Source organism: Myotis myotis, unplaced genomic scaffold (genome assembly GCF_014108235.1).
Source record: "Myotis myotis isolate mMyoMyo1 unplaced genomic scaffold, mMyoMyo1.p scaffold_m19_p_68, whole genome shotgun sequence".
NCBI lineage: Eukaryota > Metazoa > Chordata > Mammalia > Chiroptera > Vespertilionidae > Myotis > Myotis myotis.
Genome location: NW_023416377.1, coordinates 19,038 through 85,056, shown reverse-complemented (window position 1 = coordinate 85,056; position 66,019 = coordinate 19,038). Strand labels below are relative to the sequence as shown.

General features: G+C 41.8%; 1 pseudogene; it reads right to left on the bottom strand.

Moving 5' to 3' along the window:
* Window positions 1-25,890: 25,890 nt before the first annotated feature.
* On the bottom strand, window positions 25,891-50,370 carry LOC118659682 (annotated as a pseudogene).
* Between the last annotated feature and the right edge of the window lie 15,649 nt (window positions 50,371-66,019).

Here is a 66,019-nt window from a genome sequence, read left to right as displayed (position 1 = left end):
AACTTGGCTGGAGATCCTGGCTGGAGATCCTGGCTAGGCTGCTGATCAACTGAACGCTGTCTCCATGTCATTCCTTCTTCGCTGACTCCGTCTACACCTTTGGGGAACCCCTGGACCCGCTGGGACTGGACCCCAGCATATAGTAAAAGGGTAATATGCTTCCCAGCACCGGGATCAGCGTGACAGGGGGCTGCGCCCAAACCCCCTGATCAGCCCTGCTCTGTGCCTGATAGGAGGGAGCTCCCCAACCCCCTGATCACCCTGCGGCTCTGTGTGTGACAGGGTGCGGCGCCCCACCCCCCCCCACCCCCCACGGGCCCTGCTCTGTGTGTGACGGGGTAGAGCCATAACCTCCCCATCGGCCCTGCCCCAAGTGTGAGAGTGGCGGTGCACCAACCACCTGATCGGCCCTGCTCTGTGGGTGACAGAGGGTGGCACCCCACCCCCCTGATCCGCCCTGCCCTGAGTGTGACAGGGGGCGGTGCGCCAACTTCCCTATCAGCCCTACTCTGTGAGTGACAGGGGGGAGCTCCTCAACCCCCTGATCAGCCCTGCTCTGTGCATGACAGGGGGGAGCTCCCCAATCCCCTGATTAACCCTGCTCTGTGCGTGACAGGGTACAGAGCCCCAACCCCCCTGATGGGCCCTGCTCTGTGCGTGACAGGGGGCAGCGCCCCAACCCCATGATTGCCCCTGCTCTGTGCATGACAGGGGGTGGCGCCGCAACCTCCCCATCGACCCTACCTTGAGTGTGACAGGGGGCAGTGCCCCAACCCCCCAATCGGCCCTACCCTGAGCATGACTGAGGGTGGCATCGCAACCTCCCAATCTGCCCTGCTCTGTGCATAACAGGGGGTGGCGCCCCAACTCCCCAATCGGCCCTGCTCTGAGCCCGACCAGGGGCTGCACCTAGGGATTGGGCCTGCCCTCTGCCACCCGGGAGCAGGCCTAAGCCTGCAGGTCGTTATCTCCCGAGGGGTCCCAGACTGCGAGAGGGCACAGGCCGGGCTGAGGAACGTCCCCTCCCCCCTGAGTGCACCAATTTTTGTGCACCGGGCCTCTAGTATTATATAAACAACCTAGATAAATAACCATACTTCTGATGCACAACATGGTAATGTTCCTTCACATATTCTCTCTGCAACATGAATTTAATAATATCTGTCATGGATCCCTCAATATCAGCAGGAAGATTCTAGAAAAGAAAAGAAAATACAGGCATACTCCCACAACCACATCAAAATTACAACTAAACCACAGAACAACTGTCATTCAGAACATTTGAAATCTGGCTGAATGGAAGCCCTACACCTAGAGAGTTAAAGAAGAAGCTACATTGAGGCTGGTAGTAGGGGCTGAGGTGCGGAATGGACTGGTCCATGTGGCATCTTTTTAATCAGGAGGGTTATCTTGGCCATAGAGGTTCCCCCCATGAGGAGCAAGGGGTCCCAACCCCACACTAGACCCTTCAGACCAGGGTTCCAGTGCTGGGAAGAGAAGTTCCCTAACTTTGGGCTGTGAAAACCAGCAGGGATTGTGGCTAAGTGACAAGGAGGGTTGATGGAGTCCCAGGCAGTTATTCTTAAAGAGCTGATGCATGGACTTACTTGGACTCAATCCCTCAGAGCTTGACTAATGGGGCAGTAGCTTGAAAGGATCCAGGAACATACAAAGAGGAACTAAATTGTCTGGCATCCAGTCAAGAACTCAGGGGAAGTTTTATCCTAGAAAAAAGTGCTGGCAGAGGTCATTGTGTCTTTGCTGAGACCTGCCTGCCACAGTACCAACAAGCAGTCTCCATCAACCTGGCTCACACTGTTTGCCTGGCCCTGGTGACTCTCTGAGACCCCAGCTTCACTCAAGCTGTTTGCAGTGGCTTTTCCATATGAATGGCCTGTGCTGGCTCAGGCTTCAGACTTTCCTAAAATCTCTTTAATGAGCAACAGCTGGCCTCAGTGTGACCTAGCAGCAGCCTGCCTTGGTTCACAGCTTGGCCTCTCCTGGGCACCTCCAAGCCCAACACAAGTAGCAGTCATCTGCAGATCACTCTGTAGCTTGTGCTGGGTGGCCCATGGTAGGGCACAGGCAATAGCTGACTTTGCACTTCCCAGAAAGCTGTAGAGCCAGTGCACCTGATGGTCAGCTTCAGACCATGCCAGATTACAACCCTATCACATCCATAAATAACACACTCAAGGGGTAGACTCAGTGAGCACCAAAGCCCCATTGAAGCAAGTCCTGCTCCATAACATTGGTTCCTGCACAGCTACTCCTCTGTTGTAGTCACAGCTGATTCACACAGGCAATTGGCCTGGGAGTCAATCCCTCCCAATGAGGCCAACAGCAATCAAAGCTCAACTACAACAGGACAGAGCACACAGCCCACACAGGGACATACCTAAAGCACCCATCTCAGCTGACTGGGGAGGCTGAGCCACTGGGTTCTACAGGACACCTACTACATAAGGCCACTCTACTAATTCCAGGAGGCATAGCATTTCTACCTAATATATAGAATCAAGCACAGCAAACCAGTTAAAATGCAGAGGCAAAGAAACATGTCACAAATGAAAGAACAGAAGAAATATCCAGAAAAAGAGCTAAATAAAATGGAAGCAAACAAACTACCAGATACAGATTTCAAAACAATAGTTATAAGGATGCTCAAGGATCTTAATGAGAACTTCAAGGAACTTAGTGAGAATATCAATGACATAAAAAAGGACCAGTTAGAAATGAAGGATACACTAACTAAAATGAAGATTAACTTACAGAGAATCAACAGTAGAGTAGAGGATGCTGAGAATCAAATCAGCGATTTGGAATATGATGATTCAAAAAATCCAATCAGAACAGCAAAAAGAAAAAAGAATACAAAAATATGAAGATAGTGTAAAGAGCCTCTGAAAAATTTCAAGCATACCAATATTCAAATTATGGTGTGCCAGAAGAAGAAGAGAGGTAGCAAGAAATTGAAAACTTATTTCAAAAAATAATAGCAGAAAACTTCGCTTACCTGGTGAAAGAAATAGACATACAAGTCCAGGAAGCACAGAGAGTCCAAAACAAGATGAACCCAAAGAGGCCCACACCAAGACACATCATAATTAAAATGCCAAAGGTTAAAAACACAGAGAGAATCTCAAAAGCAGCAAGAGAAAAGTAGTTAGTTACCTACAAGGGAGCACTGATGACTGTGGGCTGATTTCTCACCAGAAACTTCACAGGCCAGAAGGGAGTGGCAAGAAATATTTAAAGTGATGAAAAGCAAGGACCTACAATCAAAATTACTCTACCCAGAAAAGCTATCACTTAGAATTGAAGGTAAGATAGAGAGCTTCACATACAAAAATAAAAAGCAAAAGGAGTTCATCACCACCAAACCAGTATTACATTAAATGTTGAAGGTTCTTGAAAAATAAGAAGGAGAAGGAGGAGAAGAAAAGATCAAAATAAATACATATCTATTTTCCTAGCCAGTTTGGCTCAGTGGATAGAATATGGGTCTGTGGACTGAAGGGTCTCAGGTTCGATTCTAGTCAATGGCATGTACCTCAGTTTCAGGCTCAATCTCAGGCCCTGGTCAGGGCACATGCAGGAGGCAACCAATGGATGTATCTCTCTCACACTGATGTTTCTCTCTCTCTCTCTCTCTCTCTCTCTCTCTCTCTCTCTCTCTCTCCCTTCTACTCTGTCTAAAAAACAAATAAATGGAAAAAAATATTCTTGGGTAAGGATTAACAATCAATCAATCAATCAATCAACCAATAAATATTAACACTTGAATCTAAAAATTAAATAAACGAAGAAAGAATCTAATGAACAAAATAAACTGATGAATGAAATGTAACTAGAGGCATGGAAACATGAAACAGACTGATGAATCTTAGAGGGAAGGGGGGGAGGAAGGAGAGGAAGAGATTAACCAAAGAATTTTGCACATATATGTATTAGACATGGACATAGAGAATAAATAGGGTGGAGACGGTCTGGGGTAGAGCGAGATCCAGGTGGAGAGAGCAAAGTGGAGGACAAAGTGGGCACATCTTTAATACTCTCAACAACAAAGAGTAAAAAATAAAAAGAAAAATGCATAACTAATTTTGGAAGCTACTGTGTAGTTACAGACTGCATTTATTCTAATTTTATATATTCTATTTTTTAAAATATATTTTTTATTGATTATAGAAAGGAAAGGAGAGAGATAGAAACATCATTGATGAGAGAGAATTATTGATCAGCTGTCTCCTGCACACCTCTCACTGGTCATCGAGCAACATGGGAATCTAACTGTGATCTGGTTCTTAGGTCAACGCTCAACCACTGAGCTAAGCCGACTTTGCTATATATTCTATTTTTTAAAATGAGTTAATAAAAGCATTTTTTTAAAATCTCACCTTTTTCCATAGTTTTCTGTAAAGGGATCTGAGATAGTTCTCAGACTGTTTCTGAGTAGCACTGTTCAGTTTACCCTGTACAGGGCACTTCACATAGTCTTTGGCATTCAATTCTTTAGCCCAAATACCAGGAAGGAAATGTTGAAAGAATTGGTAAAATTAGACTACAGTGCCACCCAGTGGTTAAACAAGTTTAAAGTTCCCTAACACAAAAACCAGTATACTATCATCCTTAGAGTAATTTCGCAACTGATTACAATATCATCCACTAATACTTAATGAATGAACTATACCTACTTATTCTGTCATATGTTTTGAAGTAGCACATTTGGAAATTCACAAACTTTCCTATTCTATACATATTCCTAGCTCAAAGATAATCCATTTTCCCCTTAAAAGAATTACCAAATTACATGAATAACTATTTGATAGAAATAAATTTTTATTTTTATTTCTATTACATAAAATTCACACCGCCTAGATCAGGGGTGGGAAACCCCTGGCACATGTGCCAAACATGGCATTCCAGCAACTTTAGCAGTTCTCAAGATTTGCAAAATTCAGAGAACTGGAAGAGACAGCAAAATTCATGAGGTTTCCAGACAGCATGAAACTGGAGGAACTAAACTTACAAATGTTTTCATGGATAGACATGGCTGACTTTGAAATGTAGTTGATTGAATTTCAGAGTAGCTCAATTTGGAAGCAGATATTTATTGATCTTAGAGTTGACTTGCAAAACATTGAAAAAAAGTGATTAGAGACAGGATGATTGTGATTATGTGGCATTTTTCTTTCATTGACTGGCTTATTTCACTTAGCATAATGCTCTCCAATTCCACCCATGCTGTTGCGAATGGTAAGAATTCCTTCTTTTTTACAGCAGCATAGTATTCCATTGTGTAGATGTACCACAGTTTTCTAATCCATTAATCTACTGATGGGCACTTAGGCTGTTTTCAAATCTTAGCTTTGGTAACTTGTGCTGCTATGAACATAAGGGTGCATATATCCTTTCTGATTGGTGTTTCTAGTTTCTTGGTATATAGTCCTAGAAGTAGGATTACTGGGTCAAATGGGAGTTCCATTTTTAAATTTTTGAGGAAACTCCATACTGTCTTCCACAGTGACTGCACCAGTCTGCATTCCCACCATCAGTGCACGAGGGTTCCTTTTTCTCCACATCCTCTCCAGCACTTGTCCTTTCTTGATTTGTTGGTGATAGCCATTCTGACAGGTGTGAGATGGTAATTCATTGTTGTTTTGATTTGCATCTCTCAGATGATTAGTGAATTTAAGCACATTTTCATATGTCTCTTGGCTTTCTGAATGTCCTCTTTTGAAAAGTATCTATGTAGTTCATTTGCCCATTTTTTTATTGGATTGTTTATCTTCCTTTTGTTAAGTTGTATGAGTTCCCTGTAGATGTTGGAGATTAAACCCTTATCAGAGATAACATTGGCAAATATGTTCTCCAATGCACTGGGCTTTCTTGTTGTTTTGTTGATGGTTTCTTTTGCTGTGCAGAAACTTTTTATTTTGATGTAGTCCCATTTGTTTATTTTCTCTTTAGTTTCCATTGTCCTAGGAGCTGTATCGGTAAAGATATTGCTATGACAAATGTCTGCTATTTTGCTGCTTATGGCTTCTTCTAAGATTTTTATGGTTTCCCATCTTACATTTAAGTCCTTTATCCATTTTGAGTTGTTTTTGTGTATGGTGTAAATTGTTGGTCTAGCTTCATGTTTTTGCAAGTATCTTTCCAGTTTTTCCAACACCATTTATTGAAGAGACTGTCTTGTCTCCATTGTATGCTCTTGCCTCCCTTGTCAAATATAAATTGAGCATACTGGGTTGTGTCGTTTTCTGGGTTCTCTCTTCTGTTCCTTGGTCTATATGTCTGTTCTGGTACCAGTACCAGGCAGTTTTAAGAACAGTGGTTTTGTAGTATTTCTTGATATTTGGTATTGTGACCCTCCTACATTGTTCTTCTTTCTCAAGATTGCTGCAGCTATTCAGGGTCTTTTTTTATTCCAGATGAATTTTTGGAGAGTTTATTCTAGGTCTTTGAAGTATGCCATTGGTATTTTAATGGGGATTGTGTTGAATGTATAAATTGCTTTGGGTAGTATGGACATTTTAATTATGTTGATTCTACCAATCCATAAACATTTGTTCATGTTTTCCTCTATCTCTTTTTTAAATGTCCTGTAGTTTTTGAGTACAGGTCTTTTACATCCTTAGTAAAGTTTATTCTTAGGTATCTTAATTTTTTTTGGTGCATTGGTAAATGGGATTGTTTTTTTCGCTTCTCTTTGTGTAAGTTTATTATTAGTGTATTAAAGACCATAGATTTCTGGGTGTTAATTTTGTATCCTGCTACTTTGCCAAATTCACTTATTAGGTCCAGTAGATTTTTGATGGGGTTTTCTATGTATAGTATCATGTCATCTGTGAATAAGGACAGTTTTACTTCTTCTTTTCCAATTTGGATGCCTTTTATTTCGTCTTCTTATCTGAATGTTATGGCTACCACTTCCAGTACTATATCAAACAGGAGTGGAGAAAGTGGGCATCCCTGTCTTGTTCCCGTTTTTAGGGGAAATGTGTTGTTTTTACCCATTGAGTATGATGTTGGCTGTAGGTTTGTTGTATAAGGCTTTTATTATGTTGAGGTATGGTCCCTCTATTCCCACTTTGCTGAGCGTTCTTATCAAGAAAGGGTGTTGGATTTTGTCAAATACTTTTTCTGCATCAATTGATATGATTATGTGATTTTTGTCTCTCAGTTTGTTTATGTGATGTATCACATTTATTGATTTGCGGGTATTGTACCATCCTTGCATCCCCAGAATAAATCCCACTTGGACATGGTGTATGATCTTTCTGATGTAATGCTGAATTTGATTTACTAGAATTTTGTTGAGGATTTTAGCATCTATGTTCATCAAGGATATTGGCCTGTAGTTCTCTTTTTTTGTGGTGTCTTTATCTGATTTTGGAATTAGGATAATGCTGGCTTCATAGAAAGAGCTTGGAAGTGTGCCTTCTTTTGGAATTTTTTGAAATTGTCTGTGGAGGATAGGTTTTAGTTATTCTTTGAATGCTTGGTAGAACTCCCCTGTAAAGCTGTCTGGACCAGGGCTTTTGTTTGCTGGAAGATTTTTGGTCACTGCTTCAATTTCTTCGGTAGTTATCAGCCTATTCAGGTTGTTTTTTTGTTTGTTTTTTTTTTGTTTTTTTTTTTTGTGTGTGTGTGTGTGTGTGTGTGTGTGTGTGTGTTTTAAAAATTCTTCTTGATTGAGTTTTGGGAGCTTTTATTTTTTCTAAGAATATGCCAATTTCATCTAGGTTGTATATTTTGTTGAAATAGAGTTGTTCATAGTATTTTTTCATAATCATTTGTATTTCTGTGGGATTGGTTGTTACTTCACCTCTTTCATTTCTGATTTTGTTTATTTGAGTCCTCTCTCTTTGCTTCTTGGTGAGCCTGGCTAGAGGTTCATCAATCTCATTTATTCTTTCAAAGTACCAGCTCTTGGTTTTGTTGATCTTTTGTGGGGGTTTTTTGTTGTTGTTGTTTTGTTTTGGGGGGGTGTCTCTATTTCAATTATCTCTTTTCTAATTTTTACTATTTCCTTCCTTTTGTTTACTCTGGGCTATTCTTATTGCTCTCTTCCTAACTCTTTGAGTTGTAAGGTGAGATAATTTATTACCATCTTTTTTGTTTTTTGAGATAGGCCTGCAGAGCTATGAACTTCCCTCTCAAGACTGCTTTCGCTGTGTCCCATACATTTTGGACTGTTGTGTTTTCATTTTCACTTGTTGCCATGATGCTTTTTATTTCTTCTTTGATCTCTTTGGTAACCCAATCATATTTATAAGCATGTTATTTAGCCTCCAAGTGTTTGATTTTTTTAATTGTTTTTATGTAGTTGGTTTCTAGTTTTATGCCATTGTGATCCGAGAAGATGCTTGATATGATTTCTATCTTCTATCTTTGACCCAATATGTGGTCTATCTTTGAAAATGACCTATGTGCACTTGAGAAGAATGTATATTATGTGGCTTGGAGGTGGAATGTTCTGAAGATGTCAATTAATTCCATCTGATCTAGTGAGTCATTTAGTATTGCTATTTCTTTGCTGATTTTTTGCTTAGAGGATTTGTCCAGTGGTGTTAGTGGGGTATTAAAGTTCCTTACTCTGACTGTATTGCTGTCAATCTCTCCCTTCATGTCCTCCAGAAGTTTTTTATGTATTTGGGTGCTCCTATATTGGGTGCATATATGTTTACCAGAGTTATAGCTTCTTGTTGAATTGCTCCCTTTAGTATTATGAAGTGGCCTTCCTTATCATTTATTATGGCCTTCACTTTGAGGTCTAATTTGTCAGATGTAAGTATTGCTACCCCAGCTTCTTTTTATGTCCATTCGCCTGAAAAACCTTTTTTCCATCCCTTCACCATCAGTCCGTGTGAGTCCTTTGTTCTAAGGTGGGTTTCTTATAGACAGCAGATATATGGGTCATGTTTTCTTATCCACTCAGCTAGCTACCCTATGTCTTTTGATTGGGGCATTTAATCCATTTACATTTAAAGTTATTATTGAGCCCCAACTGGTTTGGCTCAGTGGATAGAGCATCAGCCTGCAGACTGAAGGGTCCCAGGTATGATTCTGGTCAATGGCATGTACCTTGGTTGTGGGCACATCCCCAGTAGCGGGTGTGCTGGAGGCAGCTGATCAATGTTTCTCTCTCATCAATGTTTCCAACTCTCTATCCCTCTCCTTTCCTCTCTGTAAAAAATCAATAAAATATATTAAAAAAATAAATTTATTATTGATAGGTACTTGTTTGTTGCCATTTTTATTCTTTATGCCTATGTTCCTTCTTCCCTTCCTATTTGTTCTTTTTATAGCACACCCTTTAGCACTTCTTGCATTGCTGGTTTGGTGGTAATAAACTCCCTTAGGTCTTTTTTTGTCTGTGAAGCTCCTGATTTCACCCTCCATTTTTATTGATAGCCTTGCTGGGTACAGTATTCTTGGATTCAGATCCTTGCTTTGCATGACTTTGTATATTTCATTCCATTCCCTTCTGGCCTGATGTGTTTCTATTGAGAAATCAGTTGACAGCCTGATGGGAGATCCTTTGTAGGTAACTTTCTGTCTCTCTCTGTCAGCCTTGAAGATTCTTACTTTGTTGTTGGTGTTTGCCAATTTAATTATAATGTGTCTCGATGTCAATCTTTTTAGGGTTCATCTCGTTTGGTACTCTGTGAGCTTCTTGGACTTGTGTGAGTTTTTTCTTCCCAATATCAGGGAAACTTTCTGACATTATTTCTTCAAACAGGTTTTCTATTCCTTGCTCAGTTTCCTCTCCTTCTGGCACCCCTATTATGCAGATGTCGTTTCATTTCATGTTGTCCCAAAGTTCCCTTAGGGCCCAGTGGTTCTCAGCCTTCCCAATGCCGAGACCCTTTAATACAGTTTCTCATGTTGTGGTGACCCCCAACCATAAAATTATTTTTGTTGCTATTTCATAACTGTAATTTTGCTACTGTTATGAATCGTAATGTAAATATCTGATATGCAGGATGTATTTTCAGGGGTCGCAACCCACAGGTTGAGAGAGGCTCTCCTCCTGTTTTTTAAGTTTTTTTTCTGGATGCTGCTCTACTTGGGTATTTTTCCTCCCTTGTCTTCTAGCTCACTGATGGGGTCCTCCACTTCTAGTCTACTGTTAATGCTTTCTATTGAGTTCTTTATTGTGGCATATGATCTTTCATAATATTCTAGCATGATCTTTTGTATATCTGTGGTGTCTGTGGTGACTTCTCTGTCATTTCTGATTTTGTTTATATAGGTCTTTTCCCTTTTTTTCCTTAGTGACTCTAACCAGGGGCATGTCAATTTTACTAATCTTTTCATAGAACCAGCTCTTTGTTTTATTAATTTTTTGTATAGTCTTTTTGTTCTCTATTTCATTTAATTTTTCTCTAATTTTTATTAGTTCCTTTCTTCTGCTGCCTTTGGGTTGCTTTTGTCCTTCTTTTTCTAGTACTTTAAGATGTGATGTTAGGTTCTTTACTTAGAATTGCTCTTATTTCTTGAGATAGGCCTGTAATGATATAAAATTCTCTCTTATTATGCTTTCACTGCGTCCCAGAGGTTTTAATATGTTGTATTGTCATTTCATTGGTCTCTATATATCTTTTGATCTCATCTTTTATTTTTTCTTTGACCCAGTCATTTTTAGTAGTATGTTGTTTAATCTCTACATACTTGTGGGTTTCTTTACTTCCTTTTGGCCGTTGATTTCTAATTTCAAGGCATCATGGTCAGAGAATATGCTTCGTATAATTTCAATCTTTTTAAATTAGTTGATGCTAGTTTTGTGGCCCAACATATGGTCTGTCCTTGAGAATCTTCTGCGCATGGGCCACAAAGTTTCAATCGCACTGTACGTGCATGCCCACATGTGGTATTTTGTGGAAGAGCCACACTCAAGGGGCCAAAGAGCCGCATGTGGCTCGTGAGCCACAGTTTGATGACCAGGGACCTAGGGTAATTATTGAAGTCTGAGGATTTCCTAGAGCCATTCTATCTTTTATTTTCTGGTAGCTCTATGCCTCCATTGGTTCTTTTCCTTTATGTTTCCATCTTTAGTTTTTGTTTGGTGGTATTCCATACATCTCTCCTCTGTTTCCTCTTTTTTTTTTTTTTTCCTTTCAGCTATATATCCTGATTTGGGAATTTTTGTGTGTAGTTACCATTAGGTTTATGAAAAATGAAGGTGCATATATACCATAGTTTTTTCCCTTTTGTGTGCATCTGATCTTTATCTTCCTTTACCAGTTCAGACATTTTCTCCTTCCCCTTACATATTTTTGTTGTCACAAGTTATCCCTATATATGCTGTAAGTTTTTTTTTTGTTGATCTTACTGATAGTGTTATGACCTTATGTTCTTTGTTTCATATAGAATAACTCCCTTGAGTATTTCCTGCAATTGAGGTTTCCTGGTTATAAAATACCCCAGCTTCTGTATGTCTAGGAATGTCTTTACTTCTCCATCATATTTAAAGGATAATTTTGCTGCAAATATTATTCGTGGCTGGTAATGCCCTCTTTTCAGACATTTGAGTATTTTGTTCCACTCTCTTCAGCTTGTAGAGTTTCTGCTGAGAAGTCAAATGAAATTCTGATGAGTTTTCCTTTTAGGTCACTTCCTTCTTTTCCTTGGCGGCTTTGGGAATTTTTTTTTTTTTTTTTTTTTTTTTGGTCATTAATTTTTGGCAGCTTCAATACCACCTGCCTTGGAGAGGGCCTCTTTGGATAAGAAATTAGGTGTTCTATTTGTTTTATTGATGGATTTGAGGATCTAGTCCTTTCCATAGCTTTGGGAAGTTCTCATCCACTATTTATGTTTAATAGATTCTCCATTCCATGATCCCTCTCTTCCTCCTTCTCAATGCCTATAATTCTAATATTGCTTTTTCTAATGGAGTCAGAGAGGTCTCATAGAACTCTTCCTTTTTTTTTTTTTTTTTAATTCTCAGGTCTCTCTCTTCCCTCTGCATCATTTCTTGATTCCTATCTTTAATATCATTAGTTTTTTTCCTCTAACTGGTTGGTTCTGTTTTCTATGCTCAGTAGCTTACTCTTAATCTCCTTAATTACATGCTTCATTTCCAGGATTTCTGATTGGTTCTTCTTTAAAATTCTAATTTCCTTGGTAAAATACTCATTTTTTGTTCATTGATTTGTTTTCTGAGTGTACTGAATTGCCTGTCAGTATTCTCTCACATCTAGTTGAGTATTTTCAGAAGTGCAATCTTGAAATCTCTGTCATTTACATCACTTTTCCATGAGTTTGCACCTGCTTTCTGGGGATTTTTCATTCTTTCCGGTCATCCTTGTTACTGTGGTTCCTCCTGGTATTTGCTGTCCTTTGTTTTTACATTTATCTCTGAAGAGCTCTTTCTACTATATTCCAGTAGATGGGGCTGAATCACAAGGCTTTTTTGAGCCTCCCAGTTGCCTATGACAATACAGCCGCCCTGCTTGAGGGTGGGATTTATTTTGCCTTCATCATAATGGCAACCCCTGACCTCACAGGGTCCCGCCCCAAGCACCCCTCCTGGGAATCAGTCACAGAGGGAGATAGTGATTCTATTGCAACACCTCTTGGTTTATGGGCGATATGCTCCTGGACCTGACTCCAAAAGCAATAGGAGGTGAGTCTTGGGAGTTCAAGCCATGGCAAGGCTCTTGACACTCAGTTTCTGTCTGAAAAAAACCACCACCCAGCCAACAGTGGGGAGCCGCATAGCAGAACCCTGTGCTTTGTCAGGTGCCTGACAACTCAAACACTGTGCCCTCTCTCACACACTCTTAACTCTCCCTGCTGGACTGCTTCACCTGCCCCCCCTTCCCCCCTACCCCCCACCCCCACCCCGACCTCCCACAGTTCTTTGTTCCTCTGGCCCAGAGGAAAATGCCTGTTACCTCCACCTTTCTCCCTTCTCCTAGCCAGCTGAGCCACGAGCTCAGGAGCTCCCTACAGGGCTGTGTCTGCAGGCCTTCTGCACTTTCCTCCCTGCTGGTTTTCTCGTTTCTTCCAGATGCCCACCTTTATGTGTTTCAGTGTGCAGGTCTCTCAGGCATGCATCTATGTTAAGCAGGGATTTCTATGTTGAATTATAGATGGTTAACTTGTTGAAATATCTGGGGCAGAGGAAAAGTTGCTCCCTTACACCACCATTCCTCTGATATCACTTCATTCTTTGTTTACCATGCGGCTATGCATAAGGAAGAAATTTAAGTATAAATTGTGTGATACCAATTTATCTTTTTCCCCCCCATTGCCCCAACATGATCAGCTGTCATCATCCAATATCTTGCTATTAAACCATGGTGGTGGCAAATGTAGCTCCAAATAAAGAACTTCCCAGTTTTTCATGTTCTTTTATATATTTTATCCCTGAGTAAATACTTCAGTGGCTGGTCCCCAACTATAAGAAAATGTTCTCCCAAAATTCAATTGCCCTTGTATTTGGATTCTCTCTCCTGTGTTTTTGTCCTGTGTGTTTATAAAACTATGTGGTGGGTGGTAGAAAGTGGTTCTTTCTCACAAACAGGCCTTTTCATCTCTAATCAAGTTAGTCAATGAAGTTTCCCAGGATTACTTTAAGGAGTATTATGATGCTATTTTAGAAATTGGAATTTCTAGTTGGCCATGATTTAATTAATTGCTTGTATTCATTTTGTTAGGTCGGAGAGAGCCCAGGATCGGATACATGCAGACGTGTGACGAGATAATGGACTCCCCCTGGCATTTCTAACAGATCAGCGTGCCAGACACAGATACTGGCTTCTCCACGACCCCCACACAGATACCGACTCCTTCCCGAATACCTGGCTGACCCTCTGCAGCTGAAACTTCCTCAGCTGAATATCTCAGCTCATGTCCCCGCCCCTCACCAACCGCAGTATAAAAAAAAAGCACCCCCCTCCATGTTGGCGTGAATCCACGTGCCCTGTCCTTGGGGGTACCTGGGTCTCCCGGGGACAAAGAATAAACTTTCCTTCCTTCCTTTTCTGATCAACTCTCTGTATTTCCTTCGCTGCCTCCTGAGCCACCTAACCTAACATATTTCTGGTTTCCTTAGGAGATTATCACCATTGTTTAGTTTCAGCATATATTTAGGTTTCTGTAAGTCAAATATTTTGTCTATTTTGTCTATTATGTCAAGTGTCAGCAGGTAAGAGAAGAGGGAAGGGTGTTGGCACTTGGTCTCATGCTTCCATTTCTCTAGGTTTGGGGTATTCTCTTTTGTTGATGAAATTATTCAGAAAAACTTTCAACTCTTCCTTAACACCCTTTCTTAGTATTTAATATTTATCTTTATAAAAAGTTTTTGTAAATATTCTTTGTAAAATAATCAACTTTCACCTGTATTTTTTACACATATATATTTTTCTACATATTCCACTATTGTTTTTCTAGTCCCAGTCATAATGAAATAATATCATTTATTTGAATCATTTTTTTGTTTGATAAAATCACATATTTTTAACAGTTCTCATTTCCCAATACTAACATTAAAATAAGTTCTAGAATAGGTATTTAGTAATGTCTCTTCAGTGAAATTAATACATTTTAAAGTCATCATATAAAGAAACAATTATTGTATAACAGATGTTATTTTCCAATCACATGCTTAATATTTGACAAAATTTAATGAGAATGTATTGCTTATATATCTCACATTTAATTAGGGTCTTGTTATACGGTTTTGGGAATGTGTTGCCTTTGCTTATTTTTTTTAATCTTTATTGTTGAAAGTATTACAGATGTCCCTTTTTTCCCCATTGACCCCTTCTATCCCACACCCACCCCCTGCCCTAGGCCTTCACCACACTATTGTCTGTTTCCATAGGTTAGGAATATATAACTTCTTTTGTCTCTTCCCTCCCACCCACCCACTCTTGCTTCCCTCTGAGATTCAACAGCCTGTTCCATGCTTCTGTGTCTCTGGATCTATTTTGTTCATCAGTTTATGCTGTTCTCTAGATTCCATATATGAGTGAGATCATGTGATACTTGTCTTTCTCTGACTGCCTTATTTCACTTAGTCATGCTGTCTCAAAGGGTAAGAGATCCATCTTTTTTACTGCTGCATAGTATTCCATGGTTTAAATGTACACAATGGCCCTTGCTTATTTATTAAGAATTCATTAGAAAAGGGTTTTTGGAACATGATCTTCACTTGTAAAATTATTGACATTGAGAATAGACAATGTCCTTTTGTTCCTATGTAAAAACTTTATTTTGTTTAAATATTAATAACTGATTTTCTGTGAAATGCAATGATAATTTAATTCATTTTGTGGTAATGAGCTAAACATATTGATTATTGTGCTATGATAATCAGCAGGACAATGTACTTATTACCTAATATGTTTTATTAATAATTACACATGGACTCTCAGCTTATCCAAAACATAATATAGAAACATAACATTAAGCAGTTCCAAAATATGTTTGAAATGTGACTATCTGAGAAGGGATATCTAAACTACTCAATGGATATTTGTGAGAGAATTAAAATTTATTCTGTTTTCTATTCTAATGTTTACTTTACTAAAAAGAATTGACAAAATCTGACTGTAAATCTGGAAATGTGTAAAAGAATCTGATACTTTTTTTTACATCATATGATTATATTATCTACTATAGTGAGGGGATTATGCAACTGATAAACTAAGCACTTCTGTGAAAGTCAGAAAATTAAAATGAAATTCATGCTTCAGAACTTTCCTACCCATATGCATTTAATACAGTAAAAAAGGGGGGCTTGTAAATATGCGTTTTTATATCATTCTTTCTAACATTGCTAAATTTACCATTATTTAAAGCATTTCAATGGTTAAAAATGCTTGAAAATCTATGACACTAAAATACAAAAAAAGTGATGTTTAATGTTAAAAATTCATATTTAAACAACTAATAAATAATGAGTATTTTAATTCTATAAGGTATTTAATTTTATTTTAATCTCAAGAATCCTATCTAATAAAAGAGAAACATGGTAATTAGCGTACGTCCGCTACCCTTCCCATTGGCTAATCAGGGCGATATGCAAATTAACTGCCAGCCAAGATGGTGGCCGGCAGCCAGGCAGCTTGAAGCTAACATGACGTTTGCTTGATTCAGTGACGGAGGACTCCAACGTTCCCCGCTTGCCGCTGCCAGCCTCTGAGCTAAACATAGTTACATATATAGAAGCTAAACAAAACCCCAGAAACCTGCTTTCAGCAAGCCGGATCTCAGAGCTGGAGTTGATACAGTGTTTCTATTATAGAACACAAACAAACCAGATACCTGCTTTCAGCAGCAGAGGCCTCAGAGCTGGAGTCAGAGCTAAAGCTGGCCCAGAATTAAAAAAAAAAGAAAAAAAGGAGCCGTTGGGAGCTTCAGTCACCCGCCAGCTTGAAAACAGCCCTCAGCCCCTCACCCAGACTGGCCAGGCACCCCAGTGGGGACCCCCACCCTGAAGGGTGTGTGACCAGCTGCAAACAGCCATCATCCCCTCATCCAGGCTGGCCAGGCACCCCAGTGGGGACCCCCACCCTGATCCAGGACACCCTTCAGGGCAAACCAGCCAGTCCCACCCATGCACCAGGCCTCTATCCTATATAGTAAAAGGGTAATATGCCTCCCAGCACCAGGATCAGCGGAGCCACGAGGCCTCCCGGCAACGGGATCAGTGTGACAAGGGGCAGCGCCCAAACCCCCTGATCGCCCTGCGGCGCTGTGTGTGACAGGGGGCAGGGCCACAACCTCCCTATCCGTCCTGCTCTGTTCATGACAGGGGAAGGCGCCCCAACCCTCTGATCTGCCCTGATCTGTGCCTGATAGGGGGGGAGCTCCCCAACCCCCTTATTGCCCTGTGGCTCTGTGTGTGACGGTGCGGCGCCCCAACCCCCTGACCAGCCCTGCTCTGTGTGTGACAGGGTAGAGCCATAACCTCCCCATTGGCCCTGTCCTGAGTGTGAGAGTGGCGGCGCCCCAACCCCCTGATCGGCCCTGCTCTGTGTGTGACAGGGGGTGGTGCCCCAACTTCCCTATCGGCCCTACTCTGTGAGTGACATGGGGGAGCTCCCCAACCCCCTGATCGACCCTGCTCTGTGCATGACAGGGTATGGAGCCCCAACCCCCCGATGGGCCCTGCTCTGTGTGTGACAGGGGGTGGTGCCCCAACTTCCCTATCGGCCCTACTCTGTGAGTGACATGGGGGAGCTCCCCAACCCCCTGATCGACCCTGCTCTGTGCATGACAGGGTATGGAGCCCCGACCCCCCGATGGGCCCTGCTCTGTGTGTGACAGGGGGTGGTGCCCCAACTTCCCTATCGGCCCTACTCTGTGAGTGACATGGGGGAGCTCCCCAACCCCCTGATTGACACTGCTCTGTGCATGACAGGGTATGGAGCCCCAACCCCCCGATGGGCCTTGCTCTGTGTGTGACAGGGGGCAGTGCCCCAACCCCCTCATTGGCCCTGCTCTGTGGGTGACAGGGCGTGGCGCTGCAACCTCCCCATCGACCCTGCCTTGAGTGTGACGGGGTGGTGCCCCAACCCCCCAATCGGCCCTACCCTGAGCAACTGAGGGCGGCATCACAACTTCCCAATCCGCCCTGCTTTGTGCATGACAGGGGGCAGTGCCCCAGCTCCCCAATCGGCCCTGCTCTGAGCCCGACCAGGGGCTGCACCTAGGGATTGGGCCTGCCCTCTACCAGCCAGGAGCAGGCCTAAGCCAGCAGGTCGTTATCTCCCGAGGGGTCCCAGACTGTGAGAGGGCACAGGCTGGGCTGAGGGACCCCTCCTACCCCCCCGAGTGCACAAATTTTTGTGCACCAGGCCTCTAGTATTTTATAAAAGAAGAGCTACCACCACTGTTTCAACTTCCCCATCACCTTCTAGACTTCTACTTAGACACATGCATATTTGTAAATGTTTCTTTACATGGTCTTATATCTGAGTTCCAGATTCTTTTCCATGATGTTGATATAGCTGAGTTCTTAATTGTTATTTCCATTAGTTGTCCAGCTATCATTTTTCATTACAAAAATTTTTGTATTTTAGTTTTCTACAAATTGATTTATGTAGTTCATATAGAAGTGAAAGTTCAGTAATCCAAAAGTGATGTGAAGTGGTGCATTTAGATTTGTTTTTCATCTCTCTTCCACACTCTGCTTACATTAGCCATACCACTTATTACATGATTTGTGATTGCTATCAGTTACTATATATTCCTTGTATACTGTATTGAGCCAAAAGTTGCCAGCTTCTTTTGTATGCTTATATTCCCTGCTGTGCCTGAGACATAGTAGAAGTTAGTAAATATTTGATGTAGCCCCTTATGGCAATGGTTCTCAAACTTCCTAATGCCACAACCCTTTAATACAGTTTCTCATGTTGTGGTGACCCACAATTTCATTGTTACAAATTGAACATAATTAAAGCATAGTGATTAATCACAAAAACAACATGTAATTATATATGTGTTTTCCGATGGTTTTAGGCGACCCCTGTGAAAGGGTTGTTCAACCTCCAAAGGGGTAATGACCCACAGGTTGAGAACCGCTGCCTTGTGGTATTCAAGAGCATCAGAATACAAATCTAAAAAACAGCATGTAATTTTTTAGTTTTTGAGATTATAGGTTTAGCACTTGTAGTTTGCATGTACTGAGGTGAAAAGTCACGTCTCTCTCATCAACTCTCTGGTGTCTCTTACCTCAGATGTTTCTGGGTGCAAGTAGCAGTATTCTCAAAGGAAGCCACTGTGCCCACAGGGAGCAGTTTGTCCCACCAATGTAACATCTGTACATTGTTATTAAAGTAAAAAGAACTAGTTAACTCTTCCAAGAACAAAATGTAACTGATATGAGCACTTCCTAAGTATATTTATTTTTTATCCCAAGAACTAAACATTTGTTCACATTTAAGCTTTTACCTCCCATAAAAATGTCAAAGACTTTTCTGCCATTGGTCCCTCCACTGTCACAAACTGCCATTAAAAAAATGGGTATAGCTGTTAATCTCCTTTTGGTCAAAAGCACACTAGATATCTGAGATGAACCCTCATTTCTCTTTTAATATGACTTCCTGGATTGTTTTTTTTTTTTTTTTATTGCTTAAAGTATTACAAAGGGTATTACATATGTGTCCATTTTATCCCCCCGCCCTAGACAGTCCCCTAGCCTCCCCTATCCCCCAATGTCTTATGTCCACTGGTTATGCTTCTATGCATGCATACAAGTCCTTTAGTTGATCTCTTACCCCCCTACCTCCTGCCCCGCAACCCTCCCCGGCCTTCCTGCTGCAGTTTGACAATCTGTTTGAGGCAGCTCTGCCTCTGTATCTATTATTGTTCAAAAGTTTATAATGGTCTCTATTATCCGTGAATGAGTGAGATCATGTGGTATTTTTCCTTCATTGACTGGCTTATTTCACTTAGCATAATGCTCTCCAGTTCCATCCATGACGTTGCAAATGGTAAGAGTTCCTTCCTTTTTAGAGCAGCATAGTATTCCATCATGTAGATGTACCACAGTTTTCTAATCCATTCATCTACTGATGGGCACTTAGGCTGTTTCCAGATCTTAGCTATGGTGAATTGTGCTGCTATGAACATAGGGGTGCATATATCCTTTCTGATTGTTGTTTCTGGTTTCTTGGGATATATTCCTAGAAGTGGGATCACAGGGTCAAATGGGAGTTCCATTTTCAGTTTTTTAAGGAAACTCCATACTGTCTTCCATAGTGGCTGCACCAGTCTGCATTCCCACCAGCAGTGCACAAGTGTTCCTTTTTCTCCACATCCTCTCCAGCACTTGTCGTTTGTTGATTTGTTGATGATAGCCAGTCTGACAGGTGTGAGATGGTACCTCATTGTTGTTTTGATTTGCATCTCTCGGATGATTAGTGACTTTGAGCATGTTTTCATATGTCTCTTGGCTTTCTGAATGTCCTCTTTTGAAAGGTGTCTATTTAGGTCCTTTGCCCATTTTTTGATTGGATTGTTTATCTTCCTTTTGTTAAGTTGTATGAGTTCCCTATAAATTTTGGAGATTAGGCCCTTATCAGATATGACATTGGCAAATATGTTTTCCCACACAGTGGGTTTTCTCGTTGTTTTGTTGATGGTTTCTTTTGCTGTGCAGAAGCTTTTTATTTTGATGTAGTCCCATTTGTTCATTTTCTCTTTCGTTTCAAGTGCCCTAGGAGCTGTATCAGTGAAGAAATTGCTTCGGCATATGTCTGAGATTTTGTTGCCTTTGGATTCTTCTAGAATTTTTATGGTTTCCTGTCGTACATTTAAGTCCTTTATCCATTTTGAGTTTATTTTTGTGTATGGTGTAAGTTGGTGGTCTAGTTTCATTTTATTGCATATATCTGTCCAATTTTCCCAACACCATTTATTGAAGAGACTATCTTGGGACCTGGATTGTTTTAGAATTACCTCTCTCATCTTCTCCAAATTACCTCTCTGCTATAACTTTCTTGATATTTCAGTAAGAATTTTTGAAATAAGGTTTTCTTTACAATTCCAAATACTAGTAATAGCCATTTTAATAAGTGTGAGCTGGTATTTCATTGTAGTTGACTTTGGGTGGAGGGCACACAATGTATCATGAAAATGTACACTTTAAACCTATATAATTTTATTAACCAATGTCATCTCAATAAATTTAATAAAAATTCCAAATCTGATTTTTTCCAACAAAACTATAGTTGCCATGTATACTATCACAAAATAATCTGCCTCGCAAAAATATTTTTCAGTATGCTTTTCAATTTCTGAAAGCTTATATTAAATAGCATTCTTAAATTATCTAGCAATATTTTACATGCTCCAGCATTGAAATGTTAAATTGAAAACACTATTTTTTTCTTTTTAATTAATTTTTTCTTTTTATTTATTTTTTCCCCACAATATTTCTTTCTGATATTTGGAAATTTATAATTTAGTGTTCTTTTTTGAGAATTTCATATGATCAATTTAATTTATAATTTGCAATATTTGTACAAGTTTTGTTTTGCCAGTAAAGATTCTGACATTAAAATAATTTTAAAATGACCTATAAAGTTTGGGGAGATTAGTGGTATTTATCTTAAATTTCCTTTATCGCTAATAATTATTTTGAACATTAATCATCTAAATGCACCAACTAGAAGACAAATTGTCAGATTGGCTCAAAACAAAATCAATTAAATGTTGTTTATAAGAAACCCCAATTTATAAAGACATATAGGTTAAGGTAAAGAGATAGAAAACATATATTAAGCTAACATTAACCAAAAGAAAGCAGGAGTAGCTTTAATAACTTTAGATAGAACAGACCTCAAAGCAAGGAAAGATATCAGAGATACTGAAGGGCATTACATAATGATAGAACAGCCAATTCTCCAAGAAAATATAACAATCCTTAACATGTATGCACCCAATAACAGAGTGACAAACTACATGAGGCAAAAATGAAAAAAACTGCAAGGAAAAACAGACAAATTTACTATCATAATTGGAGACCTCAGTACCCCTCTATTACAAACAATGAACTGAATATACTTAACATCTATACACTACAGCAGAATACACTTATAATATTCAATTAATTTATGGATCCCAAATTTAAATCGTACAGGGGCAGCAAACTACCACCCATGGAATAAATCTGGCCTGCCATCTATTTTTGACCAGCCTGCAAAACTAGGAATCGTTTTACAGTTTTTTAATCATGAAAAAAAGCAAACAAATAATATTTTGTGATGTAGAAATTAAAGTTTGAATTTCACTGTTCATGAATAAATTTTCATTGAATCACAGCCACATGCATCTGTTCTTATTTTGTTTACAGCTTCACTGTGCTACAATGAAATAGTAGGCACAAAGGAATAGTTTTGACAGAGACCATATGCCGTGCAATCCTGTGGTGTTTACTATCTAGCTCTTCACATGGAAACTTAGCCAACTTCTGATGTAGCACAACACAAAGAGTCAACAACCTGAGAACTCACACTAATGCTACAGGGATTAAAGGCATTGTTCTGGATTGACAGCTCAACGTCTATTATGTCTAGAAATTTCAGCTGCAACAGTTTATCAGGTAATATACCTTTTTTTTCTCAATTCAATCATATGACACTTTTAGTGTCTTTTTCACTAGGGTAGCCAAACATGTACAAAGTTTCATTTAACATGTGACATCTATTTCATATGTTAATTTACATGTGGGACTGCGGGGGAAGTATTGGGGAAGATGGAGAGATGTGAAATTGGAAGAAAGACAATAACTATTGAAATAGTATCCCTCAAGTTAAATGGGGGTAGAATTTTCTTTTGGCAGCAAGGAAAGGCTACACCCAGCTCAACTGGAAAATGTAATTTCCTCTTTGTGGGGATGCACACCAACATACTGGCTGGAGATGCACCAGCCCACAGTGACCATTGCAGTTCTTAGCTGTGCCCGCAGCCGGGCATAAGACACCATCCATGTTCCTTGTTTGTGATAGAGCTGATTTTAGTTCCTGTTCCTAAACCTTTAGGGGGCAAAGGATCCTCTCAACAGGTGCGCTCAATGGGTTTTTGTTAGAGATATAAAATGTGAGAGTGATCTGTCTCCCCACTGGAGCAGATTCCCTTGAGAGTCCCTTCCTCATCCATTCTCTCCCCGTCCCTTTGGAAGCAGCCTACTTTGTGGGAGATGACAACATCACCACAGAGGAAGGATTTGATTTCATCTGTGAAACAAGTATTTTTATCCTCTGTCACCTCAATAATATAAATTAAATTAATTTATATTCTACTTCTTTAAAAGAGGGGGATTTGAGAGAATAAATGTTTAAAATGTCTACCTGAAACTGTTTTTGCTATTTAAGGAGAAAGTTAACAGTTGAAGAGTAAGAAATGCATGTAGTTACTGAATTGATTTCTGAGGCATGTTGCACAGCAGCAGAAAAGGGGGGCTCAAGAATGAGCCCATTGCATGATTTCTGAGGCATGACATTGTCTCAATGGGCTAATAGATGGATTAGTTCATTCAGCAAATACATCATTAGTTTATACTTACATATCTACATATGGAACCAGGTGCCCTGAGAAACACAAAGGTTACAATATTATGGGTGATTAAGACAGTGGGAAGCATGTAATTAGTGTATCAAGAATGACACAAAGTAGCCCTGGCCAGTGTTGCTCAGAAGTTGGAGCATCATCAGATACACCAAAAAGAGGCAGGTTTCATTCCTGGTCAGCACACATACCTAGGTTGTGGGTTCGATCAATGTTTCTCTCTCACATCAATGTTTCTTCCTTCCTCTCTCCCTCCCTTCCTCTTTCTAGGTTCAATTCAAAATAAAGAAATAAAATAACATTGGGCTTTGAATATATATATAAAAAAATGATGACATAACGTACTGTAGGGATTCAAAGGAGAGGGATGTTCCAATTAATTTATTACATAAGACATCATGGAGTTTCATATAAGTTTCATTTAAGTTCCATAGAGTGGAACTTAAAGTACTGTAGGATTTGGACACATGGTCAGTGAGCACATCAGTCCCAGCTGAGAAAATTGGAAGAGAGGCACAGAGGTATGAAAGGTAATTTGTGTTTTAGGAATGGTCAGTATTCTCATTTGATTGGGCAATTAAAAAAAAATGAGTGGAGGAGAAACCAAGATGGTGGCATAGGTAAACACTGGAAATTGCTGCCTTGCACAACAACTTCAAAAATACAACTAAAAGACAAATAGACATCATCCAGAACCACAGGAATGCTGGCTGAGTGGAAATTCTACAACTAGAAGAAAAGAGAAAAGCACACTGAGACTCAGAGGAGGTGCGGAAATAAAGTGCAGACATACGGAGGCGCAGGTGGAAAGGGCTAGCAACTGAGGACACTCAGGTTGTCTTTTTCAATCGAGAGGGAGTCTCAAGCTCCGACTGCTCTGAACTCCAGTTCGGGAGAGACTTGGGGACCCAGACTCATATGGGGAGAAACTGGACTTTCTGGCATCGGTTGGAACTCGAGGGCGGCTTTCTCTCAGAGGTGCTTGCAGCGATTTCTGGGACACTGAGACTCAGGGCCACTTAGGGTAGGACTGAGGAGCAGCCATAGCTGTTTGCTCCACCTTGTTGATTCCCTGAGACCCCACCCCACCCAAGCTGTGCCAGAGGCTTTTGCATATGAAAGGCTTGGCTCTTTGCAATCTAAAATTAGCTAACAAACTGCAGCTGGGCCAGACAGACCCAGAACTTCCAGAAGAAGGCCCAAGGCCCCACAGAAGCTTGCATTGCTTCACAGCTGGGCCTCATCTGGGCACTTCCAAACCCCAAACAAAAAACAGGAATCTGCAGATCTCTCCATAGCTCATGCTGGGTAGCCTCATACAGAGGTTAAATTAGCACCTCCTTAGAGATCCAAGTGCCAGTGTACCCAGTGGTCAGAGTGGGACCATCCAGATTACAACTTCTCAGATCCATAAGGGACACACTCAGGGGACAGACTCAGTGAGCACCAAAGCCCCACTGAAGCAAGTCTTGCCCCAGAAGGGTGTCTCCAGCACAGAAGTTCTCCCACTGTAGACACAACTGATTCTCACAGCCAATTGGCCTGGAGGTCAATTCCTCCCAGTGATACCTACAACAATCAAGGCTTAACTACAACAAGACTGTGCACAAAGACCACAAAAGGGTGCACCAAGAGTGTCCACCTCAGGTAATTGGGGAGGCTGAGCCACTAGGTCCTATAGGACACCTAGCACACAAAGCCACTCTATCAACACAGGGTAGCATAAAAAATGCGGAGACAAAGAAACAGGTCACAAATGACAGAAATGGAGGAAAGCAAACTACTGGATATAGAGTTCAAAACCATACTTATAAGGTTTTTCAAAAAATTTCTAGAAACAGCGGATAAATTTATTGAGACCCTCAAGAAATCTAGTGAAAAAGGACCAACTAGAAATTAAGCATACACTGACTGAAATAAAGAATATTATAAAGAGTTCCAACAGCAGACCAAAGGATCACAAGAATCAAGTCAAAGATTTGAAATATGAAGAAGCAAAAAACACCCAACTGGAAAAACAAAAAGAAAAAAGAATCCAAAAATATGAAGATAGTGTAAGGAGCCTCTGGGACAACTTCAAACGTACAAACATCCGAATTATGGGGATGCCAGAAAAAGAGAGAGAGAAAGATATTGAAAACCTATTGAAGAAATAATGACAGAAAACTTCCCCTACCTGGTGAAAGAAATAGACTTACAAGTCCAGGAAGCACAGAGAACCCCAAACAAAAGGAATCCAAAGAGGACCACACCAAGACACATCATAATTAAAATGCCAAGAGCAAAAGACAAAGAATCTTAAAAGCAGCAAGAGAAAGAAAGTCAGTTACCTACAAGGGAATACCCATACGACTGTCAGCTGATTTCTCAACAGAAACTATGCAGGCCAGAAAGGAGTGGCAAGAAATATTCAAAGTGATGAATAGCAAGAACCTACAACCAAGATTACTTTACCCAGCAAAGCTATCATTCAGAATTGAAGGTCAGATAAAGAGCTTCACAGATAAGAAAAAGCTAAAGGAGTTCATCACCACTAAACCAGTATTATATGAAATGCTGAAAGGTATCCTTTAAGAAGAGGAAGAAGAAGAAAAAGGTAAAGATACAAATTATGAACAACAAATACGCATTTATCAACAAGTGAATCTAAAAATCAAGTGAATAAATAATCTGATGAACAGAATAAACTGGTGAATATAATAGAATCAGGGGCATAGAAAGGGAGTGGACTGACTATTCTCTGGGGGGGAAAGGGGTATGAGGGGCGCGGGAATAGACTGGACAAAAATTGTACACCATGGATGAGGAAAGTGGGGGGGGGGGGGTAAGGGCAGAGGATCGGGTGGGAACTGGGTGGAGGGGAGCTATGGGGGAAAAAAAGAGGAACTGTAATAATCTGAACAATAAAGATTTAATTTAAAAAAATGAGTGCTTACCATGGGCTATAAGTTTTAAGCACTTTATAGGAATTATATAAGAGTACTAGGGGCCCAGTGCATGAATTCGTGCATGGGTGGGGCCCTTTGGGGTGGTCTCTGGGGATCAGACCTCCTGCCTGCTGCTCCTGCTCATCCCGGCCCCACTGCACCTCCCACGAGCTTGTCCCCAGTCAGTCCCGATTGGGAGAGGCTCACAAGGCAGCAGAGGTGCTCATCAGCCATGGGCACTGCGTCTGGCGCCCCATGCTGATCTGAGGGGCGTGAGGGGCCCGGGATGCAATTGGCCCTCTGGGCGGATGGTGGGGCGCTGTTGCTGGCCTGGGATCTGGATCCGTCCCACTGACGTTTGCGCAGGTTGTCAGGATTCACTTGGCTGCCACTTTTATATCTTTTCTTCCTTGCAGAGCATCTAGGGAGGGGAAGCGATGGCTGAGCCCAAGGCCAACTTACAGGAGGCCTGCAGTGCTGTCGGAATCCTGCTAAAAAGCAAGTAGAGCAAGTGTAAGCAAAGTTTTACAAAAGAATTTTAATGTAAATACATAAAAGAGTGCTTTCTACAGAACCACATCAACTTTTAAAGCTCTTGCACACACAGTGTGTTCTATCTTGTCCTCTGTAGTCAAGTGTATTTTTTTCCCAGGTCTTTTCTTGTGAATCCATTTTCTTTTTTTTTTTTTGGTAAATTATAAGCCCTTTTGTTCTCTAAACGGGCTTGTTTCTAGAACATTAAAGAAAATAGATTGGTTAACAACAACTTGCTATTTAAAAATGCAAAGCCAATATGTACAATATGATAGTATATTGGAAATGAATGGTCATTCGTGACTTGTAAAGTTACTTGGTTAGTAAGTAAGGGGTAAATTTCCATTTGTGGTCAAACATGATGAATATACATATTTAACACATAAATGCAATTTACTTCACTACCCATATTCAGGGAACTAGTCCAGTTTCAGATCAGAAAAGGCCTCTTAATCCATAGCTGTCCTGGGAAGCTGAGGGAATTTCTAAATCATCTTCAGTTGGAGGATGTCTGAGTGACTTACCATAGTCATGCAGGCCGACCATAGGTAAACATGACATAGTACATGAAATGTGACTTCCCTTTGTGAATCTCAGGACTAATATTGATCCAGAATGAATATGATTGCACAGAGCAAGAACCCCAGATCTCCTCAGAGGGTTCCCTAGCATATTCAGCAAGAGACTGGATCAGTACATGCATGTGAAAAACTATCCAAGGCCACAGAAAGGCCTATCCTAAAGGATTAGAGAATAGCGCTCCTCACCACCTATCATGTGTATCCTCAACAGCCACTTTGGAAACATGTTATTCATGGTGCATTCAGTAGAGTATTAACATGGATCTTGCCTTAGTAGTGGGGAACAACTAGCCCCAGATTAAACATGGTTCTGGCTCCATCTAACAAATTTTTAAAAGCAAGACCTATAACAATAAAACTGTTTCTAAATAAATTATCTACATCCAAGGAAAAAGCTAAAAATATTTATAAGCCTCCCAAAATTAAAATTCATGATATCTGGCATCTAATCAAAAACTACTAAGCATATAAAGTAGCAGGGAAATATAACCCATAAAATGATTAAATCAATAAAAATTGACTCAGAAATGACATGAAGTTTAGAATTTAAAAAAGAACATTAACATAGATAACATAATTGCATCCCACATATTCACAAGGCAAAGATGATACAGGAAATATATAGAAATAAACAAAATAAATATTTTAAATATGTGAGACAGTAATAGAATGGATACATTAACAGCATAGTAGACAATTCAAAAGGAGGGGGAGCACCGCTCAGCCAGAAGCCAGGTTCATGGCTGGCAAGTGCAGCAGTGGTGGTGGGAGCATCTCCCGCCTCCGTGGCAGCACTAAGGATGTCTGACTGATGGTTTAGGCCTGCTCCCCATGGGGAGCGAGCCTAAGCCATCAGTCAGACATCCCCCAAGGACTCCCTGACTGTGAAAGGGTACAGGCTGGGCTGAGGGACCCCCCCACCCGAGTGCATGAATTTTGTGCACTGAGCTTCTAGTTAGACAATAAATGGGTTACCTAAGAGACAAAGGAAGAAATAAAAAAAAAAATCCTGGAAACAAATGTAAATGAACACACAACAACCCCAAATCTCTGAGACACAGCAAAAGCAGTCCTGAGAGGGAATTTGATAGCATCACAGGCCTACCTCAAAAACAACAACAACAAAAATTAATAATAAACTATTTAACCCTACAACTTAAAGAATTAGAAAGAGAACAAGAAAATCCCAGAGTAAGCAAAAGAAAAGAAATAATAAAAACAAGAAAAAAACTAAAAGGCATCCAAATTGGAAGGAGGAAATATAACTATCATTATTTGCAGATGACATGATATTATATGTAGAAAACCCTATTCAATCAATAAAACTACTAGATTTAGTAAATGAATTTGGCAACATAACAGGATACAAAATTAATACCCAGAAATTGATGGCATTTTTATACATATATAATGAATTCTCAGAAAGAGATACTACAAAAACAATCTCATTTATCATCGCAACAAAAAAATTAAGATACCTAGGAATAAACTTAACAAAGGAAGGAAAAAGACCTATACTCGGAAAACTACAGAATGTTGAAAAAAGAGATATAGGAAAATATACACAAGTGGAAGAATATAACATGTTCATGAATTGATAGAATCAATATCACTGAAATGTCCATACGACCCAAAGCAATCTATAAATTCAATGCAATCACTACTAAAATACCAATGGCATATTTCACATATCTAAAACTAGAGGTCCAGTACACAAAATTCATGCACTGGGGAGTGGGGTCCCTCAGCCCAGCCTGTCCCCTCTCATAGTCTGGGAGCCCTCAGTGGATGTCCTACTGATGGCTGGGCCCACTCCCCATGGGGAGCAGGCCTAAGCCACAGTCTGGCAGCAGACGCTTAGAGCAGGCGCTGTGTGTGTGTGTGTGTGTGTGTGTGTGTGTGTGTGTTTGTGTGTGTTTGTGTCCGCTGGGGGCCTGCCCCCAGATGCACCATGGAGGCTCAGAGCAGGTGCCCCGTGTGTGTATGTGTGTGTGTGTGTGTGTGTGTCCACTGAGGCCTGCCACCAGCCGTGTCAGAGGTTCAGAGCAGGCACCTGTGTGTGTGTGTGTGTGTGTGTGTGTGTGTGTGTGTGCTGGGGCCTGCCCCCAGCCACACTATGGAAGCTTGGAGCAGGCACCCCGTGTGTGTGTGTCCACTGGGGGCCTGCCCCCAGCCACACCACAGAGGCTTGGAGCAGGCGCCCCTCTGTGTTGATCTCTCAGGCTCCTGGCCGTGCCTGCATGTTGTTCTTTCCCTGGAGTGGTGGCCAGGGCCAGTGGGAAGCTTGGCTTCCTCCATCATGGGGGGCAACCCAAGCCTCCAGCTCCATAGTCGCTTGGCTTCTCCCCTGTGGCCACAGTGAGGCTTGGCTTCTCCCCTCCTATCCTGTGGCCTCAGTGGAGAAGCCAAGCCTCTTCAGTATTCAGTCTTCACTCTGGGCCAGAGCCTTCAGTCTTTGGTCCATGCCTGCATATGCAAATTAACCACCATCTTTGTTGGGTTAATTTGCATACTCATCTGATTGGCTGGTGGGCATAGCAGAGTGACACCAATTTGCATGTTTCTCTTTTATTGGTGTAGATAAGCACTTCAAAAACTTATATGAACCCAAAGAAGACCCCAAATAACCACAGCAATCTTGAAAAAGAAGAAAAAGTTGGAGAAATCACAATACCGAATATCAAGTTATACTATAAAATCACTACTCAAAACAGCCTGTTACTGACACAAGAACAGGCTTACAGATCAATGGAACAGAACAAAGAACCCAGAAATCTACTTAAGCCATTAAGTGCAATTAATATTTGACAAAGGAAGCAAGAGCATATAATGGAGTAAAGATAGTGTCTTTAATAAATGGTGTTGGGAAAATTGGACAGATACATGCAAAAAATGAAACTAGACCACCAACTTATACCATACACAGGAATAAACTCAAAAGAGATAAAAGACTTAAATGCAAGTCTTGAAACTATAAAAACCTTAGAAGAAATCATAGCTAGCAAAATTTCAGCCATTTCTCTTAACAATATGTTTATGGATATATCTCATCGGGCAAAGGGAACTAAGGAGAAAATAAATAAATGAGATGACATCAAAATAAAAGCTTCTGCACAGCAAAAGAAACCATCAATAAAATGAAAAAGAGAGCCTACTGCATGGCAGAATATACTATTTTCCAATGACACACCTGGTAAGGGGGTTAATTTCCAAAATGTATAAGGAACTCATACAACTTAACAAAAGATAGACAAACAATCCAATTAAAAAATGAACAAAGGACCTAAATAGACACTTCACCAAAGGGGATATACAAAAAGCCAAGAGACATATGAAAAAATGTTCAAAGTCACTAATCATCTGAGAGATGCAAATTAAAATGACAATGAGTTATCACCCCATGCCTGTCAGAATGTCCATCATCAACAAATCAACAAATGACAAGTTCTGGAGAGGATGTGGAGAAAAGGGAACCCTTCTTCACTGCTGATGGGAATGCAGACTGGTGCAGCCACTGTGGAAAACAGTAAGGATTTTCATCAGAAAGTTAAAAATGGAACTGCCATTTGACCCAGTGATCCCACTTCTAGGAGCATATCCTAAGAAACCAGAAACATTAATCATAAAGAATATATGCACCCTTATATACATAGCAGTGCAATTTACAATAGCTAAAATTTGGAAACAGCCCAAATGCTCATCCGCAGATGAGTGGATAAAAGTGTTATGGTACATTTACACCATGGAATACTATGCAGCTATACAAAAGAACTCTTACTTTTTGAGACAGCATGGATGGACCTGGAGAGTATTATGCTAAGTGAAATAAGCCAGTCAGAGAAAGATAAGTATCACATGATTTCACTCATATGAACAGAAAGTGATGAGCAAAATAGATACAGAGACATAAAAGCATGGAACAAATTTATGGATTTCAGAAGGAAGGTGGAGGTAGGGGGAGGAGTGATTAATGGGGTACTTGTATGCATATATGCATGGCCCATGGACAAAGGCAATAGTCTGGTGAAGGCCTGGGAGGGGCAATTGTGAAGTTCAGGGTGTCAATGGGGAAAAAAATGAAACAAAGGGGACATCTGTAATACTTTTAACAATAAAGGTTAATAAAAATAAAAAAGTGTTGTATACTGCAAACTCATAACATTGATAAGAAAAGTTAAGGATATCTAAATAAATGAAGAGACATATTTGGTTCATGAGCTGGAAAACTCACCATTATCAAGAGATCAATTGATCCAAACTGATCTATTGAGTCAACACAATTCCAACAAAATCTCAGTAAGATTTCCTGGTAGAAATTAACAAGCTGATTCTAAAATTTATGTGGATATGTTAAAGGGCTTAGAGTAGCCAAAACACCTTTAAAAGTGAAGAACAAATTTGAAAGGCTAGTTCTTCTTTTTTAAAGAATTATTTAAAATATAATAATCAAGACAGTAGTAATTTGACAAATAAGTGAAAGAGCAAAAAATAGTTCAGAAGTAAACTGGTACAACTTATTTTGTACAAAGACAAAAATCTTCTAAAGATTTTTGTAACTCTAAGCCTATAATTTGGAATAAAAAAATACACATTATAATGTCAGATCTAAAAGATATAAAAATGTTGATTAATTGAAATGTTCTTGTAGTAAAACATGATGTAAAAAAGATGATTTAGAATAACTCCATTGGAAATATCAGTACTTGAAATAGCTCTGCCATTAATACACCTTAAGCAGCCTATGGTGTTTCATGCCTCCCATCAGTGGTCATGTCTAATAGGCACTCCCAGTGCCAGAGTTTATCCATTGTACTGGTTGCCACTAACATTGGGAAGGACTCATGGAAGTGAAATTGGCATCAAGTAAAAATGAAGGGGAAACCTGGGGCATTCTGTTGCTCTCTGAAAACAAAGATATTTTCAGAGATGTCTGGAAATGAAAAAGAAAAGAAAAGGTGAATTTGGAGAGAGAGAATTCCCAGTAAAAACAAATGATGAAAAACTGAATATTAGAAAATAATAATTACAATAAATTGGAATGAGCTGAGCTTTCCATCTGAGCAGTGAGTTCCTGATAATACTAAAAGGTACATGTGACAAAAGTATAATTAAAAGATTATTATACACATTTGAATTTCCAATATTAAAAAGTTGTGATATAGCAGAATATATCAATGTAACCAAATTATGTAAATCTTACACTTAGTCTAGATTTGTAAAAGATAAGTTACCTAAGATGATTATTTACAATTTTAGACGAACATTTACTGGTATTGATACGGCATGTTTTCAATGTTATTTTAAAAAGCAGTCTACATGTCCTAACTAGGTTGGCTCAGTGGATAGAATGTCTGCCTGTGCACTAAAGGGTCCCATGTTCAATTGTGGCCAAAGGCATGTACCTTGGTTACAGGCTTGTTTCCTGTGCAGGAGGCAGCCAATCTATACTAATAATAGACAAATATGTAAATTGACCATCCTTTTGTGATACCCACAGCCAATCAGGAGTGAGTATGCAAATTAACCCAACAAAGATGGTGGGTCTGTGGGCAGTGTGCACATGTGCAGGCACCAAGCGGCTAGGGCAGGGTGGGATTTGGATGTTGTTCCAGCCCCCGGCTGCTCTGGGCCTACGCATGCAGGCACCGAGTGTCCAGGGTCTCGGGGACACCACTGGAGTGTCCAGTCCTGTCAGCCCGGCCTGGGGGTGGCTGAAGTTCCCAGTCCTTTACATTTCTGCAGCTCCTGGACCAGAAGCAAAAACCAAGAGCGCAGGGAGCATGCCGTGACCCTTTAATACAGTTTCTCATGTTGTGGCGACCCCCAATTTCATTGTTACAAATTGAACATAATTAAAGCATAGTGATTAATCACAAAAACAATATATAATTGTATATGTGTTTTCTGATGGTCTTAGGTGACCCCTGTGAAAGGGTCGTTCAACCTCCTAAGGGGTCGTGACCCACAGGTTGAGGACCGCTGCACTAGAGCTAAGTGAGCCTGGAGCAAGTCACTGTTGCGGTTGGGGGATGGAGGGAAAGCAAAGGTGAGAGACATAAGTAAAGTCATAGTGTTGAGGAAAAATTAAAAGGAAGATATCCTGCAACTTCTAGGAAATCTCCACCAATGGGAGCAAAGAAAAAAAAAAGACCTCTACTATTCTGTGAGCACAAAACCAAACTGGGTTGGGGTCTCAGACAATTTGCTCATATGATTGCAAAGACAGACAGAAACTCCCAGATTGAAGAGGGCTCCCCTGAGGGCTCCCGGATTGAAGAGGGTGCAAATCAGGCTGAGGGACCCAACCCCCGTGCATGAATTTCATGCATCAGACCCCTACTAAAGAATGAAAAAAGAGAATTTAAAAAAAAGTAAAACAACCTACAAAACAGTCCATGAGGTATAATAACATGAATTTATTTATTGGAATACATAAACATTCATCGAAATATTATGTGTGTGTATGTGTGTCTGTGTGTGTGTACTAGTAAGTTAATAGGGTGGTGCTGGGATTACAAATGATTTTTCTTTCCCTTTAAACAGATTTAGGCTCTAAATCATAAAATATTATATATATTATTTAAACTTAAAAGCACTTACTCTAAGCTGGTGAGTAAAAATTGAGAACTTTTTCCAATAAATTCTAAGAATAAAATCAGTTATATTATCTATATATATAAAATCCTAAGCGACCTTTATGGTGGAATGACCGGAACAACTGGTTGCTATGACATTCACTGAGCAGGCAGACAGGCAAGTGGTTAGGAGTGAGCAGGCAGGCAGGCGAGTGGTTAAGAGTGAGCAGGCAGGCAAGTGGTTAGGAGTGAGTGGTTCTGGATTGCGAGAGGGATGTCTGACTGCCGGATGTCCAACTGCAGGGATTGAGCCTAAGCCAGCAGTCAGTCATCCCCCGAGGGGTCCCAGATTGTGAGAGGGTACGGGCCGGGCTGAAGGACCGTCCCCACACCGGTGCACAAATTTCATGCACCGGGCCTCTAGTTTTTTCTATAAGAATTACAAGTATAGTTTATGATGTGAGATAAAGTCAAAAGTAGTTATATCAAAGAATAGAGCAGCACTTTTTATATTAGTCAGGATATAAATACGGCCAAAATATAGTAAACATTTCCATAACTTTCAGGCTTGAATAATGCATATCATTTGGGGTAACTAATCCATCTTGTATATTGTACTTTCAAAAATTCAAACTAGCAAAGCTTCACATCTAACAGCCCAGATTAGAGGTGAAAGTTAACTCTACCTGCTTGTGACTCTTTCCTTTGCTTCTGTGCAGTTGTTCCTCTATACCAGCTTCTCTATTAACATCTTCTACAGTCTCTTTCAGAAGCAACATCTCTTTTGTCTTCCATTCCTGGAGAACACAGTGTTACTGGGATTAGTGTTTACAGTAACCCCTTGTATTTTGTCCACCACCAACAAGCAAATTAGTACAAGCTAAAGAACCTAACAGAAATCAGGTCAATTGTAGGGAAAGTCAAACATTGGCTTTCCTTCCTACACTCCTACTAGGAATGAAGGCATGGTTATTTATGGCATGGTTATTTTTCACTAAAGCTAAAATTAAAGAAGTAGCCCCCTCACACTGAGGGCAGTCAGGGAGTTAAATGGTGTCTAGTCACTTCCACAATCATCTCTTTAAGAGCAGATATTGGCTCATATAACTAGATTGTGGTGTCAGCTTTATTATTTTAGGTAACAGCTTGTATATCATAGCTCTGAAGAAAGATTAACATGGGTAAATTATTTAGATCTGAAATGACTTCCAAGAAGTATGAAAAATAGTATGTATCATATATGTATATATCTGTATGTGTGTGTATATATACATATAAATAATGTTTTTTAAATTTACAGAAATAAAACTATCCTTTGATATGCCTTTTTATATTTAGTGTTTAGTAAAATTCCTATACTTTCTAAACAACTAATTATGTTAAAATTATTTATGAATAAAACACTGCACACAATATTCCTCTTTATATTTTAAATATATCTCTCACTTCTTCAAATTTTCTAAGAAGGTTAAGTTTTCTTCTTGTTTGTTCCCGCTGTCATTTTTCTTCTCTTTCCATCCAGAGGAGGCGCTGCTCTTCTGCTGTGCACTCATGGTGGTCTAATTTCCTACTCATCATATCCAAATATCTAAATAAAGAGCAAATGCAATTGAAGGTGAATTGCATCTTGCCATTTTAGTGTCATCAGCTGCTTTGAAATGCCCAGACCACCTCCTTGCTCAATTTTTACTTCTTGAACTACAGGAATTTTACAGTTTTTCTCTCAGGTCTTTTCAAGGATTTGTAAGCCAGCTCTCACCATGCTTGGTCATACGGATATCCTATGGTGTCAGTATCTGTTCTTATGGCTAAGACTATTGTAAAATGTGGAGCAAGATCTTTCAAAACATTTTGCACAGCTCCAACCAGTTTGTCTCAGTGGATAGAGCATTGGCCTGAGGACTGAAGGGTCATGAATTTGATTACAGTCAAGGGCTCATACCTTGATTGCAGGTTCAGTCCCTGGTTCTGGTTGGGGTGAGTGGGGGACGCAACCAATCAATGTCTCTCTCACATTGATCTTTCTCTCTCTGTCTCTCCCGCTTCCTTCTACTCTCTGAAAATCAATGGAGAAAATATCCCTGGTTGAGGATTAACAAAACAAACAAACAAACAAACAAAAAAACTGTTTTGCACAGTAATTATTCATAACTCAGTGGGTTTAGGGATATGAAGTTGCAAAGAAGGCTGGAATAAGTGAAAACTGATTTCAAATCTAGACAACCACCAGATTTGAATTTCTGGGCCTCATCCCATTCTTTGTTATGGGGCGGGGCCACAACATTAGTAACAAAGAAACAGAATTTCTGGAGGATGAGGCCCAGAAATCAGGATTTTAAAAAGATTCCCAGGTGATTCTAATGTGCAGCCAAGGTTGGGAACCACTGCTTTACAACTACAGGACGAAATTTGGATCTGATTCGCCCTTTAGTTATCAGTTTGGATTACTTCTTGGACTCCCAGAAACACTGTCGTCTCTGGTGGAAGTTGCTCTTCCTTCCTTTGGCATCCAAGTTCCCAATTTCTGTACCTCTTGGTCTCCCTTCCTCTCTATACTGGGGGCAGGAGTGGAGTTAAGAGTACCCAGTATGTTAAATAATTCCTAACTCCAAATCTTTCTAGTACTTTCCTAACTTATTTGAGTCTACAATCTATACATAAAATATGAAGTCACTTCCATCTTACCTGGGCCTTATTAATGGCGTCTGGTCCTTAAAAGATTGAATGTTCTCCCATAAACACCAATTTTGGAACTGTACACCACTAGAAAGTCTAAGTAGTTGATAGTTGTCTTGAAATTTATTTATTTGTTTTGCAAGCATTTCCTATTTTTTTAAAAAGTGTATATCATATATTGCACATATATGTATGTGAATGTATGCATATGTATATATAATGTTTTAAAAACTTACAGAAATAAAATCATCCTTTGATATGCCTTTTTTATTTACTGTTTAGTAAACTTCCTGTATTTTCTAAATAACTAAGTCTGTTTAACTTTATTTAAATCTATTTTGAATCCATTACAGGCCTGTTTAACTGAACCAAATTAAAATTTCTGTCTGAAAATGAAAACTAAATATCTCACCATATATTTCCATCCATTCTGAAAAAATGAAATGAAAACATAGAAGAAGGGTAGGACAAGCTCTAGACACAGAGGGAGAAATTGTGGAAAATATAGAACACTTAAAGGTAAAGGTAACTTATTCTCATTTCTATACCACTCTCTCAACCATCTATACTAACAATAGATGAATGTGCAACCTGTCCAGGACTCCGTTACAGTGACCAAACAGCAGGCTAGCAGGCTGCATGGGGCGACCAGGCCAGCAGGGGAGTTAGTGAAGGACAACCAAACGACTAGACAGCAGGCTGCATGGGGCGACCAGGCCAGCAGAGGGGGCAGTAAGGGGCTACCAGGTCATGGGGGGCAGTTAGGGGCTACTAGGCCATGGGGGGCAGTTAGGGGTGACCAGACCAGGAGAGGGTGGCAGTTGGGGTGACATTGCCAAGATGGGGGGCAGTAGGGGCCAACCTGGCCAGCAGGGGGACAGTTGGGGGCAACCAGGCCAGCAGGGGGGGGCAGTTTGGGGCGACCAGGCTGGTGAGGAGGCAGTTGGGGCAACCAGGCCAGCAGGGGGAGCAGTTAGGGGTGATAAGGCTGCAGGCAGTGGCAATTAGGGGTGATCAAGCCGGCAGGCAGGTGAGCAGTTAGTAACCAGTGGTCCTGGATTGTGAGAGGGATGTCCCAGATTGGAGAGGGTGCAGGCTGGGCTGAGGCCCCCCCTGCATGAATTTTGTGCACTGGGCCTCTAGTAGAACATAAATGTGAAAAGTACACATACACAGATCTTTCTTGAACCTAAAACCCAAATTCACTCATGGACATATCATGTGCATGACACACACACACTAATTTTGAGTCAAAAATTGAATGGAGCCTGGCCAGTGTGGCTCAGTTGCTTGGGCATTGTCCCATGCACTGAGAGGTTGCTAGTTGGATTCCAGTCAAAGCATTTCGAATCAGGGCACATGCCTGGGTTCCCGGCTCAATCACAAGAGGGGACACACAGGAGACAGCCAATCCATGGTGAGATCTCACATCAATGATTCTCTCTTCTCTCTCCTTCTCAAAATCAATAAAACTATTCATTTTTAAAAAATAAAAAATTAAAATTTGAACAGAAGTCACTATTTATACCCACTCTCTCTACACCCAATCATTCGACTTTACCTTTGTAAGATAACTAGAGGCCCAGTGCACAAAATTCATGCACGGTATGGTCCCTAGGCCTGGCCTGTGATCAGGGCCATCTTCCCTGGCTGCTGGCAGCCGGACCTGCCCCCCGCCGCCACCCACCGAAGTTTCCCTGTTCCCCATCCAGCAATTGGAGCCTGCGGGGGTGGGGGGTGGAATTATGGGGAAGGGACCCAGAGTTTGGCTGGCAGGGACTACCGGCAGTTCCTGCATTGAGCATCTGTTCCCTGGTGGTCAGTATGCATCATAGTGACCGGTTGTTCAGCCACCTGGTTGATTTGCATATTATGCTTTTATATATATACTAGAGGACTGGTGCACACAAATTTATGCACTAGGGGGAAAGGGAGGGGGTCCCTCAGCCCAGCCTGTGCCCTCTCGCAGTCTGGGACCCCTCAGGGGATGACCACCTGCTGGCTTAGGCCCGCTCCCCGGGAGATTGGGCCTAAGATGGCAATCAGACATCCCTCTGGCAGCCCGGCAGCCCTTGGGGGATGTCCACTTGCCAGCGGGGAGCAGGCCTAAAGTGCAGTCGGACATCCTTAGCACTGCTGAAGAGGCAGGAGAGGCTCCCACCACCACCGCTGTACTGGCAGCCATCAGCCTGGCTTGTGGCTGAGCAGAGCGCCTCCCATGTGCGAGCACCCTGACCACCAGGGGGAAGCTTCTGCATTGAGCATCTGCCCCCTGGTGGTCAGTGTGTGTCATAGTGACCAGTCATTCTCAGTCTTTCTGCTGTTAGGGTCAGTTTGCATATTACCCTTTTACTATATAGGATAGAGGCCTGGTGCACGGGTGGGGGCCGGCTGGTTTGCCCTGAAGGGTGTCCTGGATCAGGGTAGGGGTCCCGCTTGGGTGTCTGGCCAGCCTGAGTGAGGGGCTGATGGCTGTTTTCAGGCTGGTGGGTGACTGAAGCTATCAACCTCTCCTTGACTGAAGCTCCCAATCACTCCTTTTTTTCTTTTTTCTTTTTTATTCTGGGATTTATTTACCTTCTATGGCTGTCACTGGAACTGAGCTCCGGCTTTAGCTCTGAGGCTCGGCTCCAGCTCTGAGAGTTCGGATGCTGAAAGCAGGTATCTGGGTTTGTTTGGCTTCTATAATTGAAAAACTGTTGCAGCTCCAGCTCCCAGGCCAGCTGGCTGAAAGCAGGTACCTGGGGTTTGTTTAGCTTCTATACTTGCAACATTGTTTCTTAGAGTGCAGCTCAGAGGCTGGCAGCGGCAGGTGGGGAACCTTGGCTTCCTCCTTCACTGGAGCAAGCAAGCACCCTGTTCGCTTCAGCTGCCTGGCTGCTGGCCGCCATCTTGGTTGGCAGTTAATTTGCATATCACCCTGATTAGCCAATGGGAAGCATGTTGGAGGTACAGTTAATTACCATGTTTGTCTATTATTATATAGGACTAGAGGCCTGGTGCACAAAAATTTGTGCACTCAGGGGGAAGGGGGGGTCCCTCAGCCCGGCCTGTGCCCTCTCGCAGTCTGGGACCCCTCGGGAGATAACGACCTGCTGGCTTAGGCCTGCTCCCAGGGGGCAGAGGGCAGGCCCAATCCCTAGGTGCAGCCCCTGGTCGGGCTCAGAGCAGGGCTGATTGGGGAGTTGGGGCACCACCCCTGTCATGCACAGAGCAGGGTGGATCGGGAGGTTGCGATGCCACCCTCAGTCATGCTCAGGGTAGGGCTGATTGGGGGGTTGGGGCACTGCCCCCTGTCACACTCAAGGCAGGATGGATGGCCAGGTTGCGGTGCCACCCCTTGTCACGCACAGAGCAGGGCCAATCAGGGGGTTGGGGCGCTGCCCCCTGTCACTCACAGAGCAGGGCCCATCAGGGGGTTTGGGGCTCCATACCCTGTCACTCACAGATCAGGGTCAATCAGGGGCTTGGGGATCTCCCCCCTGTCACTCACAGAGCAGGGCGGATCAGGGGGTTGGGGCACTGCCACTGTCACACTCAAGGCAGGGCCGATGGGTAGGTTATGGCTCTACCCTGTCACACACAGAGCAGGGCCCGTGTGTGGGGGAGGGTTGGGGCGCCGCACCCTGTCACACACAGAGCGGCAGGGTGATCAGGGGGTTGGGGAGCTCCCTCCTATCAGGCACAGAGCAGGGCTGATCAGGGGGTTGGGGCGCCTTCCCCTGTCATGAACAGAGCAGGGCGGATAGGGAGGTTGTGGCCCTCCCCCTGTCACACACAGAGCTGCAGGGTGATCAGGGGGTTTGGGCTCTGCCCCCTGTCACACTTATCCTGGTGCCGGGAGGCCTTGAGGCTCCGCTGATCCCGGTGCTGGGAGGCATATTACCCTTTTACTATATAGGATAGAGGTCTGGTGCACGGGTGGGGGCTGGCTGGTTTGCCCTGAAGGGTGTCCTGGATCAGGGTGGGGGTCCCCACTGGGGTGCCTGGCCAGCCTGGATGAGGGGATGATGGCTGTTTGCAGCTGGTCACACACCCTTCAGGGTGGGGGTCCCCACTGGGGTGCCTGGCCAGTCTGGGTGAGGGGCTGAGGGCTGTTTTCAGGCTGGCGGGTGACTGAAGCTCCCAAAGGCTCCTTTTTTTCTTTCTTTTTTTATTCTGAGCCAGCTTTAGCTCTGAGGCTCTAGCTCTTAGGCCTCCGCTGCTGACAGCAGGTTTCTGGCCTTTGTTTACCTTCTGTATTTGAAACAATGTTGCGATCCTGCTGGCTGAAGTCCGGTGACTAAAGCAGGTTTCTGGGGTTTTGTTTAGCTTCTATATTTGTAACATAGTTGCTTAGAGTTGCAGCTCAGAGGCCGGCAAGGCAGGCGGGGAACATTGGAGTCCTCCGTCACGGAAGCAAGCAAGCCTAATGTTCACTTTAAGCTGCCTGGCTGCCAGTGCCATCTTGGCTGGCAGTTAATTTGCATATAGCCCTGATTAGCCAATGGGAAGGGTAGCGGTCGTACCCTAATTACCATGTTTCTCTTTTATTAGATAGGATAGTTTTTTTACTGGATGATCACAGCTGCACGTGTATGGGTACAAACACACAGTGTGCATCTTCTTGCGTCACCCGTAGGACATTATAACTATTCCCACGGTTTCTCTCCTGTTACTCAAGCTGTTTTTGGTTACAGCTTCAGGATCTTGCTGCCACAATAGACTTTTTATTGGCTCCAACTCAGACAGAAGAAACACATTGGAGGAGCAATTTAGCTACCAAATTACACAAACTACCACTGACATTAATAGAATGATCTGTCCCTTTCATGGCTAATAAAGTCACCTAAAATTATTCTTTATTCCTGCTCTAAATTTACATTTGGAAAAAATACTTTTCATACAAGTAAATCTTTCTTCCAAACCTTTTGTAAGAAAACAAATTTAAGTATTTAACATACTTGTTCTTTTAAGTAGTGCCTTTCAAAGTCTAATTTCAGACTTGTAAGATATTGCCTGTACTTGTTAAATTCCTTCAAGTTACATACAACCTAAAAAAAACAAAACAATAACAAAAAATATAAATGTAAACATTTAAAAATCATAGCAAACACTTTATGGAGGAAAAATAGTAATAATATAAAATTTGATACCATTTTGGTAATAAGAGTAATAATTGCTAACCATTTTGTAAGTAGTATATCTCTACAATCGTTAAACAATAGGACATTTCTATACAAGTCTCATTACTTTTTAAAAATACTATTTATGAATTCAGTACACACAATTGGAGTTATTAGAATAAAGTACCAATCTATACATATAAAGAGGCAGGGGCCATCACATCTGAAACAACTGAATGGACGACCGAACAGGCTGAGTGGGGCGACCAGGCCAGCAGGGGGGTTAGTGAGGGGCGACCAAATGACTAAACAGCAGGCTGTGTGGGGAAACCAGGCCAGCAGGGGGAGCAGTTGGGGGCAGCCAGGTTGGTGGGGGGAGGGAGGGGGGCTATTGGGGACAACCAAGCTGGCACGGGAGGGCAGTTAGGGGCAATCAGGTTAGCAGGCAGAGGTGGTTATGGGTGATCAGGCTGGCAGGAGGGCCCCTTAGGGGTGATCAGGCAGGCAGGTAGGTGAGCAGTTAGGAGCCAGTGGTCCTGAATTGTGAGAGGGATGTCCGACTGCCAGTGGCATTCAGACATCCCCCGTGGGGTCCTAGATTGGAGAGGGTGCAGGCTGGGCTGAGGGGACCCCAACCCCCTGTGCACGAATTTTGTGCACCGGGCTTCTAGTGTAATAATAATGTTCAACACAAATTAGAATATAAGATTATTCTTATTCTATCAAGATTGTATCAGGCTAATATTGCTGTGTTCCTATTTTGTCATTAGTTTTTAAAAATTTCATAAGACATAATCCTTGACAAGCATACAAAATTACTGGAGACAGAGAAAGAGAACTATGATATAGTAGGAAAATTATTTTTACATCCTCAAATTACTTGGTAATCACCTTTTGAAATTATAAACAAAAACGGTGGAAGACGTAGTATCATTTAGAAACACAATTGTTATCTGATTTCCCTTGACCCAAAAATAATAAGTAATTTATAGAATTTCTAATTAAGTATCTCTCATGACCAAGTTAAAGGTGAACCCCACCCCCATCCCAGTGAGGTATAGAAGCCAACTTATATCAAGTCTTGGAAGTCTTCAATGATTAAAAGGAAGTAATCTTCGACCCACTTCATTATTGCGGGTGATGTAGCCTCCTTTCTTTAATCTCCTCTGGATATCTTCACGTGAATGGTATGCTCTTAAATGTGGATCATGAAGACTATTATATTGGTTGTCCAAAAGTCGACAATAAGGATCAGTCAGGTTAAAACCATCAGAAGGTTGAAAAAGCTGCAAACACAGATTTAAAAAGATGAAAAATGTAATTTTTGAAAATAACTAGAATGTTCATTCAAAATAAAGCATGCAAGAAGAATCCGACATGGGGGAAACGAGCAACAGAAAGATTTGGATTGGTGATGCTAATTGCTTATTCCTACAGCCACCGCACACACCCCCCCCCCCCGCCACCCCCCCCCCCCCCCCCCCGCTGCAACACACACACACACCTGACCTGAATTATTCTAAAAACCCACCCTCACTCAATTCCTCCACTGATCTCCATCAATCTCTGCCCCTGAGCCAGAGAGAAAGGAAGGTAAAAAATGAAAGAGACTAGGATAAAATGTGTTTTAATGGACAAAGCTAATGCTAAGTTCTCCATTTCCTCCCTCACTCTTAAAGGTCAAGGCACTGCATTCAAACTATAAAGAGATAATATTAATTATGACTGTTATATTACAATAATCTAAAAATAAAGTGGAAAATATTTTTCCAAGATGCATGGAAACAAGTTTGTCTAAAAGATAGAAATTGCCAAAACTGGTTTGGCTCAGTGGATACAGTGTCGGCCTGCGGACTGAAGGGTCCCAGGTTCGATTCCGGTCAAGGGCATGTACCTGGGTTTCGGGCACATCCCCAGTAGGAGTTGTGCAGGAGGCAGCTGACCAATGTTTCTCTCTCAACTTAAAAATTAGCCTGCAATATTTGGTCAAACATTTAATTAACTCACCCCTAATTCCTAGGCAGGGCCAGATCAAATAATATTTAGGCCTCATAGGGCCCACAGGCCAGATGTTCCCCACTCCTGTTTTAGAGGAAACAGCTGTTACTTAATCTCATTTGTAAATTGAAACATTACCAAAGTGGGAGGTTTTTTTTTTGTTTTTGTTTTTTTGGTGTGAGTGCTTAGTCTACTTTCAATAACAGTATGGTGTTAATGCCTTAAGGGAGAACCTATGAAAGGGAAAAAGTGGAGGACAGAAGTAGGTGTGGACTTTGTCCTAATGTCTTTACATTATTTTTTTTAAATCTTTATTGTTCAGATTATTACAGATGTTCCTCTTTTTCCCTCCCATAGCTCCCCTCCACCCAGTTCCCATCCCACACCAGGTCTCTCCCCACCACCCACTGACCTCATCCACAGGTGTAAGTTCTTTGTCCAATCTCTTCTCACACCCCACCACAACCCCTTCCCCCCAAGAATTGTCAGACTGCTCCCATTCATGCCCATGATTCTATTACATTCACCACTCTGTTCTATTCATCAGGTTTTTTATTCATTTGATTTTTAGATTCACTTGTTGATAGATATGTATTTGTTGTCACTTCATTGTTCATAATTTTTCTCTTTACCTTTTTCTTCTTCTTCCTCTTCTTAGAGAATACCCGTCAGCATTTCATATAATACTGGTTTGGTGGTGATGAACTCCTTTAACTTTTTCTTATCTGTGAAGCTCTTTATCTGGCCTTCAATTCTGAATGATAGCATTGCTGGGTAGAGTATTCTTGGTTGTAGGTTCTTGCTATTTATTACTTTGTATATTTCTTGCCACTCCCTTCTGGTCTGCATAGTTTCTGTTGAGAAATCAGCTGACAATCGTATGGGTATTCCCTTGTAGGTAAATGTTTTCTTTTTCTTACTGCTTTTAAGATTCACTCTTTGTCTTTTGCCCTTGGCATTTTAATTTATGTGTATTGGTGTGGTCCTCTTTGGATTCCTCTTGTTTGGAGTTCTCTGTGCTTCCTGGACTTGTAAGTCAATTTCTTTCACCAGGTAGGGGAAGTTTTCTGTCATTATTTCTTCAAATAGGTTTTCAATATCTTGCTCTCTCTCTTCTTCTGGCACCCCCATAATTTTGATGTTGGTACATTTGAAGTTGTCCCAGAGGCTCCTTACACTATCTTCATATGTTTGGATTCTTGCTGGGGTCCAACCCCAGCAGGTCCAGGGGTCCCCAAAGGTGTGGATGGAGTCGGCGAAGAAGGAATGACACGGAGACAGTGTTCAGTTGATCAGCAGCCTAGCTAGGATCTCTAGCCAGGATCTCCAGCCAAGTTCTGGTCTGAATCTCCAGCCAGGTTCTGTGTCCATGTTCTCTTGCTAGGTTCTCCAGCCAGGTTCTGTCCAGGTTCTCCAGCCAGGTTCAGTCACCAGGTTCTAGTCAGGTCCTCTTGCCAATTTCTGTAGTCAGGTTCAGTCCAGGATCTTTTGCCATGTTCTCTCGCTAGGTTCTGTCTCTAGGTTCTGAGGCCAGTTTCTGTCCAGTATCTTTTGCCATGTTCTCTCCAGCGAAGTTCTTCTGTCTCTAGAGAACGTTCTGTGTAGGTTCTGTGCCTAGGTTCTGTCTCTCTTGGTTCTGTCTTCTGAGTTCTGTGTCTTGCTGTCTTATTACATCTGTATTTATACCAGTTGATTCAATCCTATCAATCTCTATTACAAAGGTTAGGGCGTTTCTTATCTCCATTCCAGGGAGTAAAGATTATGTAGCTTAAGCATGATTGTTCATAGTTAAAGTGATTAATTACCCGCCTGGCACTTAGTTAAGAGGTTTTATTCCCTCCCTAACTTCAGGGGAAAATCCCTACCTGGGGACACAACCTTTCTCAGAGACCTTGGTTAAAACACATAGTGCCAAGAAGGTGAGCAAACATATTAAGAACAGTATGCCATATATGCCAGGTCCCTTGAAACAGCAAGCATGGACCGGCTCCCGGCAGATTCTTTTTTCTTTTTGCTTTTCCGGTTGGGTGTTTTTTGCTCCTTCGTATCTCAAATCTTTGACTTGATTCCTGGGATCTTCTAGTCTGCCGTTGAATCTCTGCATATTATTCTTTATTTCAGTCAGTTTATGCTTAATTTCTGATTGGTTTTTTTGTATATCCTTGAGGGTCTCACTAAATTTCTCGGAGGTTTCTAGAAGATTCTTGAGTAACCTTATAACCATGGTTTTGAACTCTATATCCAGTATTTTGCTTTCATCCATTCCTTTTATTTGTGACTTGTTTCTTTGTCTCCACATTTTGGCTGCTTCTCTGTGTTTATTTCTATGTACTGGGTAGCTGCTAAGTGTCCTTGAGTTGATAGAGTTGCCTTGTGTGGTAATTGTCCTATAGGGCCCAGTTGCTCAGCCTCCCCAGTCACCTGAGGTGGACGCTCTTGGTACACCCTTTTGTGGACTGTTTGCACAGTCTTGTTGTAGTTAACCCTTGATTTCTGTTGGTATCACTGGGAGGAATTGACCTCCAGGCCAATTGGCTGTGGGGACCAGCTGCAACTACAGTGGGAGAGCTATTGTGAAGGAGATACCCTTATGGGGCAGGACTTACTTCAGTGGGGCTTGGGTGCTCACTGAGTCTTCCCCTTGAGTGTGTCTCTTATGGATGTGAAGAGTTGTAATCCGGTATGGTCTTACTCTGACCACTGGGTACACTGGCTCTTGGATCTCCAAGGAGGTGCAAGGTCTGGGGCCGCCCAGTAGGACCTGCAGAGACTTCTGCAGATTCCTCCTCTTTGTATGGGGTTTGGAAGTGCCAAGACAAGGCCCAACTGTGAAGCAAGGCAGGTTGCTGCTGCTGGGCCTCAGGCCTTCTTTTGGAAGCTCTGGGGCTCTCTGACCCAGCTGTAGTTTGACAGGTTTTAGGCAGAGAAAGGTGGGCCATTCATATGCAAAAGCCGATGCACACAGCTTGGGTGGGGTTGTAAATTGGGTGGGGTGAGGTCTCTGGGAATCACCATCAATGGCTGCCAATCAGCCCTGCACTGGAGAGGTCCCTGGGTCTCTGCATCCCACACCCCTGTGCAGGAACAATGATTGCTGCGAGCACCTCTAAAAGAAAGCTGCCCTCACATTCCTGTCTGTATGCCAGACAGTCCAGTTTCTCCCCATATGTGTCTGGGTCCCCCAGAGTCTTGCCTGGAACTGGAATTCAGAGCAAGTGGGAGCTTGTATCGCCCTCCTGATTAAAAGAGCAGCACATCCAGGTGCCAGCACTTACCGTGCCTCTGCACCTCTTACTAGTCTCAATGCGCTTTCTTTATCTCTCTAGTTGTGGAACTTCTACTCAGCCAGCTTTCCTGCAGTTCTGGGTGGTAGTTGTTCTGCCTTTTAGTTGTAATTTTGATGTGGTTGTGAGAGGCAGCAAGTATAGGTGTTTACCTATGCTACCATCTTGGTTCTATCTTCTCTTTACATTATTTTTGTTTTCATTTACCTGTTTCTTTTCAGGAAAACAGAAGTTTTAGTCTAAAGTAACATAGAAGTAGAAACTGGCCCAAGTGAAAGGCGACTGGAATGTGTGGGGATGTGGCAAACCTGAGAGCACCTGTCCTGTTTGCAGGCACTGATTCAATGTACAAGACTCCACAGTCCTAACCTGTCTGCAGGGACCTGTGTTGCTCTGTCTGGCAGAAGCCATGTCAGTCATGTTCTGATCACTAAGCAGCCTGGCTGGGTGGTGTCCTAAAAGAACTCCCTTAATGTAGGTGGGAGGATGCTTCATATGTGGGCAAAGGGGATTGGTGGGAACTGATAGGATGCTAGCTTTCTTTTCCATTTAAAGCTTCCTTGGAAAGTTTCTGTTCTCGGGCTTACCACCAGGCTTTATCCCTTCCAAGGGGCCTAAATCATAAAGTGCAATCATTCCTTAATTGCTAGTGCTTCCCTGAGAAGGAAGAGAAAGGAATTCTGTGGGGCAATGTCTAGAATTCAGTGAAGCCAGATATGAAGCATCCAACAGTCATGAGTCCAGGATTGGTCTGACTGTTTCTTTTAGAGGTTGACATTTAGCTGTTGACTTCTTTTAGATACTGACTTTCAGTTGTGATGTTTCTCAAGATCAAAACTGGGCTACTGACCTCTAAATGAAGCACACCTTTTAAACAAATCCATTCATGCCCTAGCCAGTTTTGGCTTACTGGATAGAGCTTTGGCCCACAAATTGAAGGGTCCCAGGTTCCATTCTGGTCATGAGCAAGTACCTTAGTTGCAGGCTAGATCCCTGGCCCTGGTCAGGGCATGTGTGAGAGGCAACCAATGTGTCTCTCTCACATCAATGTTTCTCTCTGTCTCTCCCACTCCCTTCCACTCTAAAAATCAATGGAAAAATATCCTTGGGTGAGGATTAACAACAACAAAATTCATTCATTGAAACCTGGATGACCCTTTTGTTGTCAATTACAATAATTGGTTTGCTTTCCTTTGGAAAAACACACACACTAAAAGTATAAATATAAAGCATTACTTTATTGAGGAGCTTTTAGGGGGAAAAAAGGAAAGCTCTCACAAACAGTCTTCAAGGAAATAGCTTGGTGCCTAATATAATTAAATGAAGACAATTTGGGGGAAATGAATGTAATAATAATAGTTTTTAAAAGAGTAGTTGACAAGCAATTTAATATGTAACAGAAAATGGTAATTTAGCAAACAATATTCTTGAGGAAGCAGGCAAAAGAAAGACAGGGCTAAATTCAGATACAAAAGAAGAGAAGCATGGGTGGCAAGCATGCTGTAGGAAAGCTAGTTTATGTGAATGTGACCCAGTTAAATTGTACAAGGTAGGCATGGTTTTAGTCAGCTTGATCTATCTTAGTAGAACAGATTTGATTTTAAAACCAAATATTTCCCAGAAGCAAAACTTACTTTAAAAAATAATGTTACTTGGCAAGTATCAAATACCAAGGCACTTTAGTCATTTCTGACATCACTGAGAGTAGAAGGAATTCTTCCTTGTAGAGTTTTTGGCGATATTAGCCAAAGAAACCACTCAAAGAGAATATACTGTCCTGGGCAGGGTGGTTCAGTGGTTGAGTGTCAATCTATGAACAAGAAGAACATGGTTCCATTCTTGGTCAGGTCACATGCCCAAGTTGTAGGCACGATCCTCAGTGTGGGGCATGCAGGAGGCAGCCCATCAATGATTCTCATCATTTGTACTTCTATCTCTCTTTCCCTCTCCCTTCCTGTCTGAAATCAATAAAAATATATGTTTTTTAAAAAGAATGTACTAAACCTGCTTCAATGTTAGTGATTAAGTAAAGGGCTGAGGAGGTTTGAGGGTGGGTGTAGCACTGAGGACTAAAAGCAAGAAAGGATTTGAGGGAAGTACACACTATAACCCAGTATGATTTAAGTTATAAAACTGTAATTATAGAATTGCAGTGTTGAATAAAATTAAACAAACCAAGTGTAATGCAAATTCCAAGGAAATATAAGCTCACTGGAGGCTATGAGACTTCAGAAAAAAACCTTGAAAAATGTTTGAAATTCATCGACTGAGGAGAAGGGTATGCCAGGTTTGGGGGAAGGTGAATAAAGGCATTAACATGGTATGTGTAAGTAGGTATAAAAGACCCCAACTGGAGGAAGCTGAGTTTCTGGGTGGGAGTAAAAACTGGATAGGCATGTTGGGAGACATCAAGGACTCTCTTTGGGGAGGTAGAGCCTTCTTCTATTTTTTTTAAAATATACTTTTGATTTCAAAGAGGAAAGGAGAGGGAGAGAGATAGAAACATCAATGATAAGAGAAAATAACTGATTAACTGCCTCCTGCACTACCCCTACTTGGGATCGAGCCCACAACCTGGGCATGAGCTTTTGACCGGAATCAAACCCGGGACCTTTCAGTCCGAAGGCTGATGCTCTATCCACTGAGCCAAACTAACTAGGGCAGAGCTTTTGTCTATTAAAGTGAAGTTAAAGTACCTAAACATGTTAACTCATTTCAATTCCATTTTATGCTAACTATTGTGTATGAAATAAAAACTTCTCTCCAAACAGAATCTAGAGAAGTTTCTATAATGACAGTTTTGTACAAGTTATTATTGGTTAAAATCATAAAATAATTAAATGCCAGCCAGCACTATTAATTTTCTACCCTTCAAGTAAATATATTTATTTCTAACAAAATAAAATTTCACCAAGTGTATATTGTGTTACAAAGAAAAATTAATATGCTTCCAAAACTTAAGAGAGAACCAGGAATAAAAACTTTCCATCCCATGATTCTGTGCAAGACATATTAGATGGAAGTGTTTGGAATGAATCCTAAACAATACCTTGGATTAGATGAGGGCTTGACTTTTGTTTTTGCTGTGAATGTTAATGCGAATTCTGTTAATGGACTTTGTATAATGTAGCACCTGAATTTCAAAGCAAGTAGAAATGGGAAAAGACAACCAATGTCAAGGCAAAAATTACCTTTTTATTTAACTTGGTCGTATAGTATAGATTATTGCTCCCAGGGATCACGGGCAGCTTGACCTCAAGAGGTAGATCCAGTAGTGCAGCAGCTCAACGCCAGGAAAGTGGGCTTTATGCACACCCTGTCAGGAGCAATAGATTTATTTTTCCTTTTAGGCCTTATTTCCTTAGTTCAGGCCTATCTACCCCTACTTTAACTAAAGGAAGCAGAGTCATACCGTCAGGGTTGAAGGGACCTGGCCTGCCAGATAGCCCTGAAGACCTCCTGAACCACAGTTACACCCATGGAACCTGTCTGGGGCTCTCCCTGTCCCACCCAATGGAATACAAGGACACCAGGCCTCCTGCCACTGACATCTCTGTACTGATGGCTGTCTTCCTGTCCTTGGGAAGGCTGCTGGTGGCCTTCTTGGTGGGAAAAATGCTGGCAGCTTTGGAATGGGTGCTAAGGTAACTCTCCATAGCAGGCCTGGGCCCCCACCCTCCTCATCCCTTGTCCAGACCACATCTGGAATGCCTAGTAACCCCTTGTTTCCAAGGTACCACTATTTTGGAGTTCCAGGTCAGAATGTGGGGACCCCAAAGGGCAGAGCTCCTCTCACTTGAGGCGTGAGCATCCAGAGCTGGGGAAATGCGTCCAGGAGGCCTAGTCAAAAAATAATTTCTCTCTGAAACCAACACAAAACTAAGTCAAACCAAACCCCAAATCACAACATATAATGCTTTCCTGGTGCAAAGCTGGCTAATTTCTTCTGGCCTCCAAGGAGCTATGGTTGCAGAAAAAGAAAATTCCAGGAGTGATTGTACCAACCATTCTAGGGCCAGAGGCCTGGCTTTCCACCTGTCCCCTCCTAGACACTGTGACCACACCTTTCCCAGGCTCCTGCAACCACTTCCCACTCCAGGTCTCAATGACATTACTTTTGACCACTGAATTGCACCCATTTAATCTAACTGCTACCTTTTATCCTTTCTGATCCTTTGATGTCCACTATCACCTCTCTTGCTATAAGTTCTCAACTTGTGAACCAAAAGTTTAAAAGCTAAAGGTTAAAATAAATTAACATTCAAAAGGCTCAACAACATATATTCATGTTATCAAATAAGAACAGGCAACACTTAAAGAGTTAACGAATGGAAGGGGGGAGAAAATGGCGGCTGAATAGGCAGCAGTGTCATGTACCAGGGTTGTGCAGGAGGCAGCCAATCAATGATTATCTCTCATTGTTGTTGCTTCTCCCTTTCTCTCCCTCTATGAAATCAATAACAATATATTTTTTAAAAATAAATAATATATTTTATCAATTGGTAAATTGAAAAGAAATTTAAACAAAAACAAAGGAGCTTTACAATAAATAGGTAGGTCACATGCCACGGGTCTTAATCCAGCATCTAGAAGAGTTCAGGAATCTGGAGAAGGTGCTGCGTGTAAATTATTAAAGAGTCCAGAGATGAAACATAATGTTGGAAGGCATTTTGGGGAGCCATAGAAGACTTAGATAAAGGAACTAAGTTCTCCTTGTCTCAGGACCCCTTGCAATTTACAAATTGTCCTGAGGTGCTAGGTAGATATACACATTAAAGGCCAGGTTTGGTTTACAGAATCAATTGTCAGATTGGAGGAAAACCTGCCTATGGCTGTTCAGGTGTTTGGCCAGCAGGAGGCAATAACATGTAGATTGAAATGCCCTCAGCTGTCTGGCAGCAAGCAATCATTTATGCATCCTTTTCAGTTTTGGGGAAATGCCCTTAGCCATTTCCAACAGGCAATAACATATGTGATTCAGCCCTTGCTGAGTCCCCAAGTTCCATCAACCTTTTGATGAAACTCTTGCATTTATGACATGCTGGAATTAGCTTCCAGCAGTCATAAAAGTAGAAGAGGAGATTAATTATTTCTCCCAAATAATTAAAAGAAATAGCAACAACTGTTGGAGAAGAGTAGAGGAAAAAAATGACATGTACAGTAATTGCAAAAAGTGTGAACATTTATGAAACTGTTAATCAAAATTTCTCCTTCTATAACAGTAGCAAATCTGGGAGAACAAAGGAAAGCTATTATCCCCTGGGAGGACTTTATAGCCAGTGTTTAACATGGTCTGGTGGAAACGCATTCCCATGCAATACCTGAGCCCTTCCCACATGCCACACGGGCTTTGAGGTGCTGGTGATGTTGCTTTGACCAAGGTAGACAAGGTGTCTATTCTCATGAAATTTATTTCTAGTAGAAGGCCAACACACAATATTGCCCATCACATTTCAAACTCATGGCTCAGGATGGCTATTGATTTTCAGATCTTTCGACCTCATTCCACACAGCAGGCCAAAATAAGGAAGATTTTTAAAAGACTATCCTCATAGCACAGTGCTTACATACTACTGGCTTAAAGACTAGTCACATGGCCATATGTAGCTATAAGAGAGGCTCAAAAAATGTAATCTTATTGCTGAATAACTAACACAGAAGGGAGAACTGGGTATTGGAAAGTAACTAGCACTCTATGCCACAATCTGTAGGGAAAGATTAGAACATTTTCAACTTCAGGAATTTTCATCACAAAATTTCATAGCCCTTTTGCATATATGAAAAATTTTTACAAGCAGTTCTGTAGTAATCTTTTCTGAAGCAACCAGGTCAGAAACACTGGACAGAGGCTTACGCTATAGAATGAAACTAGGTCAGATAGAAGAAACACTCTCTGGCAGGCAAGTGATCAGGATTACACAGTGTATGGACACTGTGACTAATAGGGTTCCAGCTTGGGTATTATAAATAGTGGTTCTTATAGAACAGGATTTTGTGTGTAAGTAATATGTACACTTTTCCTAGGCTGAGTTCATCATTATCATCATATTCTCAAAGGCATATGTAAACAAAAATGCTAAGAACTGCTATACCTGATTTGATGTGGAACAGCTCCCATTTCTAACTTCAGGACATTATAATTGGGTTTTTTAGGAAGTGGGTATTCCATGGTGTTGATATTCACATTTTAGTAAACGGTCCAGTGCCTCTGACATCTGTCTCTTTCCACACGTTCTGAATTCTCCAGTCACCTCACATTTCTCACAGCATTAGGTTTCTTTCTGCCAAGGAAGTCAATTGAGATGAGACTGTTAATTGGTTTGATATGATGCTCTGAAAAAATAATAAGGGTGTTAGTTTGCCATACCATCAGGGTATTAATGCTTATTGGACAGGTCAGTGTCAGACCAAAACGTCCACTGTGATTACAGTCCCAAACCACAGGGCATTTTTTGAGACAAGTTCTAAGAAGGGAGTAGGGGTTTCTTTTCTTTGTTTTTGCATTTTTATTTTTTTTTTAGGTTTTCAATAAGTTTATTAAGTAAATGGCAGTAGGAAAAATGCCCTTTTTCTCTCTGGTGAGTTCAGTGATGGGTGTGGCCATCACATATTTAATGGTGTCTAGCTGGCTAGCTGGCTTTAATATATCCCTTTAGAAATAAATAACCTGCCCCCACTCAACACTGGGGCTTCAGAGTTGAGTGTCCATCTTGCTCTAGCTTCATTTCCTGAGCTTACAACACAAACTGGCACATCGTGCTCAGTAAATGACCAACTAAGTTAATTATTTTTATGTTCAGAAAAACCCAGCTATAAGAGAGACATTAACCACCTTTTTAAAAAACTGTATATTTTTTTATTGATTTCTGAGAGAAAAGGAGAGGGAGAGAGAGATAGAAACATCAATGATGAGAGAGAATCATTGATCGGCTGCTTTCTATACGCCCCCTATTGTGGAATTGAACCTGGGACTCTTCAGTCTGCAGGTGAATGCTCTATCCACTAAGCCAAACCAGTTAGGGCAACTACCTTTTGAATCTATACAGAATAAGGCAAATAACCAGGCCAAATTGAAACAAGATTTAACATAGTAAATAAATTGGTCTTAATTTTGCTCTTTAATAAAAATGAGGGTGATTTTAGGGGTGAAAGTTATGTTTCAATGGACTATAACACACAGTTGTGAGCATTAGACTGCAATTAATTGTTTCAAAGTTGTTGTTTTTTACCTAGGAATTGAACTAAATCCTGAATTTATCTAGTTTTCTTAACTATTTAGCTACAATTCCCCAACAAATGTTTCATTTTCTCCCATCCTTTGACTTGGATCAGTGAGTACTAAAACGCTTTTCTTTCCACTGGACCATTTGTCATAATTATTGTTATCCTAGCTCTTGCCCCAATAATATTAAGATTTTTAACATAGTTTGTCTCCATCAGATGACAAGACCTATGTGCACTCAGGGAACCACCTCTAGACTAGCGCACAACCTCCTTCCGTGCCCAGGCTTCATCGTCCCTGGGACAGAAAGCAAGGCTCTCTTGGCTCTGAAGAAAAACGTTGCCCCCCTTCAGTAGGAAGCAGCTACAGAAGAGACCATGCGCCCCTTTTCTCTGACAGATTTCAGAGCCAAGATCCTTGTGGGGGAAGGGGATGTTGTAGGCAGTTAGACACGAGGAGAGCAAGGACGATGGGCCAGGTACAGAAGGTCACCAGGATGGAAAGCCCCAGGTGCCTAGCAATGGACACTCAATTGTAAGGTGGGGCCTTGCCCCCAGGGTAACGTTTCCTCCCCTAGCATAGTGCTGGCCACGAGGTTTGGACCCCCTGACCTTTCCTCCCTAGAGATGACATCTAGGCCTCAGTTGTATTTCAGCTCCAGGCCCAGCAAAAACAGCTGCAGCTGATGTCAGGACCCCCTGCCTTGGTGCCAGCCAATCAATCAGTGGAGACCACAACCCTGAAAGGACACACTGGAAAGCTACTGAGTATTCTATTGAGATCTTCTGGGACCTCCTCTAAAATCTCCACCCTTAAAACCTTAAGATGGAGGACCTAGTGCCTCCCCTTCCCCTCCTCCCTCTCAGGCACTTTACCATTAGCTTCCTCCCTCCCAAGCTCCAAGGGCCCTTCCTTTACCTCCATAACTTGTTTCCTAAACACATTTCTCCAGGAATAACTTTTCCAACCTCTGTAATTTATGCAATAAATGTTCTTTTCAAAAAAATAAAATAAAATAATCATCTTCATAAAACATCCAAAAAAAATTAGTCATTAAAATACAGTAAGAGTTCAACATGACCAAAAACAATTAAATATAGAAAAATTAGCTGATTAATTTACAGCTATATATATATATATGTATGGGCATATATATCAATAGGATTCCCCTATACTGGGTGGGGGAAAATATAAAAAAGTTCATTCACAGTAGAAACGAAAACTGAGATATTTTAGATTTAATCTAAGGCACAAGACTAGGGAGAAAAATTTTAGACTCTATTTGAAAAATGTGAATATCTTTGATACGTGATTTCAACCATAGATATCAGTAGAGGAGGTTTTTATTATGATGTTGTTTTTGGTTAATCCTCACCCAAGGATATTTTTTTCCATTTTTTTTTAGAGAGAATGGAAGGTAAGGGGAGAGACACAGAGAGAGAAACATCTATGTGAGAAAGACAAATTGATTGGTTGCCTCCCCCATGAACCCCAACCAGGGCCAGGGATTGAGCCTGCAACTGAGGTTCATGACCTTGACCAGAATTGAGCCCAGAACAACGCTCTATCTACTGAGCAAATTTGGCTAGGGCACAAGAGGAGTTTTTAAAAATGCAATTGCTAGATTCTACTCCCCAGAATGATTATTCAGTTAACCTAGAGTACATGGGGAAAATGATTTTTAAAAGCTACCTAGTTAGCCACACCCGCCCCCCCCCCCCAGTGTGGTTCAGTGGTTGAGCATCCACCTATGAATTAGAAAGTCATGGTTTGATTCCAGGTCAGGGCACTGTCCAGGTTGTGGGCTCAATCCCCAGTCCAGTGCGTGCAGGAAGCAGCCAATCAATGAGTCCCTCTCGTCACTGATGTTTCTCTCTCTGTGTCTCTCTCTCTCTCTCTCTCTCTCTCTCTCTCTCTCTTTCTCTCTCTCTCTTTCCTTCTTTCTCCCATTCACTCTCTAAAAATCAATGGGAAAAAATATCCTCAGGTGAAGATTAACGCCCACCCCACCCCACCCCCACCCCCGCAAACAAAACACACCAAAAAGAAAGATACAATAAAATGACAGGCTTTTCATGCACCAATAATGATAGTGGACCATGAACTTGTTACCAAACCCAAGGCGTTTGCCAGTTGGGGTGCTCTAGCTTGGGCTGCTCTATTTAAGAACAAGATGTGGCTGCATGCCCTAAAGCAGTTTTCTTTTTCTTGAAGCAAGTAAAGGAGACAGGGCATTCATATTCAAAGTTCTGTCTCTCAGAAGGGAGGCTGAGCCTTGCTTCACTGCACTATTTAGTCCATTACATTGAAGTTGGCTGCATTTATGGGTTGCGTTCCTGTCAAGCTTATCCTGTTTTTTGCTGGTCTGCAAAATACTGTGCTACATTTGAACATTTAGCAAGAACAGCAGTCAGAATAGCATTTGAGACCCATGTCCTATCTAACAAACAGTGTCCACTCAAGTCTGCACACCTGATTTGAGGGAGCACAGGAGGCTGTTCCCCACCTCATACATTCCTTCACTGAAGCAGTAAGTGTTAAGTCTCTCTACACCAGGTACTGTGTTGGGAGCACAGTAGCCAAGATCAGATTCTTGCCCATAGAGTTGACATTCTAGCTGAGGAAACAGTAAAAGGTAAGCAAATAAAGCTAAGATAAGAGTGTGATAGATTCTACAACAGATATAAAATGAGTGAATGTGACAGGGAGTAATGGGAAGGGGGTGCAGCTTTTCAGAGGACTACCAACAAGAGGTGGGCTCTCAGGAAGAAAGAAAATCAACCAGGCATTGCCCTGGCCAGGAAGCTCAGTTGGTTGGAGAATCGTCCTAATAGGCCAAGATTATGGGGTTAGATCTCCAGTCAGGACACATGCAAGAAACAATCAATAAATGCATAAATAAGTGGAACACCAAATCAATGTTTCTCTCTCTCTCTCTCTCTCTCTCTCTCTCTCTCTCTCTCTCTTAAATTTAATAATTATTTAAAAAGTAAAAGAAAGAAAGGATATCAACCAACCACACATTCAGAATGCTGAGCAAAGCTGTCTCCAAGAACTGCATTCAAGGTCATCAAATACATGGTCACCATAGACCAGGTGCTACTGAGTTCTGCAGATCCCTTTAGCTATTTCCTTTAAACTCCCAGGAACAACATTTAAAACTTCTGTGATAACCCTGATCTGTTTAGGTCTGTGGTTAGAGCATTGTCCAGAGGATGGAGGGGTTGTAGGTTCAATCTCCAGTCAAGGGCACGTACCTCAGTTGCAGGATCCCCTGCCTCAGTGGGACCATGTATGGGAGGCAGGCAACCAATGGATTAGTCTCTCTCACCTCTCTCTCCTCCCATCTTCCTTCCACTCACTCAAAAAAATCAATGGAAAAATATACTCAGGTGAGGATTTTAAAAATGTTAAAAAATTAATTTAAAAATAAAACTCCTATTATATAAAATGTGGACTATACTGAATACTGCACTTTTAAAAAATATATTTTTTATTGATTTCAGAGAGGAAGGGAAAGGGAGAGATAGAAACATCTATATATATATAAAACTCTAACATGCAAAGAGATCAAACAGAACAACTGAATAACCAGTCGCTATGACGTGTGCTGACAACCAGGGTGCGTGCACGGAGCATGGCAGGCATTGGCGGCAGGTGTCGGCAGAGCGTGGAACATGGCGGGCATCGTCCACGGGAGCCCCACTTGCACCCACTGCCAGTGCTGGAGCAGCTGCTCACATCTGCTGCCAGCACTGGCCCCACTTGCACCCACAGCCAGTCCCAATCGCACAGGCCTGGATCATCCCTGAGGACTTCTTTACATCCCCCCTGCTCCTGAGGGGCAATCGGGGCAGCAGCCACTGCTCGCACCTGTTGCAGGCACTAGCCCCAGTCGCTCTGGGCCATCAGCCTCAGCGGGTGCTCTGCATCTGCAGTTGGAGCAGGGCCGGTGCTATCAGGGTGTGGGAGCAGAGGCGGGGGCAGAGGCAGAGGCAGGAGCAGGGCTGCAGGAAGAAAGGGGATGGGTTGGGGGGGTAGCAGCCTGGACCTGACCCCATGCCCACCACAGCCTTGCAGCCCACAGTTCCTTTCAAGGTGCACGGATATGTGCACTGGGTCCCTAGTCAATGATAACAGAGAATCATTGATCTGTTACTTCCTGCAGGCCCCATACTTGGGATTGAGCTAGAAATCCAGGCATGTGGCTGACTGGGAATTGAACCTGGTTCTTAGGTAGACACTCAACCACTAAGTCAGACCAGTCAACATCAAGGCTACGTTCTTGCATCCACCTCCTCTTTTCTGTTTTCACAACTCAGGGATAATTCTCACCAAAGAGTCTCTAGTTAACAGAAACTTCCCTTCCCACTCACCTTCAAACAAGTCTCTTTTGAACTCTTCACAATTTTTGCTCTAAGCCTATTTTACAGGCTTGGGAAAATACTGATAAGACATTTCCCTAAGACATCTGCTGGACTGTCTCCTGGAAAGGAAGCAAACTGTAACTTTTCAAGACAGCCCTTGGTGTCTATCTGCTCAACTTCAGACCCAAATCCTCCTCCCTGCCCTGTTACCTAGCAACAGAAGCCATTTCTCTTTAAAGGTGGAAGCAGCTTTTTCCCCCCTGCCTTGTATTGACTGGCAGTACAATGGTAAGTAAAATGAACTTCTCTACATCTCTTCTTTTAGTTGTGAATTATTTCATAGTCCCCCTCACTGACCAAACCCTAACAATAAACATATACTAGTATAGGCACTGTCTTTCAAAGACAATATTTTGTCATGAGTAAAGCTAACCAGATGCTTTTACCACATATACTACAGCAAAAACTGCTAAAGTTGTCCCTGACCCTAACCTACATCAGTCCTTTACAGCATCCTATATCTCCTGCTCTTTTCAAAGCAATATTTAGACCAATAGCCTTCTTTTCTCCCCCAACACGAGTTCTCAGGCTGGAGCAGTAGAGGGCTATGCATATTCAAGTTTGCCTATTTCTAGTGGGGCCTTTTCTAGGGGGTGGAAGACCAGAGTATCAGTAGTATGTTCACACACCCACCAGACTAGAGCCTACCATGTGCCTAATAGTGTTTTAAGCTATTCACTTGCATATTCAACTCATTTTACAAAGTTCAATATTCCACTTAATTATTTAAATTAAAAACAAACTTGAAGATTAAATAGGTAACTAGCCCAAGTCTGGAACCCAGGACAGCTATAAGCCTTAGTGAGAATGCTTACTCACTCGATTAAAGTTGTCAAGGGTACAGAGAGCACTGGGAAGCCCACACTCAGGCAAGTCTTTAATCTGCTTGGCTACTTATAACCACCCACCTTCCTATGCTCACACTCACCCAAGGGCTGGCAGCACTGGTGGGAGCTACTTTTCTAGAAGGAATGTCACTTGTGTAGATTCCTCCTCCCAATCACATTCAAATTCCCAGAGGATCACAGTTGTTTCCAAGAAAGGGTTTAGCAAAGCTCCTCTCCCCACATAGAGGTCAGTGGAACTGAAATAAACAACACCATCCACCTAAAGACCTTCCCATTTACATTCTTACCCCGCCTTTTAAAGGTTCAGTGCTTTCTACAAAACATCTCACAAATTGAAATCATCCTAACTAGTCCTTATTCTCCACTAACACTGCAACTCCTACACCTAAAACAGGTCATGCTTTTTATCCAAGCAACAGCTATGTTTTCTCATCTCCCTTCTCCAACAACCTCACCAAGCTGTCCTGGACAAGCAAGCTTGAGGAACAGCTCCTACCATCAGCAGGGTTCATAAGTGAGGCAGGGTGATAATCATGCTCTCCTAAGAGATTAGGAAGATATAAATGAGCATTCAAGAAAAACACACACAAAACATTTACCTGTCTGATAAGAACCAATAAATCCACATTCTGGTCTGGGTTCCTGACACAAGGAGAACCAGAGAGCTTTTCAGTAGAAGTTATTTTTAAAATTACTAACCATTTCCTTCACTTTAAATTAAGCTGTTGTTTCCTTCTATCCAAATAATCTTGTTGAATAAAACAGACTCATAATATTATTTTTAATATTATGCCATTGTGGTCTGAGAAGATGCTTAGTATGATTTCAATCTTATTGAATTTGGGGAGACTTTGCTTGTGACCCAATACGTGGTCTATTTTTGAAAATGTCCCATGTGCACTTGAGAAGAAGGTATATTCCATGCTTTGGGGTGAAATGTTCTGAAGATGTCAATTAAGTCCATCTGATCTAGTGAGTCATTTAGGATTGCTGTTTCTTTGCTAATTTTTTGTCTAGAGGATTTATCCAGTGATGTCAGTGGTGTATTAAAGTCCCCTGCTATTACTGTATTGTTGTCGATCTCTCCCTTGATATCTTCCAGGAGGTTTTTTTTTTTATGTATTTGGGTGTTCCTGCATTGGGTGCATATATGTTTATCAGGGTTAAATCCTCTTGTTGTATCGATCCCTTTAGTATAATGAAGTGGCCTTCCTTATCTCTTGTTATGGCCTTCACTTTGAGGTCTATTTTGCCTGATATAAGTATTGCTACCCAGCTTTTTTTTTCATTTCCATTTGCCTAAAAGATATTTTTCCATCCCTTCACTTTCAGTCTGTGTGAGTCCCTTATTCTGAGGTGGGTCTCTTGGGTCATGTTTTTTAATCCATTCAGCCACTCAATGTCTTTTGATTGGAGCATTTAGTCCATTTACGTTTAAAGTTATTATTGAAAGGTACTTGTTTGTAGCCATTTCTATTTTTTTTAAATGTTTTCTTTCTTAGCTTTTTATTTCTTCTTTTTACACCAGTCCCTTTAGCATTTCTTGCATTGCTGGTGTGGTGGTGATAAACTCCCTTAGCCTTTTTTTTCTGTGAAGCTTCCTATTTCCCCTTCAATTTTGAATGATAGCCTTGTTGGATAGAGTATTCTTGGATTCAGTCCCTTGCTTTGCATCACTTTGTAAATTTCCGTCCATTCTTTTCTGACCTGATGTGTTTCTGTTGAGAAATCACTTGATAGTCTAATGGGAGATCCCTTGTATGTAACTTCCTGTCTCTCTCTTGCAGCTTTTAAGATTCTCTCTTTGTCCTGAACATTTGCCATGGTAATTATGATGTGTCTTGGTGTGGGTCTTTTCGGGTTCACCTTGTTTGGGACTCTCTGGGCTTGTGTGACTTTTTTCTTCCCCACCTCAGGGAAGTTTTCTGACATTATTTCTTCAAATAGGTTTTCTAACCCTTGTTCCTCTTCCTGTTTTTCTGGCACCCCTATTATTCATATGTTGCTTCGTTTCACGTTGTCCCAAAGCTCCCTTAGGCTCTCCTCCTGTCTTCTAATTTTTTTCTCCAATTGCAGTTCAGTTTGGGTGTGTTTTGCTTCCCTGTCTTCTAATTTGCTAATTCTGTCCTCAGCTTCTCCTAGTCTACTGTTGAAACTTTCCATGGTGTTTTTTATTGCAGCTATATCACTCTTCATTTCTTCTTGATTCTTACATAAGTTATTGATTTTTTTCACCCATCTCTTCTTGATTCTTGCATGAGTTGTTGATTTTTTCATCCCATTCTTCTTGATTCTTGCATAAATTTTTGATTTTTCCTCCTTCCGGTTTATGCACTGTAGGACCCTTAATCTGAATTCTTTTTCTGACATGTTGCATCCCTCTGTTTCACTTAGATGCTTTTCTGGCGAGTCCTCCTTTTCTTTCCTTTGGGGGTTTCTTTGTCTACCCATGTTTGATCTCACCGACAGATCTAGATGTTGAGTTGTTCAGGGGTGCTCCTTGGGTGGCAGTGGCTCCTTGGGCTGTGGTTGCTCCTCAGGCGGTTGTGGTAGCAGCTGCTCCTCAGTTGGCAGCAGCTCCTCTGGTGGGTGCTGTTCACAGTTGTGGTGGCTCCTCTGGCTGGTCGGGGGAGGCTTTTCATACAGCTGCTGTTCCTCAGACAGAAGATGTGCTGATCAAGAGGCTGCTGTTCCTTGGATGGGGGGCGGGCTATACACGCAGCTGCTACTCTTTGAACTGGAGCGGACTGTTCATGTGGCTGCTGTTCCTTGAATAGGGGCTGGCTGCATGCTGCTGTTGTTCCTCTGATGTGGTGGGCTGCTTGTGGGGCTACTGCTTCTTGGACTTGGACAGGTTGATTGCAAGTCTGCTGCTCCTCAGATGGGGGTGGGCTGCTTGCATGGCTGCTGCTCTTTGGACGGGAGTGAGCTGCACGCATGGCTGCTCCTCCTTGGACAGGGACGGGCCACTCACCCAGCTGCTGCTCGTCGGACAGGTGCAGGCTGTGTGTGGCTCTGCTCCTTGGACCAGTGCGTGCTGCACAGGGCTTCCGCTCCTTGGATGTGGGCGGTCTGCCCGTGTGGCTGCTGCTCCTCAGACCGGGGTGGGCTGCTGCTGCTCCTCGAATGGGGACAGGCTGCTCGCAGAACTGCTGCTCCTCGGATGGGGGCAGGCTGCGCAGGGCTTCCGCTCTTCAGACATAGGCAGACTGCTTGTGAGGCTGCTGCTCCTTGAGCGGGTCGGACTGCTCGCATGGTTGCTGCTCCTCGAACTGGGGAGCGTCCGCTCACACAGCAGCTCTTCCTTGGACAAGGGCAGGCCACATGAGGCTTCTTCTCTTAGGCCTGGGGCAGGCTGCTCCAGTGCTGATGCTCCTTGGACAGGATCGTGCTACTCATGTGTCTGCTGCTCACATGGTTGTAGTGCCCTGGACTAAAGCGTTGGGCTGGTCAGAGGGGAGCGTGCTTCAGAACTCATAGGAACCTGAAATGTCCCATGTGCACTTGAGATGAATATATATTCTGTAGCTTTGGGGTGAAATGTTCTGAAGATGTAAATTAAGTCCATCTGATCTAGTGAGTCATTTAGAATTGCTGTTTCTTTGCTGATTTTTTTGTCTAGAGGGCTTATCTAGTGATGTCAGTGGGTACTAAAGTCCACTACTATGGTCCTATTGCTTTGATCTCTCCCTTGATAACTTCCAGAAGTTTTTTTTTTATGTATTTGGGTGCTCCTGCATTGGGTGCATATATGTTTACCAGAGTTATATCCTCTTGTTGTATTGATCCCTTTAGTATTATGAAGTGGCCTTCCTTATCTCTTATTATAGCCTTTACTTTGAGGTCTATTTTGTTAGATGTAAGTATTGCTACCCTAGCTTCTTTTTTTTTCATTTCTATTTGCCTGAAAGATATTTTACCATCCCTTCACTTGTTCTGAGGTGGGTCTCTTGTTGACAACCTATATATGGGTCATGTTTTCTTATATATTCAGCCACTCGATGTCTTTTGATTGGAGCATTTAGGCCATTTATGTTTAAAGTTACTATTGATAGGTACTTGTTCATAGCCATTTTTATTTTTTTGTGCCTTTTTTTTTTCTTCTATTTACAACAGTCCCTTTAGCGTTTTTTGCATTGCTGGCTTGGTAGTGATAAACTCCCTTAGCTTTTTGTCTGTGAAGTTCCTAATTTTCCCTTCAATTTTAAATGATAGACTTGCTGGATAGAGTATTCTTGGGTTCAGTCCCTTGCTTTGCATCACTTTGTATATTTCATTCCATTCCTTTCTGGCCTGTTGTGTTTCTGTTGAGAAATCATTCGATAATCTAATGGAAGATCCCTTGTAGGTAAAAGTCTGTCTCGCTGAGATTTTTGTTGTGAACTTTTGCCATTGTAATGATGATGTGTCTTGGTGTGTGTCTTTTGGTATTCATCTTGTTGGGACTCTGTACTAGTGTGACTTTTTTCTTTCCCAAATTGGGTAAGTTTCCTGATATTTTTTCAAATAGGTTTTCTAATCCTTGCTCCTCTTCTTGTCTTTCTGGCACCACTATTATACAAATGTTGCTGTGTTACATGTTGTACAAAAGCTCTGTCAGGCTCTCCTCCTATTTTCTGAATTTTTCTCCAATTGAAATTCAGATTGGGTGTGTTTTGTTTCTCTGTCTTCTAATTCACTAATTTGGTCTTCTGCTTCTCCTAGTCTACTGTTGAAAGCTTACATAGTGTTTTTTATTGTAGCTATATCACTCTTTATTTCCTCCTGATTCTTATATACATTGTTGATTTTCTCATCCATCCACTTTATGAACTGTATGACCCGTATTCTGAATTCTTTTTCTGTCATTTTGCATGCTTCCATTTCATTTAGTTCCTTTTCTGGAGGTTCCTCATTTACTTTCCTTAGGGGGTTGTTTTTCTGTTTCCCCATTGCTGCTCTCACCAAACAATCTAGGTGTGGAGTCGTGTGGGGCCTGTGGCTGCAGCGGCGGGCTTGGTGATGGGTTATGTGATCGTGGGTGGTGGCTGCTGCTCCTCTGGTGGTCATGGGTGGTGTCTGCTCCTCACATGGCTGCAGAACTGCTGCTTCTCATGTGGTATGGGGTGGCTGTTCCTTGCGCCCTGTTACTGAGGGGGCAATTGTGGGGTGGCTGCTCCTGGTGCTGTTGTGGATAGTGGTTGCTCCTCTGGTGGTCACAGGCAGCGGCTGGTCCTGCAGCTGCTGGAATAGTTGTGGTGCCTGGGGCTGATGCTTAAGGCTCGGCTATTTGTACACATGGTCACTGGGCCTGGGGCTGCTGTGTAAGGCTTGGCTGTTCGCATGCCTGTGTGCAGTCATGGTGCTCATGGCTAAGGCGTCTTACTGGGGGGAGAGGAGTGTTTTCACAGGAGCTCTAAGTTGTAGAGGCTGGAGTCCTGGTGTTTGTGGGTCGGCAACTGAGGCAGCATGTCCCTGGCTGGAGTAGCTGTAGGATTCTGGATGGTGTCTGAGAGCACCGTGGGTGGAGGTGAGGCTGGGCTCCCAGTCACAGCCGCTCTCCCTTTGAAGATGGCATGGTCTCTGTGGGAGAGCCAGAACTCCAGGAGAGATTACAGCAGTAGCTGAGGCTGCCCAGCTATGTGAGCCCAGTCTGCCAGTTCCTGAAGGTCCTGCAAGATCTAGCTGTTCCTCACTTAGACACACACACACACACCACACATCCACACACTTCCCTTTCGTTCCCTCACTCACTCACACTCTCTCCCTCACATCTATCCTTACAGCCACCACTTTGGAATCTCCACATATATCCTTTCTGATTGGTGTTTCTGATTTCTTTGAATATATTCATAGAATTGGGATCATTGGGTCAAATGGGAGCTCCATTTTTAATATTTTGAGGAAACTCCATACTGTTTTTTACAGTGGTTTCATCAGTCTATATTTCCACCAACAGTGTCCAAGGGTTCCTTTTTCTCCACATCCTTGCCAGCACTAGTCATTTATTGATTTGTTGATGATAGCCATTCTGGTAGCTGTGAGGAGATACTTCATTGTCATTTTGATTTGCATCTCTCACATGATTAAAACTATTTTTTAAATTTCATATTTGATTATTATTAACATATGGGAATAAAATTGATTTTTTTGTATTTTGATCTTATATCCTATAATTTTGTTGAACTCTTATTACTTGTAGTACGTGTGTGTGTGTGTGTGTGTGTGTGTGTGTGTTCCACAGGATTTTCTACATACAAGATCATGTCATATGTTGGATTTAACATTTTGGTAGCCTTTAGTAAATGTGCCTTATGTTAGGTTATTCATGGCTGTAAGCAAATAAAATAGTTCAAAGTACAACTTTATACTTTGATTGGAAAGAAATTATATGAGGTGAAAAAACCTTTATATTTACTTGAATCAGTAAATCAGAATATTTTACTTTGATCTAATGAATAACAGATTCTACATTTTGCTAGTTGTCACTGCATTTAGTAGTTAGTGTTTACCCTTAGTCATACATACTATATAATGATGTCAGAGAAGGAGTCATGAACTATTTATTTAGAGGAACTTAAGTTTGAAGCTGGTTTTCCTATGAACTAGCATAACATCCATAGTTCTACCTTCATTCATTTTTCTGTCTTTTCTAAACACTGACTGTCCACACTGACCAAAGCTTTTGTAAAAAAACACAGTAAGTGGCTAGCAACAATATGCATAAGTATAGTAATTAAAAAAATAAAATTGTCAATATAAATACTTGATACCATTTCAATTGTTTTTCACAAAAAGATGAAAGAAATAATAAAAATTACTCATTATT